Raw genomic sequence first — 72,089 nt, 5'->3', positions numbered from 1 at the left:
ATTCCATCAATTTTCTGCTATAATTCGGCTACTTGTTAACCGATTTAAAAAAATAAAATGTCATTTTGTTCAAAATAAAAGGATTAATATTCCAGCAGGAACGTACGTTTTGATAAAACTAATATTTATGGAGATAAAGCGGATTAAAAATAAAAATGGACGCCATTTTGTAATTTGCAAAGGTATTTAAGTCCTGATTTTTTGATAATTTTAAAACTTTATTTCCAAGACTCTATTAATATATTCCTGTATCCGAACTTCAGATATAAAGTTTTATATAAAAATAACAAAATGGCGGATAGGGGGAGAACAAAGGAAAAATTGCCATTTATCCTAAGGGTATTTTTTGTTTAGTTTTACAAGAATCCGGAAAAGTATAGCCAGCCCACCATTTTAGAAACACTCTGTATATATTTTGCCAATTTCATTCAGGGGTGGGGGATAATCTGTTTTTTCTTTATTTTCGTCATAATTTTACAGAATATCTTCATTCTCGATTAACTGATGTTTATTAAATTTAGTATGATGATTTCGAAATACTGGCTATTAACGTCATTTAATTTTGGTTACAACCGGTTAAGAGAATAGAGAAATACGGTAGTAAATAAACAACTCTTCCTTTTCAGAAAGAATTAACACAAATCTTAATAAAATAAATACCGGGATTTATGCAACTCTTTACCGGCTTTTTTAAAGAAAAATTTAAATAATGAAATAAAGTTGCATAACTAAATTTAAAAATCATAGCTAGGAATAAAAACCACTCTTGAATTTTAACCGCATATTTGAGGCCGATTATAAATTTTCATATTCATGCGTAAAAAGGTAACGCGAATAGTAGAGAAAAATCAATTTCTATTCTACGCATTAAAAAAAATAAAATTAAAATAGTCTATCAGATTATTATAAAAGAAATAAGGAACTCTCAAGGACAACTCGTAAATTCGATGCAAGAACTATTAAAAAGAGACAAATCATAAAACTGATTATTTAAATTTCAACATTACTTTAGATATTTTAATTATTAATAAAAATAAATAATTATTAAATTGTTGTAAGCTATAAAAACGTAGGACATAAAAAATTACTTAGACTAAGTTGTTAAATTAAAGAACTACATAGCAACAAAATTATTTAATATTACACAATTTTTTTTTTTTGTAACCATAAAACTTTTATATTATGTACGTAACTGTAGACATTTTCATTTCTGATCTAATGACTGAAACAGAGGAAACAAGTCATCAATAAATGTGCGAAGGCTACAAAATGTGTTTTATTACTTTGAAAATACAACGAAAGTGGGAGTCAAAGCAATAAAAATTTTGTTAATAGACTATAAAATTTCAGTCATAAAAACAAACATTAAAATAGCAATAGTAAAATATTGATATATTTTATAGGCTATATGTATGCACGCATGGAATTACACGTGTATTGTATGAAGTAAAGTAAAAATGTTAAATCATTAAAATTATAACACAATATTAAAAAATCTTATACGGACACCACATGACTTCCTTGTACGCCTATTAAATTAGATATACACATATTTTTTACAATCGGAGGTTAATAATTGTTAATAAATCAATATATTTAAATTAAAATAAAAAAAAGGAAATGAAGTCGAATTCGAACCGATGTGCCTTCCCATTATAAGAACTAAATATCTCATTAATTAACATTTTATTTGGTTATAACTCTGGAACCAATGAAAATAAGTACCATTTATGATATATCGTTAAAAAGCTCTCAATTAGGGCTTATTAATGCACTTAAAAAAAGAGTCCAAAATCCAAATGTTTTGGATTTTGGCCTTTTTGGACACTTTTGGTTAGTCGATTGCAATCAAAAGGGAAGGTGCAAAACTAGATGTTACAACAGTCCTAAATCCAAGAGTTCAACATCCTACGACTAATCGTTTTTGAGTTGTGCGTTATATATACGTACAGATTACATCACAGTTCGGCGTGAAGTCTAGTACGTCACGCCGAAACTAGTCAAAATGGATTCATTTCCGTTGAAATCTGATATCCGAATTTTTCCCGATCACAATACTCCCTTTACTTCGTATATAGAGGTAAAAATACGTAAATAAATGATAATTAATAAATAATAATAATAAATTAACAAATTCAGCTATGAAATACACTTAAAAATTCAGTGTTTTTATCAATATTTATACAATAAAAATTACTGCTGATCAATAAAGTAATTTGTATTGTTTTGGGTAATCTCAGTCAAAAGTGTATAGTTAATTATGAGTCATTCCAAAACAAATTTTTTGATCAGTTAGTTTTTGGTAAATCAGCTTTTTTGTTAATAATATTTAAATTTGGTTTATAATATTTACGTAATTAGTGTTTATTTTAATTTTATAAATACTCGTTTTGTTGTTTAGTAAATATTATTTATTTGTTAATCAATTAACAATAACAACTTATACTTTTTTTACCGATAGTTATTTAAAGAAAGAAGAAAATCATTTTGTTATGAACTGATAATTTATTGTAACCCTTCCTTGTTTTTATAATGAAAATATATTAGACTACTTTTCAACATACTTCCCGTTGTCATTCAAGTATTTTCAGATCAGGAGATTAACTTGAGAATCATCTCATTTAAGAGCACTGCCGTTCCATGAAGGAGTCTAAGGATATCATCGATCTGCATACATTTTTCCGTAAAAAGTCCCTTTAATTTCAGAAAAAATATTAAAGTCAGATAGTTCGTGTTCATCAGAAGAAACAATGAACGGCATAGATGAAGTCCTACGCAAGAACTATCGCATGAAAATAAACAAGAACAAAACAAAAGTAATGAAATGTAGTAGAAATAACAAAGATGGACCACTGAATGTGAAAATAGGAGGAGAAAAGATTATGGAGGTAGAAGAATTTTGTCATTTGGGATTTAGAATTACTAAAGATGGACGAAGCAGGAGCGATATAAAATGCCGAATAGCACAAGCGAAACGAGCCTTCAGTAGGAAATATAATTTGTTTACATCAAAAATTAATTTAAATGTCAGGAAAAAATTTTTGAAAGTATACGTTTGGAGTGTCGCTTTATGTGGAAGTGAAGCTTGGACGATCGGAGTATCTGAGAAGAAAAGATTAGAAGCTTTTGAAATGCGGTGCTATAGGAGAATGTTAAAAATCAGACGGGTGGATAAAGTGACAAATGAAGAGGTATTGCGGCAAATAGATGAAGAAAGAAGCATTTGGAAAAATATAGTTAAAAGAAGAGACAGTAAGCCACATACTAAGGCATCCTGGAATAGTCGCTTTAATATTGGAAGGACAGATAGAAGGGAAAAATTGTGTAGGCAGGCCACGTTTGGAATATGTAAAACAAATTGTTAGGGATGTAGGATGTAGGGTATACTGAAATGAAACGACTAGCACTAGATAGGGAATCTTGGAGAGCTGCATCAAACCAGTCAAATGACTGAAGACAAAAAAAAAAATAAAGTCAGGTGGCACCAGATTGTATTTCATTTGGAAAAGTTGTTAATCTGAAAAAAACAGACAACTTTTATTTAAACAATTTTCTTGTACGACTTAGCATTCCAGAGTTATAGCGGTACAATGGCAACGCAGCGGTCCTATTGTTACTGTAGCCGGGGAGATCGGCATTGTTCAGCGATTAGACCGGTTTCGAACACGTGCCCAATTCACAACATTTTCACACTTTCACAAGCTACATCTCCAAAACAGTAAGTCGTACAAGAAAATTGTATAAATAAAAGTTGTCTGTTTTTTTCAGATTAACAACTTTTCCAAATGCAATGCATACTAAAAACAATTTTTTCCGGTGAAAAAACCGAAAAAACACGTTTTTTACAACTTCAGCGCTACCTAGTATTTCAATTTCAAATTATACGGCATAACTTCAAACACATTAATTGTAGAGGAGAATGTCCTCTACATTTTTTGTTTGAAAAACTTTTCTCTAAAATGCATAGATTCAGAGAAAAAGGCATTTCAAAAACTTTTTGAGTTTTTCAAAAATCTATTGGAGGGGGATGTTAAAAATCTGGAGTTAAGCTTCCCTCATCTCCCCTTACATATAGAAAAAACATTAATCGGTAGGTAACGATTTTCAAATAAAAATACAAATTGACTATACTATCAGGAATGGTCAAACTGAGACTGTACAAGATTATCATCCTCATTTACCTTCTGAAGTATTAAACTAACGGAGGCTAAACAGAAAAAAGAAAAATTTTTGTCGCTTATTTTTGTAAATGTTTTTGTGCATTTTTATTATTTTACAATTCATTTCACAGAAATAGTTCTTGCTTTGTTTTTTAAAACAAAGAAACAAACAACTGTTTATTTTTTAAAACAAACAGTTTGATGGATGATACCATCTTAACCATACATAGTAATTTACACTTTTTAAACCTTATTTGTCTTCATTTAAAATTATTTACTTTTAAAACTTACTTGCTTAACAAAATGATTGACACTGGATGCGCCTAATAAAAAAAAGTATGATAACAAGAATTAAACTCATTAAAAGCTTGGTTAACTTCAGAATAAATTTTAGCAAAAGATTTCAACCTACAAAAATAAGATTTAAAACAAATTTCTTTTTAAATATAAAAAGGTTTTCTCACACTCCTTTTAACAGAATTTTTTTTTAGCAACAACAATAAAAACTTTCATAATCAAAAGTAAGCCAAACAACATTTTTAACAACATTCGTAGAAAAATGTTTGAATTTCCTGGGGGAAGGATAATCCTTCCCCCATTTTATGGTAAGTTTTTTTTTGGGATACACTGCGAATATATTTTAGTGAATAAATTTGAAGAAAAAGAATTACAGCAAAGAATTTTTTTATGAAATAAGAACAGAAGATAGTTCAGCTCATTACTACAATTTTAAAATTATTAAAAATTATAAATGATTTGCTTTCAAATTATATAGCACTGTTCTTCTACAAGAACTTTCAGCTGTCTTTCTACGTCAGGATTATTATTGGCGATACTGTTGTTAATTCATATACAATTCCAGTCAATTCCCCATCAGAGTTGAAGCAACATGTAAAATGAATAGATTTTCAAACCATGGGGTACATTAATTTGTTGTTTTAAACCAACAGAACTCAAAGCAACAGCACTCGCATTATTTGGTATCATAAATGATTTTATAAACGAGGCAAACACAGAGTGGAATTGCATCAGAATATGCACCAATGGTGTTGGCTCACACACCAATTGCTGTGTATGTGTGTGTGATCTAAAAATGTTTACTTTTAAATTTTAAACTCATCACATTTCATTTTGTTATTTAAGAAATAATTACTTTTCTGTTAAATATGTATTTTAACTCAATTATTTTTTCTTTTCACTTACATTTTCTATCTTGTTTAATGCTAAGACCTAATTCAACATGCAAATTTTGTTTGAAAAACAGGCTTTTATTTTGGCAACATAATTAGTGATGTATCACTCCAACAGAAAGTCAAATGAAATGACTTTGAAACTCTTCAAAGTCATTAAAGAGAATGAAAGAGAAGCAGCAATCCTAAAAACAGAAGTTATTCAAGCAATAAAACAAATAATGATGGATAAACTGTCAGTATAAATGGTTAAAAGTCTTCATGAGGAAGAATCCTAAGAAATGACAAAATTTGTAATGATAATAAAGAGACGATTGTACAAATGAAAATTAAATAAAACTAAAATGACCAAGGAAGCATTTAGCAGAAAGAAACTGTCAATATGTAACAAGATGGAGTAAGATCTGAAAATAAAAACAATGTCTTTAGTGATATGTTTCGCAAAACATTTCATTAAACATGGACACAAACAAAAAGTAAAAACGTAATTGTTTAAAACATAAGTACGGAGAACGTAGAAGGAAATGAAGTGGATAGACAGATAAAAAATGAAATGACTAGGAGAATAAATGAGAACAGTAACTTAATCAATTTAGATTAGGAAAGCTAACTGCCTAGGATATAACATGAGAGACGAAGGATTGATTCAAACAGTGCTAGCACAGTAGGTGTGAAGAGAAATTAGAAGAAAGTAGAAATTGTAGACTATCTAAAAACAAATGGGCAGTCAGGAATTCAAAAATTTAACTGGAGATAGAAGAGGATATACACAGAATGGTGCAAGGAAACTATTATAGGGCGATATAGAGAGTGTGTAAAATGGGCCCACGAGTATAACAACAGTTAAATCTAAAATTTAATTCCACAGATTTTACCATAAAAAGGATAACCAAATCTAAAATGTCTTTAGATTTATGCTTTTTTTATCTGAAATTTAAAAATTATGACAAATTACAATCAATTAAACAAAGATCAATAATTAATTTTTATGACAAAATTATAGGGTAAAATAATTTATGTTTTTAGTTACTGATAAATTTCATAATTAGATAAGTTATCAAACCTCTTAAATAATGAAGAAATGTAATTTATTCACTTCTAATCAATATACTAATAAATTTGATAATGAAAGTTAACATTTTTTAACTTAACTGCTCTTACTGCCATTTAGATGGCACTTCATAATCATGTTTTAGTAATAATCAATTATTTACTTAAGTGTTGACAGAACTTGTTTTAAAACAATAATAATAATAAATTTATTCTGTCAAAAGAGCGTCTGTATTCTGTCTAAGTGAACATAAGTCATTTAATTTTAAATTCTTAAAGAATTAAGATTAATTTCTTAAAACATTTGTTTATGTTTATTTTATAGTTCAAACTGTTTGTAGTACTTTAGTGTCACATGTTATGTGTCAAAGGTAATAAACAATCCAAAAATGTTATATTAGTTTGGCATAGAGCCAATCTGTAAAAAAATTATTTATATCATTTTTTACACCACAACAGAGACTTATTTTACAGTGCACCATGATTGTATAACATTAATATTACTAATTCTAATCTGGTATAAATTTTAAAACACAAATTAATATATATAATATATATATACATATATAATTAAACATTATATATGACCTCGCTCTTTTAGCAAATAATATTCAAGAAGTCAAAACACAAATCATGAGCCTTCAAAACCTAGCACAAAAGATAGGGCTTCATATCTCTTTCGAAAAAACTGAAGTAATGGCATAGATCCTCTGGTAATAGAGCACATTACGGTAAACAATCAGAAAATTAAAATAGTAAAACAATTGAAATATCTAGGGGAAATAATAACTTATAATTTAAATGAAAAAGTGACATGGCAAAACAGGACAAATAAAATGATTAAATCCCAAAAATTAACTTGGTCAACATATAACAAAAAATGCCTTTCGACTAAAACAAAACTTAAACATTATAAAACTGTAGTTCAGCCAGAAGTCACCTACGGAAACGAGACCCTTTTCAAAATCACTCAGAAAAACCGAATTGATAAAACCCTGAAAATAGAGAGGAGAATTGTCAGAACATGTATCAACACCAAAAAGAAGGCCAATGGTGGATTGTGCCAAATGACGTGGTGTATCGAGAAATAGAGCCTGTTACTGATACTATGCGGAAAAAAAGAAACTCTTGCTTTGGTCATCTCATAAGGACACCGAAAACAAGACTGTCAAGAAATATCATTGAAAAGCTCTGGTTCCAAAAACTAGAAGTAGGATGGATCAAAGAAATTAGAGAAGATATGAAAAAATTGGGAATTTCCCTGACCGACCTACAGAATAAAACTGGAAAAATTACAAAGCTAAAAGACAAAAACATTAGATTTAAACAAAAGACAGACAAACGACAAAATACAATGAAGAGGGTATTTACAGATGAAGAAAAAAGTAAGATCTGAACAGATGAAGAAATACTGGGCAGCTCGGAAGAGTAAAATAACATGCTTTTCTCAGAAAAGATCTAACTAAAATTGACTTAAGTGGTCCCATGTTGGCCGTAAAAGCATAATAATAAATAATAGTAATTAATAAATAATAAAAATAATAATAATATATAATGTTTATATATATGTAATGTTTATCATTAGGGGGTGAATAAGGTAGTAAAAGGTATAAATGCATAATGCTATAAAAGCACCCTTTGGATCCATGACAGTAAATTTATGAAAAAAAAATTGTAAAAAACATATATCATATTGAAAATTGTATCTACATAAGCTGTTTCACATTTGATCTCCTTTTACTATAAAATATTTTCTAGAACAGATCTGTGAAAATATAGTTTTTGAAAAAAATTTCAATGAAAGAGTGCTCCATTATTAATTTCAAAAAGTTTTCATTTACCTTAAGTTTTTATTTATTATTTTGATTTATCTGTCTACATGAATCCTGTACAGTAAAATAAAAAAATAATAATAATAAAGGGGAAAAGCCTCCATCCATAAATATTTAACACCAAAAAAATATAATTATAGCAAGTAAAACTTATCAATAAAGTTACTGAAATTGGTTCCAATGATCTTGCATGTTAACCAAATAAATAAATAATGGGCTAGTTCAATTTTCTTTTGATGAAACAAAGATATAAAAATAGTATACTATGGTTTTATATAAATAAAAATTTTTTTAGATACATATATTTATCGGTTACTAAAAATTCATTATTTGTTTAATTTTGTATTAGACACGAGATGCTTCAGATTTTTATTACTTAAATGGTACAAATTACTGTGATCATTAGCTGGAAATAAATGCTAACAGCATGCAGCGAAATGAGACTGTATAACCTCAGTGATCTTGGAAACCAATTCATTAAGCACGGTTTATCCATGAAAATGTTATCAGAGTTCATACCATTTCAATATAATAAAAAACTGAAAACATGACTGCAAGACTCTTCTGGATGTTTTTAATCTATATTTAATACATAATCTTAATCTATATTTAATCTATTTAATCTCTGTAATCTTCTTGCCTAAGATTTTAAAAATATTATCTGAGTTTATATGGCAATAATATTACTGCACAACCTTTACATTATATTTTCAAAGTAATAGTTTTAACAATAACAAAGATTATCATTTTACTGTTATTAAGAATGTTTAAAATATGAAGTTTCTTTCAGAATACATCTAACACACTCCTTTAACAAAAAACCAACAAACTTTAAAAAATCATCAAATACTGACCATTGTGTAAAAAATTAAACTAAAATTATCCTCTTTCTCTCCCACCCATGAAAAGCAAGTCAAAAAAGAGACTTTATTCTCTGCTTGAGTAGGGAAGATTGAAAAGGGAAGATTTTAAGAATTGATTTTTTTTTTTAGTCTGCAAAAGTTTCTTGGCAAAATTGTCATCAAAATGCACTAACCTCAAAATGGTACTCATGAATCATGATTTTCATATTAATCTTAAAGCATCAGTGCTCCATATATAAAAACAAAGAATACAAAATTTCATTATTATAAGTTCATCCGTTTCAAATGTTTTAAAAAAGGATATGTACAGAATTCTGTCCTAATGTGCCTTTTATGAAGTAAAGGAAGTATTGTGATCATGAAAAATTTTGGTTTTCAGATTTCAACGGAAATATCCATTTTGACTAGTTTCAGGGTGACGTCTGTACATATGTACATAAGTACACACGTATGCACATAACTGAAAACGATTAGCCGTAGGATGTTGAAATTTTGGATTTCAACATCTAGTTGTGCACCTCCCCTTTTGAATGCAATCGACTGAACCAAAAGTGGCTAAGAAATCCCCAAAAAATCTGGATTTTGGACTTTTTCTTAACTGTAGTAATAAGCTCTCAGCAGGAGATTTTTAACAATATATTATAAGTGGTTATTATTTTCATTGGTTCCAGAGTTATAGCCAAATAAAATTTTTATTAATTAAATATGGGGTCTTACACGGGGAAGCACATTGGTTCAAATCGAACTTGATTTTTTTTTTTTAACTTTGTTTTTATTTAAATATATTGATTTATTAATAATTATTAACCCTTGATTGTAAAAAAACTTTTGCAATTAATAATAATTCAATAGTAAGAATACAAAAAAAAAATCTGATTTTTTTTCATAAGTTATTAGCAAAATAAACTTTTATGTACTTTTAAAATATGTATATGTAATTTAATAGGCATTATTACATACGTAATAGATTTGCTAAAACATCTTATTATTTAATATTAACTGAAAATTATAATTTAGAATCTTATTATTGTTTAATTTTCTAGTTTAATTTTATTTAATTATTCTGAAATTTCTGTTTATTTTTATCTACATTGAAGTTAACTACAGAGTGACTGAGAAGTAGACCCTCACTAGAACAACTTATACACAGAGGCACACATGCCTGATCTTTAATAAATTGCAAAAAATTCCTCTAATATTGTCAGACAATATTGTTTCTAAGTTGGACTTGATCATCATTTCATTTGTTTTTTGTTGCCAATCATTTAATCGCACTTTGGTTTGATAAAATTCTTCTGATCTTAATTTGTGTACACGTTCTCTGGTTTTCAAATTTTCTCTTTTTATATTTATCATCTCCTTTAGTTTTAACATTTTCTTCCTCTTTATATTTACCATCTTCTCTTAATATCTTTGTTCTTCCCTTGTTCTTAACATTTTCTTCCTCTTCATATTCATCTTGTCATTTTTTTGAGATATATTTCTTCATTTTATCTTTATTTTTCCTTTATGATTGTTTCTTTTTCATTTTTGATTATTCACCAAACAATACAATAATAAAAACTAAACATTTTACACCGTAAGGTCAAAATAAAATTTTTTGTAGCCAGTATACAGGAGTTCACTAAATGGAATAGTTTATTTAACTTTTATTTACACAACACACCAGAAATCTGAAACTTTTTTAATCAGCAACTCATGACGATACGAATAATACTGAACTAGTAATACGAGTAATAAATTAACTGCAGCAAAAAACATGTGTATATGTAATTTAATAGGCGAACAAGGAAGTCATATGGTGTCCCCACCAATTTGTGGGAAATAATAGCTCATATTTTGCACATCTATATCCAAATAAATTTATGAGCTGTTATTTAATATAATTTATTTGGAACAAGCAGAGTTCCTCAAAAACAATGAGAAATTAAAAAAATTAGACAAATATAAATTTTTATCCATTACAATAAGTTTCTTTTTTGATATTATATACTGTAAATTTTATAAAGTAGTAAAAATACCTTTATTATAATCAAAAGATTGGTGAACTTTTGTCAACATCAATAATTCAGACAGTAGCATTGTTCTTCATCTTTACTACATGAGTTATAAAAGAAAATCATTATCAATTTTGTATACTGTATGCCAATTTGCAAACATACAATTCCTGCAAATTAATATATAATAAATGGCTAAAAATAAATTTGTTTTATTTTACTTTTATTTTTTTACCTTTATTATAATCAAAAGATTGGTGAACTTTTGTCAACATCAATAATTCAGACAGTAGCATTGTTCTTCATCTTTACTACATGAGTTATAAAAGAAAATCATTATCAATTTTGTATACTGTATGCCAATTTGCAAACATACAATTCCTGCAAATTAATATATAATAAATGGCTAAAAATAAATTTGTTTTATTTTACTTTTATTTTTTTACCTTCGGAACCACCGTTAAGTATTACTTCAGAGGATGAGATGAATGACAAGTAGCATGTGAAAAATACTATGCCTGACTGGGATTTGAACCCAGGACCTCCGGATGAAAGACCAAGATGTTACCACTTGCACCACAGAGGCCAGCGAAGTTATACCTAATGGTGGTAAACCTAATGGATGAAATTTCATCCAGAGGTCCCAGGTTCGAATCCCGGTCAGGCATGGCATCCTTTACTAATGTAAAAATATACCCTTTAGAAATTCAAAATTTAGAGAAAAATTATAAAATAATATTTTATTAGGTATATTTATTTAAAGTGGGTTTTATTATAACTAAATTTTTTGTTATAAAATACGGAAAAATAAATAAAAACCTTTGAAGCTCACAAGATATAAAAAGATGAGAAACCTGTATAATGATAAAAATAAGAAAAGAAACTGCCCTGAGGTAGGTAATCCCCACGTCCGGAACACAACATCTACGTTCCACGTCCAGGGCGATAACAGCCGTACAATACATATAGCTGGCTAACGGGGCTCCGAGTAAATTCCTCGGATATGCTTTTCTTTTGACCTGTTCCCACCTTCAGGTCCCCTCATGGATTGGATTTTTCGGCTACCTGTAGGATATGAACAATTTATGGATTAGGAAGTGGACACATACCAAACTTAGAGCTGGCGATGTGGCGGCCACGGTCGAAGTTATTTGCAGGTGTAACGGAGACCTTTTGTTGTCCACATGCCCCCCGCGATGGCAAGCATGTAGTTAAGGTGCCCATGTTGTTCGGAGCATGGGAGCCCTGAAAGCATCGGTGTGTAAGGGCCTGGAGTCAGTGCAGAGACTGCGCATCCGCTCTCTGCCAGGACATATGCCGGTTCCACCGGAGTACCGGAACGGACCTCCAGGGTTGGTAGCCCTGGAGTGGGGGTGTACCCCGGCGGCTAGTCTTACTTGTTTACCATTGCCATTAATAAATTGATACTAGCCATTCCAGTAGAAATCAGCAAAAGCGTCTATGTTTATGATCTGGCAATTGTGTAAGCCAGCAACAAGACTACTATGGTGAGGTACAAATTGCAACGAGCGATCAATGCTCTAAATGAAGTTGCAAGGAATAACGGATTCCAATTCTCACCAGAAAAAAACGTGCTGTGTACACTTTGTAGGAAGAGAATTCCTCATCAAAGTCCTGCGTTGACAATTGGCGATAATCCAATACAATATAAAGATAGCGTAAGATATTTAGGACTAGTATTGGATAAATCCCTTACATGGGGATTACATATACAGGGCTTGAGTGATAGATGCAAAAGAGCCCTAAACATTATAAAATGTTTATCGAATTTAAATTGGGGCTCAGACAAAGAGACATTATTGAGATTGTATAAAGCATTGGTTCAATCTAAACTGGACTACGGATGTATCGTATATTCATCCGCTAGAAAGTCGCACTTAAGAAAGTTAGACGTAGTTCATAATAGCGGAATAAGATATGCAACAGGCGCTTTCCGCACAATTCCGGCGGCTAATCTGATGTCTGAAGCCGGAATAATGCCACTACATTATAGAAGAGAGATCCTTTTGTTAAGATATGCAGCAAATGTATGGGCTTTCCCTGCTCATATAAATAATAAATTGTTTACGAATCATCCTATGGCTGCAGTATATGAACATCGTGCTACCTATTCCAGACCAACCGGAATTAGGTACCACGAATTAAGAAGAAAATATGAAATTGCTATACCAGACACTAGCAATTTCTACTAGAGATATACCGCCATGGCTCTTGCCAGCGGTAAATACACGTTTGGATCTCTCTCAAGGAGAAATAAAAAAGAAACCAGCAGTGATCATCCAGCAGGAATTTTTAGCAACCGTCAGTAGTTACGAAGAACATATTAGAATTTATACTGACGGTTCTAAAACCGAACATGGTGTTGGATGCTCGATATATGTAAATGAAGAAGCCCACTTTTGGAGACTGCCAGATGTGGCCGGTGTCTACACGGCAGAACTCACTGCAATTCAGCAAGCTCTTCGCTACACTGAACACTATTGCGAAGAGAGAGTGCTAATATGTTCCGACTCATTAAGTGCACTCGTCGCAATTCGGAACAAGAACATTAAGGATGTCCTAATTGCAAACATCCTGTCCATTTTATACGTACTAAAACAACGAGGACAGCGATGCGTATTTGTATGGACTCCGGGGCATGCTGGTATTACAGGTAATGAAATCGCAGACGAAGCTGCCAGAAAGGCAACAGTCTGCGATGTTTTGGATGCATTTCCTGTAAGAGTGGCAGATGTTAAAAACCGTCTAACAAACATAGTAAAAAACAAGTGGAATGCTGAATGGAGGAGATTAAATACAAAATTAAACACAGTAAAATCTTCTCCTTATAAATGGAAAAGCGACTATAAGTTGACTCGCCGTGAACAAGTAGCGGTGACCAGACTTAGAATCGGTCATACGCGATTAACAAATTTATATTTGTTAACCGGCGAAGTGAGACCAATGTGCGGTGTTTGTAATAAAACACTGACAATCAACCATCTTATAGAAGAGTGTACCATATATGAGGACCTCAGAAAGAGGTTCCGTTTTCGAAATAATATTACTGCTGATCTGGATAATGGAAATGAAGAAAATATAGTTGCATTTTTACACGCCAGTGGACTTCTTAAAAGTCTATAAAAATGAAAGTTTAAAGCTGTGACAAAAGAAACTCTAAGCGGTAGCTTATATATATATAAAGAAAAAATGGTATTGATAAGTTTAATTTTAAATGTATGCATATATACATAAGGGAGTCTCGAAACGTGGCAGGTATAGTGACGGGAGGTAGCTCTCTTGCCTAGGCCATTTTGGCTCCCCTGCATTCAAGAGCAGTGAGATCTTTTGGGAACCTATCTCAAATTTTAATATTGGGGCCCTTTACACCCCATAAGTGTTTGTGATTGTCCTTGTCTTTATGTCTTAAATGTTTTGTGTAGTTTTGTGCTTTTAAATAAAATGTAAGGGCCCTTTACACCCTTACATATGATGATCCAGATGGTGATAGTAGTTTCTTTTAAAGATTATGACGAGGGCTAATGACCTTAGCAGTCGATGCCCATAAAAATTCAGAAAAAAATAAAAAATAAATAAAAATAAATTAGTAATTGAATAAAAGTAATAATAAAAAGTAATTTAATTGTTTTCTAATAGTAAATTTCATTTTGTAACTAAAATTTCATGTTAATGAAACCAAAGTTTGCCAAATTTTGCTGTTAATGTCAGGACATTAACAACAATTCTTGCAAGAAAAAGTAACATAAAATAATTTTTCAAAAACTCAAATTTTAATGCCACAGATGAATTATTTATAATAGTAAAATAAAAATAAAAAATTTACATCATAAAATACACTAATAAATCAAATATAATAAAAAATTAGATCAATTTTTTCTTTTTATAAAACTTACATAAATTTAAATAAGATTACAAATAATATAAATGAAACATGTTGTAAGAATTATTAGCAAATGAAAATAACTGATGACAATAATAATAATTATAATAATTACAATACAGTAGTTTTAAAGGTACACAGATGTAAACGTAATTAGTTTTAATCCTTAAAAAAATTTTATATACAGTAGATAAGGGATCATGAATAATAACTGAATTATATAAACATATTCAAGATCAATAATTTTTGATTTATCAAGCAACAATTGCAGGTGAATTAGAGAATCAATAAATGATGCAAACCAAGAGATAAACACCTGTGTGCATATTTGTGTATAAAATAAACCCTTATTAACTCATCACTAATTCTCTTCTGCTTCCCAACAAATAGAGGATGAAATTTAGTATATTTAGGATATAAATAATAAAAATTAAAAAAAAAATTTAGTTGGAATTTCGTTTAACAAATTCCACGTGATTAAAAAAGTATCTTAAAAATCTTGTTTGGGATTTTGAATTGTCTTGTTACCCGCAAACAATTTTTTGGGGACGCTGAAAATTTCACATTCAGTTGGTTTATTTCTAAACTGAGCTTTGATTTTCATCAAAATAAAAGTATGACAAGAAAAAATGATTAGATCATATTTTGTTTTTTTTATTAAAAATTATTAGTGAAAGAATAATTAATTCCTTTAACATACAGAGCTAAAATATTTGCAAATACTTGCTGGCCAAGTTAACAACACATCTGGTCTCAACAGCTTGGCACTGCCAATATTCTCAGTACAATATTAGATATGGTTGGTTTACTGCACACAGCATAGCAGCTCATTTTTATTATAATGTACATAATAGATTATCATATAATCAAACTGCTTACTTGTGGTTTTTTTAATTATATACAGAGTTTGTTGTATAACTTTTTTTCATACTATATTGTGATTTTTGTTTTCTGTTTACTTTATAATCTTAGTACAAAATATAGTATTATTAATAAAAATAAAACAGAGAATAGACATTGTTTTTAAACAAATGAAGTATGTTATTAATAAAACAAAAATTATTTTTAATATATAAATATATATTATAAATTTTAATTCATTATTACTGAACTTTTTATTTAAAATTATGTCTCATTATAGACATTTTTAAATACAATTCATAGTCTTCTTTTAATAAAATCAATGTCATATTTGCTGCTCAACTATTGATAAGTTTTTAGTTAAAGGATTAAAATTTAAAAAAAAAACATACGCAATTTAATTTTGAATTATTATTTGATACTTAATATGCAATTTTCATTATTACAATTTTCATCTTTTACAATCAGACTCTTCAGATGAATATTTAAAGTTGGTAACCAGCTGCCAAATCTCTTAAATAATTATTTAAGTCACTAAATAATTATTTTCCTACATTTTCCAATCACTTATTGTGTTTTACAGTGGATTTCTATTGTTCAGCTGTTATTTCCAAGTTTTTGGTTGTTAATTTGCATTTTGTTCTGCTTTTCTTTTTGTAAGGCATTAATAATTCATATTACTAATTAGAAAACTAATAAATATAGACTAATATAATAATAACATATAAGGAAGAAATTAAATAAAATTTCACAAGAGATATCACTATAAAAAGATAAACAACAATTATTACTACTTTCAAAAAAGCAATAACATGGGATCTAGAAACTAATTGTATAGATCACCAGTTTTACCTGACATGCAAGCTGCAGGAGGTAAAACAGCCAGTAACTCATATTTATTCTGCGAGTGATGTTAAGTTGGTCTTTTAATAAAAATAAATAAAAACTATGATCAGAATATAAACAATCTTTACATAGCACATAGAAGTATAACACACATAAATTAGGACAATATTTTATTGAAAAAATGTGTAATTCAATGACTGAACATTACCATAAATGCTTAACAGCAGGACAGCACTTTCAACATTTCCTCTGATGCAAATCAACATGTAATAAAAACTTTAACTGTTTACTTGTTAATAATTGGGGAAACAGACACTTAGCCCACTGGGTGATATATATATATATCAATGCTGCTTATTTGAATCAATGGGTAATTAAATCAGCCGGATTATTGAATCATTTTTTTAAAAACCCAAACCAAATACAGGAAATTTATATATATTTCACGTAACAGAATTAAGAATCTGTTTATTTAATCAACATTTTAATATTTAAAATGTTTATCAAGAAGCATGGTGCGTTGATTGGTTTGCCAAATGTGCTCACATTTTTATTTTGAAAATCAATGCATGTTTAAAAAGTCAAACCAACGCACCATGCTTTATGATCATAAGATAAACGTAAAATTTTTGAATAAACAAAAACTTCGCCAAGCAATTCGACTTCCATCCCAATTATTTGAGAATGAAATATAAACAATTTTGAATAGTTAGTTACTTCTGCTACCATGAGGACAAAGATACCTTATATAAAAAGTGTTATCTCTTAACATAACCTCTACAAGTTATTTTGACTATTTAGTCGTTCTATTGATAAGGTTAAGGTTATTATGGATATTGTTATAATTCATTGTTATTGTAAGTAAGTGCTGACTTATTTCTTTTACGATCTAGTTGAGATAAAGAAACTAAGCGCTTCTTGGCAAACTATAGCAAGTAACAAGCAGCAAGGTGCATCTGCTTGCTTTATTTTTTTGATCATAAGATAATAATTTACCCCAATAATTTGGGAATGAAATCTAAAAGGTTTTTTTAAAATAGTTACGTTACTTCTGCTATCATAAGGAGAAGCAGAGAACGTACACTATTCACACTACAATACAATGTCGTACCTCATAGAAGATACTGTATTATGTTCTAACACAACCATTACAAGTTAGTTACTTTGACTAGTCATTCTATTGAAAGTTATTATGGATATTGTTATAATTCATTGTTATTGTAATTGAAGTGCTGACTTATTTCTTTTACGATCAAATTGAGATGAAGAAATTAAGCACTTCTTGACAAAATGCAAAGAAATAGCAAATTGCATTTGCTTGTTTTATTTTCTTTGGTCATAAGATACTCAATTTAACTATTTAAATTGTTATTTAAACTGTGAACTTCTTGCTTATCATTCATATAAACTTGTTTGCATGTTTGGGCAATCTCCATTCACACTGACCATTGCTTCATACATACAAGAATCATTATTTAAATACATGCATTGTACCCAAGGATGTTTGCTGCATTATTAAAGTTATATAATTGTTTTATTTTTAATATAATCATATTGCTTTACTACTTTAAGCAATTTCCATATGTATTTACTACAAAAATGGGCAGAAAAAAAAGATTGACAGAAAGAGCACAGTTAACTGTAACTGAAAGAGCTGCAGAAAGTGTAAATCTACGACAAATGCAAAATTTGCATCATCACTATTTGAACATAGTTGGTGCTGAAGGTTTCAATATTAATGATATTTTAGAAGAAAGATTTTGAAGATGAAAAGAAGGTATATCATTCAGAAGTTGCTGCCAGCAAGGAAATGTTCACATTCTGTAAAAAGAGTACTCTAATGAGAGAGCTTTTTCATATTGTTGAATTCCCATGCTTTAGCTATAGGATTTTTTCAATGCTAATACAGTTAACTTTGGATTAAACAGACCAGTTCCTTAAGCTTTTTTTGTCTTAGGACAAATCTATTACCAAATCAATACAGCTTTAAGAAATGAACCAAAAGTTCAACTTATAGACAACTTTACATTATTGAAGCTGCTGAAAAACGTTCACAACTCTTTGCAGGCTTAAATCAACCTGTTTTAGCAGCTCTTTTACACACTTTGGGGAGGATAAATGTCAAGTTAAAGCTTTCAAATGTAAAAGAGCAATATGATATCAACAAAATATGCCCAACCTTAAAATAAATTTATCATTAAATTGTATTTTGGACTTAATTTTAATTTTGGGTTGAAGCCAAGAGCTGATTCCTGGCAATTTGCAAGCAACTAATGAAGTTGTAGCTGCGCAACAACAGAAGACACTGAAATTCCTGATTCATATGTAACTAACTAATAGATAAGGAAGACATTTAAAAACTGTAAATGTATTGGACAAAAATTTGAACCATGGCTTTGTCAAATTTTCTTCTCTCATGGAGAACTACAATAGCAACATGAAATGAAAGCTTTACTTTCCAATAAAAGACTTGACAAGAAATGCGTATGTTTAGTCGATACATTTCTTAAAGTTATCAAAAAAAAATATTGACTATTTGAGAAAAAAAAACAAATTTTAAGAGACAATTAAACATTGAAGAATTTATGAGAAAGCACCAAATTCAAAATAATGCTGCTTCCTTTGGTTCCAAATTCATTCTTCCATCAAGACATCCCAGATCACCTCAAAATATGAAACAGCTTTATCAAGATGCAATGGCTATTGTACAAAGCCTTGGAAAGCCAAATTTATTTGTTACTATGACATATAATCCAAATTGGAGGGAAATAATTAAAATCCTTTCTATAGACAAACATCAGCTGAGTTTTCAAGCAAACATTGGATTTTGTCATTGATTTAACTGAAAAGAAAGGATATTTTGGTGGTTGTAAAGCATTATTTATACCACTGAGTTTCAATAAAGAGGTCTTTCACATGCCCATATTTTAGTCACATTACTTGGCGATTACAAAATGAGAACTGCAGAAGTAGTTGATTGATACATCAGTGCTGAACTTCCTGACCCTGAACATTATCCTAATTTGTTTAACTTTTGCAACTCATATTGATTCATGAACCTTATAGAGATAGATGTAAAAAAACTGGACACTGCTCAAAAAATCTTCCTAAATCATTTCAAGAGCAAACTACACTTTATGAAGACACATATGTCCAACATATACAAGACCAGAAATGGAAGAAGTATTACAAAAGGTTTAGGATTTGTTGCTGATAATCATTATGTTGTTCCTTACTGTTTCAATTTGTTACTTTTACTAAACTGCCATACAAACATTGAAGCTGTAATTTATACAAGCTGTAAAATATTTCTACAAATATATTTTCAAAGATTGTGACTCAGCTGCAATTAAAATTGTTGATGGTGTTGTTGAATATGACATGTGAATTATTTCTTAATAGGCGTAACATGAGTTCATCTGAAGCTTTTTTAGAGAATTGTTAAGTTCAAAACTACATGACAAAATTCATAGAATTTATCATTTAACACTGTATTTATCAAATGAACAAACAATAAAACTTTGTTGATGCAGATAATACTGATGCCTTGATGTTTTATACAGTATGACTGAAAAGTTCCAGAACTAAATTTCTGTAGTCAATACAAGTAGCGCCATCTCTCTGACAACCAAGCAACTATATAGTACGATGTCTGACAAATGTGTGTATAAAATTTCATCTAATTTCATCACTCCAGTCTTGAGTTATATTCGGCCACATACATTGTGCTCATGTGACCTTGTGCGACCTCACAACATGGAACAGAAACATGATAAAATTTTGTGTTCCAAATTCAAAAATCTTTTGTTGAAACTTATTCCATGATACAGTAAACATTCATTGATGAAGCCGCATCTCACACTTCAACATACACGTGGTAGAAGTGATTTAAAGACTGTAGAGAGTCGCTGGATGACAATGAACAAAGCAGGAGGCAGAACAGCTGTTCACGACGAAAACATTGCAAAAGTACATGCATCCATTGGAACAGTCAAACTGTCCCAAATGGTCAAACCATGAATTCTAAATTCTATTTGGAAGTATGAAACACCTGATGCGTCACATTTGTTGAATTCAGCCCGAGTACCGAGATCTGGGCAGTTGGACTCTTGCACGACAATGCCTTGGCACACATGCCAAATATTTTAACACATTATTCCACCACAAACCAAATCACTCTCTTATCCCACCCGCCCTATTCACCAAACTTGACATTAACAGACTATTTTTTGTTCCTGAAACTCAAGTTGAAGATGAAAGGTACTTTTTCCCGTAACATTCCAGCCATTCAAAGGACTTGCATCGAGCAGTTGAAGGCAATCCTACAAAGTGATTTCTCCAGAGTGTTTGACAAGCTCTACCGGCACTGCAACGAGTGTATAACTAGAGAAGGGTTCTATGTAGATGACTGATATGAGTAAATTCATTTATCTTTAAATCTGTATTTTTATTTAATTTAGTTTGAGAACTTTTCAGACATTCAGTGTAGATGCAGAAACAATGTTGTTAAGACTATTTCAAGCTAAACCAAAGAGATCCAAATGCAAGGACCTATTTTTATCCTGAAAAGTTCACTTTGAAAGAAATTAAAGGTCAAAATTTAGTTAATGCTGACATGTAAGGAGCAAAAAGCAATTTTGATGGGAACCAAAAAAACTCAAGTTTTAATGTCATAGGAAGAATACATTCTTTCTTCCACACGTCAGGAACTTTTCCATCTTATAATCCTGTGGACAAAGTTATGATTACTTAAAAACAGTTTGTCAAAGATTCACTGAAGCGTGTTTTGATTTAGTTTTAGCTGAAAATGACAAAGAGTGGTATAGAGTCCTTAATGAAGCAAACCAGTCTTTTACTTACCATACCATACAATCTTTTACCATACCAAATGAGATCACTTTTCATTAGACTTTTGATTCATTGTCAAACATTATCGCTTGAAAATCTTTGGGAACAATTCAAGGAAGATATGTAGAAGATCTTGCAATAGTTTTCCCCTGAAGAAGCAATTAAAAAAGCTTATCATGAAACTGTAAAATTGTTAGAACATGAAGAAAAAAGTTTAGCTGATTTTCCTACCATAAATTAGGTTGTCAATTTTGATGAAGATGTCTGTAATCAAATGCATTCAGTTATGAAATGGCAAAGAGCTGTTGTAAAAGTTCCAAAAGCTGTTGAACTCTAACAATTCAGAGAACGCTGGTAACAAATCCTTTTTACTTTGATGGTCCAGGAGGTTCAGGAAAGACTTATATTTATAAAACTCTGGCATTTATTGCGATCCTCCATAATATGAATTCCTTTTACAGGAATTGCTGTAATTCATTTACAGAGGGTTACTTCTTCCAATTTAGTCAGTTTCAGATTCCAATTTAAAACCTAAATCTAAACAAACAAAAAGTCTTATTGGAATTGATGTCTTTATCTGGGATGAAGCACCATGGTCCCAGAATATGCCCTCGAAATTGCGGACAGGTTACTTCAGCATTTAATGAAAAATTATTTATGTCTTGGTGGAAATGTTTTACTTTTGGGTAATGATTTTTGACAGCTTTTACCTGTTCATAAAAATAGAACAAGATCAGAATGTGTTTGTCTATTAAAATTTAAAATCTTTGGTGCAATTTTGAAAAAACTTTCATTAAGCAAAAACATGAGGCTGATTGAAATGAAATTGATTTTGCTAATTACTTCTTAAAAATCTGTGAAGGAAGAGTAAATGATCAAAATGATAGCTATGAATTCCCAAAAGAATTTATCACAGAAATAAATTTAGTACAGGAAGTTTACGATACTTTAATTCAGCAAAACAGTTTCAATGAGGTCGCAAATTCTGCTATCCTTTCTGCAAGAAATGCTGATGCTGATGAAATTAATGAACAAGTCGTAGCTTTGTTACCAGGTCAAAGAAAAGAAAAGATTTACACAAGAATGGACTCTGCAATCAAAGGAGAAGCTTTGCAAGAATTAATCACTCAGGGATTCCTTAACAGTTTAAATCCTCCATCATTACCACCAAATACTTTATGTTTAAATAAAAACACTGTAACTATGCTTATGACTGCAAACGAAGGATTATAAAATGTAACAAGAATTTTAGTTGTTGGATTGTTAAACCATTGCTTACAATGTAAAATTTTGACAGGTGAAAAAAAAGGTGAATTCCATCAAATCTTACTTTACAATGAAGAAAATTATCCATTTAAATCAGCATGTACACAATTTCCAGTTAAAATTGCATTTCCTATGACTATTAATAAAAGCCAAGGGCTAAAATTTGAAAAAGTTAGATTAGATTAAGTTAAGACGTATTCAACTGTGGACAACTTTACGTTGCTGACTCAAGAGTAAAAAGACCTTCAGCATTGAAGGCATCATTAGGACAACAAAGGTATGTGTATCAAGAAATGTTCCAATTTCATTTAATTTTATATTATTTATACCATCATTAAGATGGCCCCTACCGCAGGGACAAGCAGTTTTTAAGGATCAACATTACAATATGCCAAGGTAAGTTATTATAGTTTGTTTCTTGAATCTAATTTAAGGTTTGTAGCTGACTCAATTTGAAAAAATGAAGATGATCCAATATTATTTTTCCAAAATGGATTTTTATTAATGATCCAGAGAAAAATTTTCAACTGCTATGAATTCAATTCATAAACTAAGTTTTTATTTTGGGGTTTATCAAGTGATAAGCTAGTACCTTTATGTAGTTATTTGTCATTTATCATTTAGTGTTTATGTGAAGTTATCACACAGAATTCAATTAAATTATCATAAAAAATGGATCAAATTTAAGATTATTTTTCTTCATTTTGATTTTTTTGGTATTGTAATGTTTTTATTACTTAATTTTTGCTTATAAATATGTGTCTATATATTTGTGTTTTGGGAATAAAAAAGGAAAACGTTGGAGTTAGAGCTGTGTTAAAAAATCAGAACTCAAGAAACAGCTGAAGTGTTCAGGATTTTGAAGTTTTTTGTTGTAATTATTTACTTTATTGGCAAAAACATTTAACAAAATCATGTGTAATGAAACTAATAGTTATAATACAAAATTGATTATTTATGTTTATTGCATTGCATTATGTCGTGAACACTTATTTTAATGTAGTACTAGTGTTAATATTTAAATTGATTGCTCCAAGAAATGGGTCATATCATACTATTTTCTTGCCACCAAGATGGTTAAAGATAAACAGCTCTGTACCAGACTTCTGTTTGTAAAAGATGGCAGACTAAATATGCATTATGTGCAGTGCAGTACACTTTAAGCCACTTGTTTTTCAGTGCATTTCATTGTTTTACACTACATACCAGTCAAATTTGTATGTTTGTTTAAATCTTTTAGTTTTGTTTTTGCGTGTGCTTCAAATGTTAATGTTTAGTGTTACGTTACTATGTTTCATTGTAATCATTTGTGATTTTGTCTGTTTATTTTTTGTGTATTGTACTGAAATTTTTGAATTTCGAAGCAATGTCACAAACATAAGGATTTAAATTTACTTGAAAAATTAGAAGTTTTAAAAAAACAAAGAAATGGAGGGTTCAGTCGCCCTAATTGAGAACGTGAACAGAAAGAGGAAACGTGATGGTAAGAATGAAAATTTTGAACATGCATTATTAAAGGAGTTTACTGAGGCAAGAACATTAAATGTACCCATCAGCTGTGGAATCTTAATTGTAAAATACAATTTGCAAAAAAAAATTGGTGATTTTAAACCAACAGATGGTTGACTGTCATTGGAAAAAGAGAAACAATATTGTTTATACGAAATCATTTGGTGAAAAATTGGATGCTGATCAACCTGCTGCAGACAATTAGAGTAAGATCCATTTCCGAGATTTTAAAAACTTCAAACCTGATGATCTGCAGTTGCTTTGAACTAGGCTTGTATTTCAGTGTACTTCCTGATTTTTCATTAAGTTTTAAAAAATTGCCAACTCGGATGGTAAAATGCAGAAAGAGGGCATAACAGTTCTCCTCACTTACAACATAGGTGGAAGTATAAAAAATAACTCCTAATTATAGGCAAATCAAAAAATCCTATGTAAGGCAAATCAACAAAAATGCATGGATAATGCACAGCTGCTACTCATGTTATACAAAGCTTGGAACAAATTAGAAACTGAAACCATTCAAAACTGCTTTAAAAAAGCTGGTTTTATTGAATCCAATAATGATGTACTGTTTAGTTCAATCGAAGATATGGATGACAAAATTAATTAGTGGATCTCTATTGACGAGGACATTTCTGTTTGTGTTCCTGTTACTGATGCTGAAGGTCTCGAAGAGAAGAGATTGAAGAAGCAGAGGAATTTTGGCCGCATACACCACTGTTAAAAGAAATAACCAATGAGCTATCAGTTCTATGGAAAAATCTGGAATTATGCGGAAGAAAATGATGCCTTGTACACTATAAAAAAAAAGCTAAGCAGTTACATGAAATTACAGAATAACTGAAATTTGTTGTAATCTATACATAAGTTACAAATGTGTTTTTCCTTAATTCATTACATAAAATATTTTTATAAATTTATATTTTACAGTATTCCGTATGTTTTAGTATTTGTACTATATCTTTTTTAAAACAGTAAAGTATTTAATATAATTAACTAAAACAAAAACACATGACAATAAAGATAAGTGTTTTTTTTATATTTTTCAATATTAGATTAGTTTGTTTAAATGTATCATTATCTAAATTATTACTGCAATTAATACATTGGTCATTAAACTGCATACATTATGTTTTACAACCTCTTTATGTAAAACTTACGTAATTTATGTAAAGTTTATTCTTATAAAATAAACTTTACATAAATTTTATTGTTCATAATGTTAACGTAGCAATAATGTGACTTATACATGATTACTTTTTTTTTTAATATAAATGTTTGTACCAGAGCGTACAAACATTTAACCGTACTGGAGAAGGACCTTCAACACAACTGAATCACCCACTTTATTGACTTACTTTTGTCTTACTTATATATGTATAAGTGTATGCCACACACTCAAACTGCTAAAACTAAATAGCTAATGCATTTATGTCAGTAAAGGTTTAAAATTGCAGCATAATTTAATACTTGTTAAAAAAAAATATTTAATCAACTAAAATTATTTCTTGTCACTTTTCAAAAAAATTATACAAAGCACTTATTAGGTTTTATTTTTACGATCACAAAACACAGTATTTCGTTGAAATTAAATCTTCTAATCTTTAGAAAATGGAAAATGAAAGTGTTTACAAGGTTCAGATGTAGAATTATTAAAAGTGTTAGGTTTGAACTGAAAAGAGTCACCTAGAAAAAAATTAAAGATATATGAATAAATTTTAAAAATAAAAATTTCCACAGTCTAAAACTAGAATATAAAGAAAAGTATGGTATTAGCAGATTCAAATAATTAAATGTTCCTGAACATTTATGAATTAAATTTTCACTTTAAAACATTTTACTGAGCTTAGAAAAAATTATTATTTAGAACTTAAAAATGGACATAAATATAATAAAAATAAATTCTTAAGAAACAAGCAATTACACAATTTTTAGAAATCCTTAATATTTAGATCTACTAAAAAATATTAAGGAGTAAAAGTAGACCATTAAGCAAAGACTTAACATGCTTCCAGATTTGGTTGCAAACATTGGAGTACATTTTTTTCTTTTTTTTAAATAGCTTGACTACAATGATCTTTACCATTAACAGCATTTACAAGCTACACATAGCATTATTTAACATGCATAATGTATGGGAACTGGTTTATTGAATATGGCTTCACCCATTGAAATGTTATACCAATTAACATATAAATCCTTATTATGATTGTAGATATTTCAGAATCATCAGCAGCAGTTATTTTCTATGAATTTTTTTATGAATAGACTATTCTCGATATTTTGTTTTCCCATTTAGTAAGCTGACAACACTAACTTTTCTGTTGTTCTTTTTAATATCAGAGACTGTATGTGCTCAAAATATTGTTCATTACACAGCTCTCAGAGTCTATAATAAGAAGTTCATTTTTAAGAGTTTTTACACCATCTGTCCGTTTCTACAAAATAAGAGATTTAAGCACAAAAGTTTTTTCTTCATACATTTTTGGGCTGAAAGTGAGAAACCATACACAGTAGCGTGCAAATTAATCTGAACTCAGATGATATTTAATAAAAAGTAACTTTATTTAGAAAAATGAAATCATACCTGTAGAATTTGTGAATATCTAGTAATTAATAAGTCTTAGTTATTAATTAGTCTTTAGTAATCTAATAATTCACGATTTGGCATCGATTCAACAAATTTACTACACATTTTTTTGATTTCTTTATCATAAAACCATACAGATATTATTACTTTAATGAAGTTAATCTTTGTGGTACAATTCATTTTTAAGAGTGACTATTTTTTAACAAAAAAGAACATTATGAAATCATAATTTTGGGGTTGGAGAAAAAAATTTCTTCATATTCTCTTCATAAATAGCTTTTAGATCATAACTCTGGTACTATTAATCAAATCTATCAATACTTGAGTGCTTTTGAAAGGTGTCGTCATATATTGAGTACTTTTAGTGATTATATTAGTTTATTCAAGGTTATTGCATCTTGAAAAGAAGAAATTCTATTACATTACAAAACTTTATTATAAAAAGGGAAGAATTCAACTCAGGTTGGTGAAACGATTTGTGATGTTTGTGGATATGTACAGCATTGTTATGCGTAGCAGAAAGTTGGTTCAAGCAGTTTCAATGCAGAAATTTTGATGTCAGTGATGCACCTCGCTCTGTTCAACCAGTAACTGAAAAACTCAATGTAATCATGGAAAAGATTGAGGGCATTAGTAATTGTAATATCAGCAACATGCTAAATACTGACCACAAAACAGTTTTAAACAATCTGAACAAAGCTATATATTAAAAAAGCTTGATGTTTTGGGTGCCACATGATTTAAAATGAAAACTTTAATGAACAAGTCTATTTATAAATCATTGCTAAAACTGAAATAAATTAAACCATTTTTAAAACAGCACATTACAAGTAATGAAAATTAGATATGTTTAACAATAAAATACGGAAAAGATATAAGATCAAGCTGAACTCACATATGTTGACAAAGGGTAGGATTGACGCCAAAAAAAGTGATACTGGAAGTGTGGTGGGACTGGAAAGGAACTTTTCACAATGAGCTGCTGAAGCTGCGTCAAACAATTGATTCTAACCTCTACTGTCAACAACTGAAAAGATTACACCAAGCGATCAAGATAAAGCAACCGAATTGATCAATAGGAAAGGTGTCATCTTCCTTCATAACACAGACTTCAAACAGCTTGGTGATCCATCAGAAATTGAAAAAGCATGGGGCTTACATGCATTCCATCATATAGCCCTTATCTTGCACTATCAGACTATCATTTTTACGGTCTCTACAGAACTCTTAATGGTGTAATGTTGGCTTCAAAAGAGGCTCATAAACATTATCACAGTTTTTGCTAAGAAAACACAAGTTCTACAGTGACAGAATTATGATTTTATATAGAAAATGGTAAATGGTGATATATAAAAATGGTACATATGTTTGGTTTAATAAACATCAAATGAAATGTAAAAAAAACTGTTTTACTTTTGCAATTTTTTCCTAACCCAAATTTTCTTTATCCTCTTACCTAATGTAAACAAACTACTGTCATATTCTTTCTTATTATCTACTGAACCCTCTGATATTAAATATTGTTGGACTTTCTTAATTCTATGGTCACTTTCCATTGAAATGTTAAATAAAACACATTACAAATTACTATACCTGTTCTAGCTAGATAAAATGATAAATATATAATTAAAGTGTACACTTAACTACAAAATATAACATATTATAATTCATTGTAATGATTAATAAAGTTATTGTAAATTAAAGGAGAATAAAGGAATTTTTGAAAAATAATACACAACAATTCCAGCCTTGGAGCAATTTCAGTCTCTTGCTAATCAGATTCAAGTAAAGACTATAATTAAAGTATAAGTGGATATCCCAACTCCGTAGGGGGAAGACACCCACCTTGTGACATTACCAATTGCCATACCACCCTCCTCCGTTCCAAGCACTGAGGAGCTTTACCGGAGATTGTCTTTAGATCCTCTTAACCGATTACATCTCACACTCATCAGCCAGGCCTAGGTCGGGATGCCACCGACATAAATGCCTCAGCAGACATTTGCATCAGTAATATACATATCAAATTTCACCTTCATGTAGGCCTCAAATGGACATCTTTACATCCAACCTAACATGATTCCCTCAAACTAACTAACCGAAAACACAGAAGCACGAACCTGGCACCTAGTCCAGATTTTACAGCACCATTCATGACTGAATGCCTCATAAAACGAATGAGTTTAAAGTTAAATCAGTGCTACACTCATACCAATCAAAAGGGAAGCCATGCTCCCAGTCGTACGTGTTACACCATACCCCAGCAGCATGGACTCCCACCAGTGGAAGCCCCAAATCGAGTCACAAACAATACCAATATAACCGTGGCATGATGCCAATTTACCTACTTTCAACCAATCCAATGCCTAAGCTGGAACCCTAGCCACCTGGGATCCTATCACAATCGAGTATCTCGATTAAATTCCCTCTACAGACCTACACACCACAAGGGCACGAAGAAAACCAGCCACTATAGACCACTCCTCACAGATCATCCAATTAATACGAAGATCCAGAAAAGAATGTATTCTCTCAATTTCCCTAACAGCATGTGAACGTTCGACCTCGTATTGGGGACAGACATAGAGGATGTGGTCCACTGTATCATCAGTCCCTCAATCTGGGCATTGACTCAAATCCACCAAACGAAACCTGCCAAACTCGCCTGGAAGGCACCATGCCAGAAGATAAACTGAGTGATATACCAATTGGGGGAGACCCATCCAATTGCACCTAAATCAGACACTATAGGAAATATGCCATGCGGGTAGCAACCTGTGGGAGATTCGTCCCACCTGACCTGCCAAGATGCAAGGTCCCAGTCTTCAATCTCCTGCTTTCGTTCTGACGTCAATAGGTTATTTACTTGGAAATGTAGTGTTCCTTACACTCATTAGTCAAGATATCTATTGGTTTGACTCCAGCTATAACACAGACAGCCTCCCGCAAGACTGTTCTATAACTGCCTATAACAGCCAGCAAGAGGAGTTGCTGGGCCCACACCAAAATGTTCGTGCAATACCTAAAAGCCATGCGGTGAGCCCAGACAGGCGCAGCATACAGCATAATAGCTTCACTGACACCCATGTAAAGGATGCACATGGTATTGGTAATTCAACCCCCAATCGAGATGAATGACTCTACGGATTCCATAAAAAGCATCAGCAGCCTTTTTTGCTACATACTGTAGATGTTCCTGGAACCAAAAATTCTCATCAAGGATAACTCCAAGGTATTTTTGAGCTATAACGTACTGAATGTGGAGACCAGCCATCTGAACCCATATTTGTCAGGAAGTAGCCAATCAGCCCTTAAGCAACATTAATCTGGTTTTAACTAGGCTGAAAATCATCTTATGTTGGAGACTCCACAGTCGGGGTGTCTCACAAACATGAGCAGCTCGGAATTACTTCATTGCGTGAATCCCCCTCTCAATACAGCGCATCATCAGCATAAGTGATGACATGACAACCACACGGCAACCTTAAATGCAACATGGAATCAAATTCTATGATCCCAAGAAGGGGACTCAGAACACTGCCCTGAGGGCATCTTTTCGTTAAGGTCTTACGAACCTCCGAGCCGCCATCACGCAGGGAATGGTCCAATGGCTGAAATAACTTGAGAGCACTTTTCTGATTCATTTCGTGTACACTTCTACATTTGAAACACGGCTGAGGGCCACCATATGTTGCTGAACGCCCTGGATATGTTCAAAAAATCCCTATTTACATGGACTAGAGGAAGCTATATCCCCCACCTTCAATATGGCATCTTCAGTGCTCTTGCCCAGTCGGAAATCATACTGGTTGTCCATTAGCAAATGATCAATGGCCGATCTAACATTAATACGCAATATATATATATATATATATATATATATATATACGCAAATAAAGGACCTTCTCAAAAATCTTGCCAACCACAGGTAAGAGCATTAGTAGACGGTAAGAAGCACTAACAGTAGGTTCTTTGTCGCTACCTTTGAACAACAACACCAAGTCTCCACGCTTCCAACACACCGGAAAGTGGCTGGCGAAGAGTAACGTCTTATATATTCTAGTTAGAGGACCAAGGACTGCTGAAAGCGCTCGGATGAGGAGCTCCACTGTTATACAATCATATTCAGGGGCCTTGTGCCATGTCATACTACAGATCACCTGGCGTACCTCCACCTCAGTGATCTTAGAACATTGTAAGTCGGTCTCGAAAATCGCGACTTCCCACCTGATACGCCGGTGGTGTGAAACCTCACCCACCATAGTGTCATCTGGGAGCAAATCATTCAGCAAAATGTTAAGGACACGGTCCTTATAAATTACCATACCCTTGCGGGTTGACAAAACTGACAAGAGGACATCTTTCCTGCACTTATGTCCACGGGCTCTATACACATCTGGGTCCCAGTGAAAATGGGACGAGAATTAAGGCAGGCCTCAAACCTGTGTTAAAACTACATAAAATTCTTCAAAGTTCAGGATTGTTTGTCCTACTACACTATGTAGATGACACTTTATGCTTTTAATTGTACTCTCCCATCAGCCACCAAAATGGGGTGAAGAAAGTAGAATAAATGACCATGATATATTTTGTTTGGATGAAAAAACTTGAAATTTTCTGAATTTAAGAATTTAAATAAATCATGAAGAATATTCCTGGCAGAACAAAAGTTGAAACCATTATTGAAAACAATTTGGGTAGGAATATCTCTTTGTGAAATAAATCTTTTGAGTTTTACGATAAATGACTGTGGGCAAATCAGAGATTAATTCTAAATGAATTACTTTAATACTAAGGTATATAAAAAGTGTGATATAAGATTAATTTAAGGCTTTCAACCGCTGCCCACCATGACGAATCGTAAGGGGACCTCCATAGTCTATTGCACAGACATAGAATGGGCAGGAATGTACTACTTTTGAAAGGTAGTAACTGAAATAGTTGTACTTAAGAGTTTTCTGTTAAAACAAAAACATTTCAAACATTTATTAACGATTGATGAAATGTTTTTTTTTAGAATTTTAAGATCCAGGATTTCTGGGGTAATGAATGATGCGTCAATTGTATACCAAAATCTAAAAGACATAAATTAGGTTATGTTTGTCTTTGAGTGTAGGATAATAGGATGTTTAACTTGATAATATAATAAAATGTTGTAATCTACCTCAGACTCGTAATAGTCCTAAGATCCAGAAACAGGTCAAGTGAAATGATTTTACTTTGGTTAGAAATAAGTTTGTTTTTTAAGTTTATTTATTTCATCACTAAAAGGTACATGCTGAAACTGTTTTGTGAAAATGGTAAGGGTCTGATTTAATTCCCTTGTAGTTAAATGGTCAATGGTTCGTTCAGACAGATTTAATTTAAGACTGTGAATAAAGATTGAGTATGTACTAAAGATGTTGATAAATTTTCTATAAGACATACCAGATCCTTACTATAATTATTAAAGTTACTAAGAGTAGTTGGCCAATGAGATGAAAATTGTTAAGAGCCAAAGAGGACAACCATGTCACTAAAGTGACATATCAATTAATTTAATTGGATTACAACCCCTAGACAATATGTCAGCTGAATTTTCCAAAGACTTAATATAGTGCCATTTAGCAATTGAGGTATCTCTTTGAATTTCATTAATTATATTACTAATAAATACCTTCCAAGCAGACAGATGTCCATGAATCCGGGAGAATGCTATTGTTCAATCTGAACACAAATTTATTTCATCAATGTATATATTCAGAGCATTGACCTTCACTAATAAATGTGAAAGTATTAAACAATCAGATAATTCAAGCCTTGGTAGTGTTATTTGCTTTAAAGGAGCAAGTCTTGATTTGGAACAAAAGTTACGTGAAATTGTTTGATTAGAAAATAAAGTTCAAATATAGATACAACAGCCATAACCCGTTTATGGAAGCATCTGAAAATCCATGTATTTGGATTGAATTAACCTTAGCGCCATTGTTGAATCTAATTGGTCGACTTATCTTAATTCTTAAGTGGAACTGATTGTATAACTTATACCATTGAGATAACACTGTTGTGGGTAATCTTTCATCCCAACTAATTTTAAGTTGCCATGAAGATTGCATAAAACATTTACGATAGAAAACAATAGAACCAGTGAGACCTGATCAAATACTCCTGCAATAATGGAAATTATAGTTCTTTTAGTATACATTTTATTATAAACAGATTGATTAATTTGAAATGAGTGTTATCTGTAGAATTGTTCCATAAAATGCCTAAGGTGTGCAAATCATGTTCCTGGGCTAAAGGAATAGAACAATAATGTTCAGGAGTAGTAATATTAGGATTATTAGAGAACCATTGATGGAATGGAAAACCATAACATTGGAGTAACTTAGAAATATAAATTTTTAATCGAATAGCTTCATCTAGATCAGAACCTGAAATGATATAATCAACATGAATATCATTTCTAATAGCATTGCATGCTAATGGGGAAATCCTTTGTTTCATTTGATATTTGAACTAGGCATCTAGTGGCTAAATATGGAACACAAGCGGTTCCATATGTTACAGTCCTAAGTGCAAACTGTTTTAATTCCTGATCTGGAGATTCATGCCACAGTATACATTGTAACTTAGTCATTTGGTGTAACTAGTATTTGATGATACATTTTTGCTATATCTGAAGTAATGTCATAGTTATGAATTCTAAATCTAAGTCTTATTGAGAATAAATACTGTTGGACAACAGGTCCAACTAATAATAATTAAGAGATAAACCATTAGAGGTCTTAGCTGAGCGTCAAAGACAACTTGCATTTTAGTAGTTAAGACTTGTGGGCTTAAATATGGGGTGGTGAGGTTAAGTAATATATGATCATTACTTAATAAATGAGAATTAATAATCAGAATTGAGTGATGACATATGACCTAACATTCCCTTTTAAGATTAGAATTGTTGCATAATCTTCGTTCCAGATATTAGAACCTATTTTTAGCATTAATGAAAGAAATCGCCTAGCTGCAGTTTATCAGATTTATGTAAACAAAACTATAAATCTGCCTTGATTGTTCCTAGTGGTATTAAGTTGGAAATGTGTTCCACATGCTAACTAAAATTAACTAAAACATCACTAACTAAAATATCAGAATCAATTTCATCAATTTTGAAGTATAGTTGAAAGATTTGAGCTATTTTCACATGTAAAAAGGTATTAACAGTACTCTAATGTTTAATTTTAGTAGGAAGACAACCTCTAAGAATACATCCTAGCTTAGTCTCTTGAATAATAGGATAAAATAAGATCAAAATAAAATTGGGCTCAAATTAAAATATCAATATTATTTGATATGTTAAATTTAGGGTCTGCAAAGAATAAATTTTGAGATAAATCAAGATGAGAAATTTCATATGTATCTAATGAAGGTTATTAGTTATAATTGACAAAACAGCACAATGCAGGTTAAATGAAAAGTTTTTGTATCGTGAGCGCAATGTAAGTAGTACACTATAATCAGACTTAGCTAATGCATTATTTATGTCTGAAAGTTAGGATAGCCTTTGCTTACTTCCATAATCTAGCAGTATTATAATCCAGCCTTGCAGTAAAAATTGTATTACAATGAATTCAAATATGAATTTAGATAAAAGATGTAATAATTATCTTTTTACAGAATTAATTTTTAAAATGCAGTCTGCATTAATATGCAATCATATTAACTTATTATCGAATTGTTTTTTCAATAAATCTAATAAATTTTATAATTTTCATTGGTTATTGGAAGATTTTTAATAAGAGCTAAAGTGTTGTCACTTAGTGATGAGTGTTAGAGTGTAATTTTTTAATATTTGTTAAATCCTTTTGAGTGTGGGTGAAATTGTTAAATATGTTTAAAAAAAATGCCATTCAAGAATGTCATCTTTATAATTTTGGCAAATTAATATGTTGGAATTACAACTGTTAATGGTTGTGTCTACAGTACAGAATATTCTTTGTTAGTTCACCTATGATGACTCTTTATTAAATGTTGCAACTTATATTCTGACGCATAAATTTTCCTCGACTTGTACTCTAACACTAACTCAAAGTCCCATCTAACTATCAAAGTCCCATTTCTAATTGTGTTTGAATGCAATCATATTTGCTGTGCAAATCAAGAAGATTTTTTAATTTGGAGTGCAAAGCATAGCTGTCGCCTTGAGATGTGCCAAATTTATCTGCAAATATTCCAATTCGTATAATGGCGGCCTTAAGTGATTTTCTTGGTTCCAACAATTGTTGTTTATCCATAATAAAACTTACTAATACGGTCAAAAAACAAAGTAAAATTAAATTAAACAAATAATATTAAATAAATAATGGTATTAGCGTAAATTACGAACCCAGTTTCATTGTAATGAAAGAAAACTCTGTAACTGACATCTAAGTTCATTCATGAATTATATATAGCAGTGTATTATATATCAGACATGTATTAGATCTTCACGTATAGCAGATACTTATAATTTTATATTATTCGGTCTTTTCTATATTAATTTTATTTATCCAGACCAGGGGACCAGACCCACCGGGTTGGTCTAGTGGTGAACGCGTCTTCCCAAATCAGCTGATTTGGAAGTCGAGAGTTCCAGCATTCAAATCCTAGTAAAGCCAGCTATTTTTACACGGATTTGAATACTAGATCGTGGATACCTGTGTTCTTTGGTGGTTGGGTTTTAATTAACCACACATCTCAGGAATGGTCGAACTGAGAATGTACAAGACTACACTTAATTTACACTCATACATATCATCCTCATATATCCTCTGAAGTATTATCTAAACGGTAGTTACCGGAGGCTAAACAGGAAAAAGAAAGAAAAAAGACCAGAGGACCAAAAATAATGTACAACAATTCCAGCCTCTGTTGTAATACCTTGGTTATGTAAACTGTATACATTAATTGCCAGATATACAAATATTTATTGAACACTTCCTGTATTCACTTTTAATTTACAGTAACTTTAATTAATCACTACATTGAATTATAATATGATACATTTTGTAGTTAAGTGTACATTTTAATTAAATATATAACAATCTGTCTAGCAGATTAGAAATTAACTGTCTACAGTTATAGAAATTATTAATGTGTTTTATTTAACATTTGGAAAGAAACTGACCATAAAATTAAAAGTCTTAACAATATTTAATACCAGCTGATTCAATAGATATGACAGTAGTTTGTTTACATTAGGTAAGAGGATAAAAAAAAAATGGATCTTGACACAATACTCTATATAAGATACTCTATATGAGCAGACACAATTAAAATCAAACACACTTTTCAACCAGATTCTAGATGTATATCTGTCTGATCAAAAACATTGCCAGCTTACATCAGAGAAAAAACAGCAGCACCACATATTAAGAATATCATGAGGATTACTGAAAATATTTTGAACTAAGTTGTTAAAAATATTTTAATACTACATTTGGTTTGATTTATGGTTGAGAGTTTGTTTTTTTCAATTAATATAATTGAGCAGTATATATAAAAACATTTTTATTCAATTTTATATATATTTTTACTCAGAAATAATATCTAACTTGATAGTGTTTAGGATATTTTTTTAAATTTAAAAAAAGGTTTTTTGTGCACCAATATTGATTCACATGATACCAAAGAAGTTAGAATTTTCAAAAGTCAATTACATGACAAAGTGCCATCATTTATAAATTTGACTCATTTACAATGACAATTTCAACACTATGATCAACAGTAATCACTAACTCAACACCTCTGACACTGATTATTGTCTTTAAAGTGTTGGCCAACCTGAATACTTAAGCAAAAGGTGTTTATGATCCTCTCATAAATCTTTTAAGACAAACAACAGTCAACACATTGCTGGTCTGGACCTCAGAATATATATATATATATATATATATATATATATCTCCAGAAGTCTGGAAATAATCTCCAGAATAAATAAATTTGTCTTAAATGAATAAAGAAATCAGTCACTGCTTACGTTCATTTCTTAATATACAGCACACAAGATAGATACATTAACTTAATTTTATAATAACACAAAGCTCTACTATGAAGCTCTACTATGAACCACTGCTATAAGCACATACCTCTAAGATTATGAATAATGACAGAAAGTCAGTGTAGGCCAATTAACTAGTTATATAATAAATTACATTGCAATAATAAGGAATATGTTCCTTATCCTTGCCAACTTTCCAGAAAGTGTTAGTACTGTATAAATTATAAATTGTAAATGATAATCAGTTAAGTAAAAATTTAAAAAAAATATATAAAAGTTATTTAAAAATAAACTAAAATTATATAAATTTAAAAAAATCTACACAAAACATTTATTAAAATAGTGATTAAAAATGTACAAATTTACATTGATGTAGTTATTTCCTCCATGGGAGAGTGGTAACATCTCTGATTTCCATCAGTAAGGTTCTGGATTTGAATCCTGGTCAGGCTGATCATTTTTTTATTTCCTAATTAATTTCATCTCTCATACATAAGTATTCTGATCAACAGCCAGCCAGAATTACTTGGAAAAAAGTAAATAAATGTAACTAAAATTAATTTTTTATTTACTTTAAAATGTTTAAATTCATAGTAATGATGCTACGTATATGTTTAGGTTATATACTTAACATAAAATGAGAATTAAAGAATATTGCTGATTTTAACTAACCTTATCATGTGGTGCTCATTTATCATTACTCATTTATTAATTATCATTTGTTGAGAACTGGCATCTACTAATAACTATTTTCTAATGACTTTTTGTGATTGATACCACAACAAATATTAATATATTTTTTGCAAAATGATTTTTTTTACGGAATGATTTAGCATCAATGAAAAAAGTTTTTATTGAGTCTGTTTGTAAGAGGAAATCTTACATTCAGGTCTGTGAAGATTTTAGAGCATGAAACATTTTATGTAATACTAACTCAGTCATATACCCTAGAAAGTATTAATTTTTTACAGATCATATGCATTGCAATCATATATTCTATGTATAGCTGCTAGAAAAATTTACAAGGACCGAATAGGGTTTTGTATTATATTTTAATTGTTTAAGCATATTAATTGGTTTGCTATGGTCTATTGCAACATTATATTTGGTTCTTTTATCGCATTAATAAGGCAAGGGTTATACTTCAACCATTCATTATTCTACTGAAATCTTATTTTAATATGTTTGTCACAAAGGCAATAAGCAGTAGAAATAAAACTGTCTCTAGAAATATTTAGTGAAGTGAATAAAAACCAGTATTTACTTTTACTTGCAATTATACAAGTGTTTACTAGCAGTTCTGTGAATAAACAACGGTAAACCAAATACTTGACAAGTATTCTCTTTACTTGTAAAATAGGGAAGTGAATAACCTTTACTTATCAAGCGTTTACTTGTAACTACACGCAATTACTGATTCCGGTCAGACTTTACTTAAAACGAGTGAATAAAATCCTAAGTTCGGAAGAGTATTCAAGTATTTACTGGTAGAATTTCAAGGTAGCTATTTAGTAACCTTATCAAACTTTCATTTAATTTTTTATACTTGGTATGGCTGCCTTTGTCAACGCTTTTTTGGAAGAAAGTAATGAAAAGCGAGGAGGTGCTCTGTCATCGCAACAGAAGATGGAAGTATTTTTGCGGTACTTATCAGACCCTGGATTTCAAAACGGTGTCGGTGAAGACTTCGGGATTCACCGTTCTACAGTATGCAAAACTTTCGATTACGTTCTGAATAAAATAAACGAAAAGGCATTTGAGTGGATTCACTTTCCACAGAATGCTCATGAGTTAAATGAAGCCAAGAGAAAATGGAGTTCTCGCTTTAAAATGCCGAGCGTAATAGGTGCTGTGGATTGCACGCACTTAGAAATAAATAAACCAGCATGCTACGGAGACTGTTACGTAAACCGTAAGAAGTATCCCAGCATCAACGTTCAGGTAACATGTGATTCCACTGAAAAAATCACTAGCGTTGATGCTTCTTGGGCGGGTAGCACCCATGACAGTCGCATTTGGAAACGGAGCAGTGTTTGCCAAACCATGGCTAAATTTAATGGTACGGTATGCCTTTTGGGAGACAGTTTTAAAACACTGTTACGAAATCATTTTATATGGCATCTAAGTCGCTTATTTTGTTTATACGATGTAAAATGTTTTATTTAGACTAGAAATAATATGACCATTTTTTCTCAGAAATGTATAGCTTATCTTCTAGCAACATATCGATGTATTGAAACACATAATAAATTATGATATACGGCACACAAAAAAAGAAGGAATTTGTGGTCATAAATACGTCACTTTACTTGAGGTCTATAAATATTTTTTCTGACAAATGATATCGGTAAACATGTAACACATAACGATTCGTAATGAATAAGTGTTTACAGTTTGTCAATATGAATAGCCTTTTGAGTGGTGGGAATTTTTATAAAACGTAGTTTTATGAATGTTATACTAACATATGTTACTAATCTGTGATTTATGACACGGGTTTTTCATCCAATTTTGCCCAATTTTCAACCAATTTGCTTGAAAGTATTATTTTTAAAATCAGCAAACTATGTTTCATAACAGAAAGCAAAAAAAAAAAGTTTTCGCTAATAAAAAACGCGGTAGAAATGCGCAAAATAATTCTGCAATTAAATTATCGTAATTTTTGAGGCAATCAGATACCAACATATTTTCGCGGATACCAATCATCCGCAGATCATTGTGATGGGAAAAGATTAAAACAAAAGAAACGTTTGATGTATTGACAAACGTGTCTGAACATGATGATCTACAGGATATGAATTATATAAGTGTTTACTTGATAAGTAAAGAGAATACTGGATAAGTAAAAGCAAAATGGGAAAACTACTGGCAAATACTTGGACAACTACAAATGTTACAAGTGTTATAAGTATAAGTAAAAGGTTATTCACTTAAGTCTCAAGGGTTTACTTTACTTGACCAGTATTTACTTTAAAGTAAAAAGTATAGTTTATTCACTTCACTAATTAGTTACAATCAAAAACTGCCTTTTATCAACAAGCTATACTTTTCAAAAAACAAAATTCTTAGCACTTCTGTTTATTCATACCATAATTAGGAATGTAAGCTATTTAAAAATTAGTAAAATAAAAAATCATAAACATCTATATCCACTTTGATATATTAAATTTTCTCTTTCTTGGAAAATCATTCAGCATCGAATTACACAATTTGATTTCTGTAATACCTTTTTAACTTTACTGAAATACATTTTTAAAATTTTTGTTTTATTATTAAATGTAATATATATTAAACATTAGGATATGTCCAGTACATATGATAAACCTTTTCCAATTTTCCAATCATCTGGAATGTCAGCATTTTGCTGTATATACCTTCTGTATAAAATAAAGTTTTTGAAAAAAACCTCCAATCTTTCACCCTGAACACTGCTTTACTGGAAAGTTAGTGACTTAAAAAATTTTTCTACATCTCTCACATACCTCAGTTTGCATTATGCTGTCATGAGTTTTGTTCATGTGTTGTTCAAGGAGCAAGTTCAATTATTGTGCCAAGAAGTTATACCAGGTGATCATTTGAAAAGTTACCACATTTATTAATCAACAGCTATCAGTTCCATTGTATATCTGTTTTCAGGCATGTATACCATTCTTGGGTGGAACCTTTTTAAAATTTTTTCATTTTTTTTCAAAAACATTTAATTGCATTAGTTGACAAAACAAAAAAAATTATTAATTTTGGTGAAAAGAAAATTAAAATCCGCCCACCCCTTTGCTTGGTAGGTGCAAAGAGCATTTAGAGTAGTACTTTTTTTAAATTTCAGTCCAACAAAAATAACTATAAATTTATGTTATATTACTTTTTAAACCATTTGAAATAATCATAATCTGAGGATTAAAACTGAAAATTATTTTTTTTTAATTACAAACATAAATATGCTATTGTTAAAAACCTTCATAACAAAATTAACTAAAGAACGATTAAGTTTTATTTTTTTATTAACAATTATTCATTTATGAATTAGTTTTTATCTAATCATTAAGTTTATCTTTTAATAAATTCTCAACATGTTGCCAGCAAAGAAGAAAACCTTATTATTGGTTTTTCATATGTTTAATTGATGTTATAATGCTGTGTTTACTGGTATGTTTTTTAATGCTGGAGAAACCTAAAACCCATATTTTTAAGACGAACGGATGAGTTCAGATGGGTCAGTAACACTGTAGCCCAACATAACCTAAAAAAAAAAACATTTTTAATCACAACTTCAATACCAGTCTATTAATTTTAATTTTATTTGTACCAAATTACTTGTCATTCAAAGGGCCTTCCAATGAGGTATCACTAGCTACATCATATCATTTTAAAAAAATAAGTTTTCAACCCTTAAAAATTTAGTAAACATTTAGGGGCAAATTTTTATGTTTGTAATTTTCATTTTAATCCTCAGATTATGCTTATTTCAAATGGTTTAAAAAGTAATATAACGTAAGTTTATAGTTATTTTTGTTGGACTGAAATTTAAAAGAAGTACTACTCCAAATGTTCTTCATACCTACCAAGTGAACAGGTGGGCAGATTTTAATTTTCTTTTCACCAAAAATTCATTATTTTTTCAGGTTTTCAATTAATGTAATTAAATGTTACCATTATCATTTAAGATTTTTGAGTTGGAGTACGTGTAGCGGAGAGGGTGGGTTCCATCCCTTTCAAAATAATTTTAAAAAAGTTCTCCCCAAGAATGGTACACATGCCTGCAGAGATATGATGGGACTGATAGCTGTTGAATAATAAATTGGTAACTTTTCAAATGATCACCTGGTATAGCAATCTAAAAAGGATTTATTTGATGTGTGGCTGTAATGACAGAAGAAATAAAATAATGCTACTTTTTTCAAGAATCTGAATTTGATAGATTTTAAAAACCGAGTTGGAAAACACATGAACTCTGTATATCATGTGAAAATCTTGTATATAAAAATTAGCACAGTAACATAAATGATTTCATCATTCATCTACGACATGTTGGTTGTATTGATTCTTGGTGTAACTAAAAACTCATTACACTAATTGCTGTGTCTGCAAAATATATAACTTTAATAGGAAAACAAGGGCATCATTTAATATCCAAATATGCTCATACCATACTCATACTCATGAACCAGATGTTCACAATACCTCCCAACATCTTCAGTCACATTATCAGACAATAAAACTTATCCATCTTAAATACAGAAGAGCTGGTACAAATTCTTCAACTGACTTTAAAGACAGAAATCTGCAACCGTTTAGATAGTGAGAGTTGAATAATTTAGTAAGCGATTCTTACTATAGCTTCATGCTCTTCATGAGCAAGAGGTTATATATTTTACACTCTCATCTGAACTACTTCCCAGATAATGTGGGGTACAAGCTAAAGAACAGGGGGATATATATCCCCCTGTTCGATCGATATATAAAAGAGGTAAAAAATAGTTTCTAGGTTGATTGGACATATTCATGATGTCTAACAAATGTTGGCATTTAAAAGAGACAACTCCTCGTCAGGACCACAAGTGCAAGTCCACTAAATATTTGTTTACAACAAAGTATAGAAGAGAATAATAATTTATTCAAGATGTGCTCAAAAAATGTTAAAACTATATGATTTATTCTAGTATTGAAATGCTTGATGTCTGTATCACTGAGATTTAAAACTATTCTTAACATTTCATGATTTTTATTGTATGAATGACACAAAATATACATTAGAAATCATTAATCATATTCCTTTTTCAATCTGTATAAACCCATGTGATATGGCAGGTTGTAAGCAAATTTAATTTCATATAAAAAATTACATTTAGAATTTAGACACTTACTGAACTTCTTGCAGCTGAAAAAAAAAATTAATTTTTCTTTCCTGTATTACTTTTCTAAGCGTAATATGTGTAATGTTTTAATATGAAATGCTTTTGAAATGAGTTAATCCAAAGTAACGTATTTTTTACCATTACATTTATTTAATCATTTACAGGTACATGAATATTTGTATTACTGCGAAAAACACCAAACAAGTAGATATTAAATATTATATATTGCAACAAATTGCTAATTAATATTTAAGCTACAGTATTATATAATATTATTACACATTAGATTTTTGATTCTGTAATGCAAGATGTACAGTTTAAAAGGTTTTGTAAATTCTCAGATAAAAATTAAAAAAATGATTTGCTGAATATGATAACCATCTAACTTTAAATATGGATAAAACTGTGCTACTGTGCTTCTCAGGTAAATTTAACATTGCTGATTGCATGGATAGAACTCTCATTAAAGAAAATGATACTTTTGTTGTCCAAAAAGCAAAATTTGTGAGCATTTTATAAGATGAAAAGTTCTCTTGGAATGTGCAAATTGATTTTGTTTGAAACAAAACCATACTGATCTGCTTTGAAGTGGGTTAATAAAACACTAAGCTAGTTTTCATTATTAAATATTTATTATGCTTATGTATCATCTTTTCAGGCTTCCGCAAAAAGTAAGAATGAATTTTCAGTGTACAAAAATGTTGTATCATTGTTTGACAGGCATAAGTTTGAATTGTGTAAATCATTCATTCTCAAAGTGAGTGATAATACCCCCTTGTGGGGGCTGGAGGATTTCAGGGGGGACACAGTAGAAGGCCCACAGAAGATTAGGGGTGTTTAGGCAGTCTAGGAAGGCGATGGCTGATTAAAAACAGAATGCAATTATTATTTTTAACAGATTGTAAGTTTAAAAATTATGGGAGGTACTAGAAAACTCCTGATTCTCAATGTGGATGGTGGATGAAAAAGTTTGAGAATCAGTGGTGGTGTAAATCAATATTTAGAAAATTAAAAATGTTAAATTATCCTAATACTTATATTTATGAATGTCTGCTAAAAAGGAATATCCACAGACATCAAAATCATAACTGCTTTCATGTAACTCAACGCAATACTTCCATTTACAAGAAATTGCCTTATTATGTTTCTGTTGCTACTTTTTTTATAAATTACCACCCAATTTAGTAATTTCTCCCAATTTATTTTAAATGTATTAAAATGGTTTTCTTTTACAAACACGATATTCTTGATTGATGAATTTTTAAGCAATACTAATTAATAATTAAAACAAAAAACCTGTATCTTTTGTATCCCATTCAACATATACATAAATATCCCCTCAAATATTTTCATTAACTACTAATTTCTAACTTCTGATTTTGTAAACATTTTTTATATTTAATATCTTCATGTAATTTACCTTAAAATTATTATTCTATGTTTTTAAATTTTAAATAATTAATATGGATTTTAATCACATATATTTCACAATTAATAATTGTGTTCTAAAGTGATGGTTTTCATCAAGGTTTACCAGACATTTTCTTGAACCATCCAAGAAAATTCTTGGATGGTTCAAGAAAATGCTGGGACAGTTCCTTTTTTATCTGTGGAGTAACCTACTTAGCTATTCTTCATGTAATCTACATATTATATAGAGATTTATTTAGAAATAATCAAAGATCTATTTACCATTGCTCTATTTTTATTAATTAATCTAACTTTTCAGTCATAATTAATTAATCTTTTATATTTCAATAAAATATGTATAGGTATGAATTTAAATGTTATAATGTATATAAAAATGATATACCTTTTATAGTTGATGGTTCTTCATGCTTATAATGAAAATGCTGTTGGTGTTGGTGTGTTTGGTGATTATTATCTTGCTGACTGAAACTTTCTGGACAATTAATCATGGATTGTTGATCCATATATTTTGGTGAAAGACGCTTACGTCTTTCAAGTAAATGATGACCTGGTGATGTTATTCCTTGAGATAATGCAGTGGATAAAGTCTCCCTTTTCATCATATTAAATCTCATCTAAAATTTACAAAAACCTTACCTTTGCATATTATTTTATCAAATTTCTACAGCGTAACAAATTATAACTACAATAAAAAAGATTAATGCATTATAAAATAAGTAACACACATTCTTTGATGTAGACAATCCAAAAACAATTAACTGTTGGTGATTTTATACAAGAAATCATTTAGCCCTGCTTTTTAGCACTGCTAAGTGAGGTCATGGCTGATTGCTTACATATAAAGCCAAATTAGCAGCTCAAACGTCTATTGAAAGAAAAAACACCAGATCGCCGATACTACTTACAAAATCTAAATCAAAGAACCATTCACAAATAAGATATAGGTTCTTTAGAAGAGTTTGAGCACTAATCTCCATAGACATTTTATAAGGAATAGGAAGGCTTGGCATTACCAAATTGGTACCTTAGCATTTTTATGCATTTCTCGTTTAGGAAATGGAGTGACAAGTGTCACTCAAAAAAAAGAAGTCATAACCTTTAGCAAACAGCAGATGTAAGCAAGATATAACAGATGGAACAAGGCCAGTATTCGACTCAATTCCAACAGCACTCAATCAAGTATGAAGAAATATAGGATAAAGAAAATGGAGGGAACCCACAGAGCGACTATCCCTGACTAGGATTGTTAACTTTAGCCCCTCTCCTGTTATGCAATATAAAGAAAGGTATAACTCAAAGAATTTAAAAAGGAAATCAATAAATAAACAAAGGACAAAAGTGTTGGATATATTACAAAAAGAAAAAAATGAGCATAAATATTTTAATAAAAATATAGATATTCAGATAAAATGTAAATTAATTGTTTATCAATTAAAACTAATTTTAGAGGGTTTTTTTTAGACAAAAAAAGCAAATAAAATTATTTACTTTACATAAATAGTAACAAATATTTTAACATTAAAAAAAATGTAGCCCTGACTGGTCTAACATTACTTCACATACATGCATGCTACCCTATTTCGTCACCAATGCTTAAGCAGAGACAGTAAATAAATTTGACTGTTATCATGGAGAGGTAAAATTTTACATACACAGTTAGTGTTAAACTAGCAATTTTGTATAAATTCTGTTCCATCTTCAAATTTGAAAGTGTCATCTTCAATACCTTCATATTTTACTTTGTGTAGAAAAAAACAGAACATTTTTACATAGTTACTGAGATTCTATCTATTATCGCATTTGTATGCTAAGCATGCACATATACACAGTAACCAACAGTTTGTACATTTTTTTCACAACAGCAGGAGCCCAATATATTTCTATGGCTACTCACATTGCTTTGTATCACTCATTTAAACTGTGTTTCAATTAGTTTCAATTTATAATCAAATATTAGTTCAGTTTGTCATTAAAAATGAATAGTTGTATAATTTTTACTATCTGCTAACATATATAAATATATCATAAATTAACTTATGACTGTAATCAAATCAGTAATTTATAAGAGGTCTTCAAATAAAAGACTCACAAATGAATGTAGAGATACTTTAAGTAACAATTAAAGGAGAGAAAAATAAATAGTTAACCATTAATAACTGTTATGACTTTTAAATCTGTTATTACTTCTAATACTTTAAAACTGTTATGACTTAATTATAATTCCACTGAGCCTGTCAGTAATAAATAGAATGAAAAAATACAGGAATAAAATCTATTCTGGTTAACCAAGTACAACATAAAAACTCAAGGTATATTTTACATAGATTTCATTTAATAATTATAATATTTATTACCTGGAGAGATCGAATTTCCTGATTTTTCTTATTCAGGCAATCTTCTAATTCTAATATCCTCCGTGCTTGGTCATCAGAGAGCTTCTTTAGAGCTGCAATCAATTTAAAGTTGCATAAAATAAATGTAATAAAACTATTACAAGTAATGTTACTCTCAAAAAAGTAATTGAACAGGCCATCAATTGAAAGACAGCTCTTGAATTTTAAAACATCTTCAGATTTGCAAACTGTACACTTCTGCCTCTGATAATGGATGGGAGTAGAAAATTAGTCATCCTGAGTTTGTAAAAATCAACATATCTAACATAATAGTTTAAAATTTCTCTTAATATTGACCAACTTAATTCTCTTATTTATTAATTATATAATTATTCATTACTTTACATTTGAACTTAAATTTATAAATGTAGATTTTACTTCATAAATTTGTCTAGATTTGATTAATTTCTGTTTTTATTTAGTCCCATCAAAAAAAATAATTTGTTTTTAATAAATAATTAGATAATTTTTAAATAATCAATTTGTTAAATTATTGAGCTACTATACACACAATGGACTAAGTCAGTTTTCCTGTTTTGTTTTTTAAATTCTGTAACAACAGTTACACATGGGAAATTTTGGTTCAGTAATCAGCTCTCATAATATTATTATTGTTTAAATTTTGTTGAGTTCATTGTTTTTATTTGTATCTGGAATAGCGGCAGTTAAGTATGAGTTTATATGCTTGCGTGCTGGTGCCATAATAATAATAATAATGATGCCATTATTACACATGAAGAATTCTAGGAGAAATTATTTAATTCTCCATTACTATCAACCTACCAGTATTTGTTTAAGCTTTATATAAAATGAGAAAATATAACAGGCATCAAAGATTCTTCTCTTATCAAGTAGGTTTGGAGCTAGCTGCTGTATAGAAAATAAGCAACTTGTTGCCAATACATTAGTAAAGAGCTCTAAAACATCAGTGGACACGCTTCTATTAAGCCTGAAAAGAAATTAAAAAAAGATTATACAGAAATAAGTTATCAGCCAAGATTACTTCACACACTTTGTGAAGGATGGACTTTTGTAACAAATTAATTAATTATTTGTTGAAAAAGCAAATCTTCATTTCTTTAGCTCAATTACATACGTAAACTAATGAAGCAAACTTCAGACTGAATGACCTAGTAACCATCATAATTATTTTCAATGGAAAAAGTGGAGAATTAAGAAGTTTTATGTGGGATTCTTCAATGAACTAAATATAATTTGTATATCAGAATTAGAAATCCAATACAGAATATATTCAGTTTGATAAATGACAACTTTACTCTGTTCACCAGACAGACTTGGCTATAAAATGATAATTTTACTCACAGAAAAAGAAACGCTGACTCATACAACTTCAGGTTCTTTACCTGCATCATATGCTAAGGACTGAGCCAAAAAAGTGTAAGTAACAATAAATGTATCTCTTCTAGTTTAAACACTATTGACATGTTTATTCTGTCCCAATTAACAATATACTATGGATATTCAAAAATTTCTCAGCCTGACCAGAGATGTCACAAGTATAGTAAAATGACTATGATATTTGTAAAGTATGATCCTTTAGATGATATGCTGTTACGTTTCAGATTACGTTTCATGCGTAGAGTTGCTTGTTTGTAATGACTGAATAAAGGAAACAAGTTTTGACATTTTCTGAAAAATGGATAAAACATAATTCAAACTACTATAAAGTACTTTGTTTTACAAGATTTTACCCTGATGGACAAACAAAAAGAGTTGGATTCTACTTTAATGGATTCTTCTTCATTTTCAATGGTAAAATTATGAGCAGTTGAATATTTAAATGTGGTTGCATACCTATTCAAGATGATAAGCCTCAGGACATTCAAAAACCACTATGACTGATGAATTCATCATAAAAATCCACAATGCCATATTATATGATTGCTGACTGAAGGTACGCAAGATTGCTGATGCAAACATTTTGATGTTTGCTACATTATACTGATTTTTTTATATAAAAAGGTTTTCGGCTCAATGAGTACAGCATTTGTTAACAATCAATCAAACATTTATTTAAATGCAATTCCACAGAGTATCTTCAATGTTTTATAATAGTAGTTGAAACATGGATTCACCATAACAGGTGGAGGCAAGGGAAAGTGTGCCAAAGAAAGCGAAAACTATTCCATTTGCAGGAAAAATCATGACTACAGTTTTTTGGAATTGATGATGTGGTGCTCATAGACTATCTGGAAAAAGGCAGGATCATCAGTAGGAAGTACTATGCTTCACTACTGAACCATTCAAAGGATACTACTTACGCTAAACATTTCCATCTGGCAAAAAAAAAGGTGCTAATTCATCTTGAAAATATGCTTGCACATACAACTCAGGTTGTTATTGCAAAACGTCATGATCTATCTATGCTTTGAAGCACTTCACACAGAATTTGGCTCAGTGTAATCACTGAGACACTGTGATTACACCTCTTACCAAACATGAAGAAATGGCTCGCTAGTCAAAGATTCACTTCAATTGATTCACTTCAAAGATGAGACAACCACCTGTTTTGCAGAGTTAGACAAATCACATTATATTGAGGATATTAAAAAGTAGTAGAAGTCATCCGCCTAAATGTATCAAATTACAATTATTGCTATGTTGAAAAATAAATTAAATTTCTGAAAAATCTTTTTTTGTAAGACCAAGAATTTTCTGAATCTGAAAGTAAAGATTTTAAAAACACTATTTTCTTAAGGATATGGTAATTAAATTAAAATAATGTTTTGATTAAAGTTTTTAAAATCAATTTGGGAATAAATTTTTAATTTTTTTATAATGATTGAAATCCTGCTGAAAATGAATGAAAACAGGCCCACAAAAAAATCTTAAATCACATTTGCAACAAAAATAAGGGAAATCAATGGACCTCAGTAGTTCAACAAGACCTAAAAGAAAGTATAACATCCGGAGAAATAGTACAAGATAGAACAATGTTCATACAAAATTTCAAGGGTTTCGACCCTGGAGATTGTTTTTGCCATCTCTTGTCTTGTTAGTTTCTTTTAAGTGAGAATCAAGACCTATTAAAGGCCCAAAAGAATGAGAAACAAAAGCAAAATATTGCTTTGTGTGGTCCTCCTTTGGCCAAACTAAAAAAAAGAAAGCTGCTGCTGCAAGAATAATTTTTTTAGCCGAGTTATTAACATATTGAAGAATCCTTTAATTCTAGTGCAACTCATTGCAAGAATGTTTGTGCAGAACATAAATGATGAAGAAGGTACAAATGAAGAAATCATCAAATTAGATTAGCAAATAGGAATTAACTGCAATATAAAAGTCAATAAAAACAAATTATTACAATAAAGAAATTCCAGATATCATTTAATGCAAAATAATCATATTTAAAAAAATATAATTAATAAAACTTTGATGGTGGTAAAAGATATGTATAAAAAAAAGAAAAGAATAACACTTATGAATCACTTTTATTGCTTCACACAAAACTCACAAAAATTAAAACAATTTGTTACTATATTTATGGTTATAATTCCATTTAACAATAAAAGTTGTTGGGCATTTACATGACTGGAACATTTTTCCACTGTCATCAATATTTTCTTCACTGTCAGTGTTCTCAAAGATAATCACCTCTAATAAACTTCCCAAAGGTTTTTAATGACTAAAAACCATTAATGGTTATTGGCTACTTGTCAAGGAGAAACGGGTCTAATCAAAAGAGAGAAGGCAAAAAACAAAGCAAAAAATTAATAACTATTGAAAGAATAGGAAAGAAAAAACACAAAAAACTATAATAAGAGTTTTTGTCTTAGGAAGATTTCACTGCATCCCTACAAATATTAGCACTTTCAAATGACCTGTGTGCATGGGTACAACTGTTCCTATTACTATAATCATAGAATAGAATAAACAAATAAAATATTTTGAATACTGAAAAACAGAAACAGCTAGTATATCATTTTTGACTACATTAATTTCACAATCCATTTAAAAAAATTTCTTTGTTTATAAGTATCTATAACAGCATCAATAAATTTTCTGAAAATAAAATATCTCATTTACTTAACTGGGTAGTACAAGTTCCACCTCTAAGATGAAATAATATGCTACAAACTTACGATAATTATGGATGACAATACATCCACTGTTGTAGATAAATATTCTGACAAAAGAACCCCCTAATCTCTTTAATTAAATATTTTAAACCCCCTGGTTGCAGAAGTCCTTTATGGATGGCCATTTAAGTAGACTATAAATATATTTTTAGTATATAAATAATACAAATACTATAAATCATACAAAAAACTTACTAATATTCATATGGAAGGTTCTAGGATCAAATCCTGATCAGGCAAAACAATTTTTATGTTACAAATTTTCCCAGAATTAAATAAGATGGTCTATTTAAAGCTAAAAATAAAAAATGTCTACTAACATTCATAGTTTTTATTTTCAACCTGAAGATCATTTTTCATTTTCACAATTAGTGTTTCATATGAAGATTCAATTTGATTCAAGTGTGTTTCTATTTGAAGAGCTTTAGCCTTATGAATCATCTTTTCTTGAAACATCTGGTGACACCAAAAACCAATTCCTCTAGACACTATATCCATTATAATTTCTGGACGTAGACCTGCTAAAACCATCTATAAAATTTCATTAGAAAACTAAAAATATAATGTATTTATCTTATTTATAATAGAAATACTCTAAAAATAATCTTTTTTTTAAGCAATAGCAAAATATTTCCCATTACATCATGATCTCATTGTGAATTTTAAGGCTTGCTCTAAATGTAGGTGATAGGTAAGTAAGTAGGGGGAAAAAAATTAATTGCGAATAGTCTATTATTGAAAAATGAATTTAATTTATTTAAACCTTCTGACATTCTTTAAAACCAAACACTAATAGAAAATATTGCTAACAGAACAGTTTATTTAGATTATATTTAGTATTGGCTTAAAGGAAGAGGTAATCTTACGAGCAAAAATGATAATTTATTGTCTTAAATAAAGACTGTAGTTTTCCACAATATTATTTAATAACTCCTAGGCCTACTCTATGACATATTAAAAGAGCACAAGAGCTTTTTACTATTTGTTTCTTACCACAGATGATCATTGCATAATGACTAAATTAATCATTAAACAATTGTAGGCTCATATGCAATTAGCCACTTCTTTTCAAAGATGAAAATGCCAAAGGTCTGAAAAAATGAAAAGCCTACAAAAATTTAAACCAATACAACACTGTAATAAGAGAAGTTTAAAGTTAAAAAACTGAAAACTTTTCTATTTTTATACCTTAAAAAATGCAGAATTTTCAGGAAATTTTATATTAAATATTAACAGAAAATTTAATATAAGGTTTGAGAAATGGGCACAAATAGAATTTACTATTGTGTTTTACATCCAGGATTAGTATAAAATATCTTCTAACACAAAATGTTACCAAAAGTTTTGCAACATAAAGGAAAAAGATTTTATCAAATATATTCATATTTCAAATGAGATTACAGCACCACTCAACAAATATTAAGTATAATAAAAGCTTATATTATAACATAAAATGTTATTAGATCAAGCTATACCATTAATGATTTAATGGTTAATGATTAAGTACTTTCAAATAAAAAAAACGAAAAATTGTCTTAATACAAGATAAATTAACAATACTTCACAGTACTTTTATTTATCTTGTAATTTATTATTAATTTTATCTTGTTAATTTATTTGAAATGTTTATTTCAAATGATATTAACATGTTATGATTCTCTGAATCGGCCATTTTTTCTAACATGTGTCAGCAGTTCCCAACTTACTGACCGAAAAACGTGTTACATACAGAAAATAACAGCTACAATGTTCTGTTGCTTAAAAACAAACAATTTGATGTGAATAAAAGAATATGCTGGGTGAATAGACTTATCTAGTAACAAACAAGCCAAAACAACAGGGCGCAATCAAAACGATAATATATATAAACTTATAGTGTAACCATACCGATTTAAATTCTTCTGAAGGATTTAAGTCCGCCCGAACAATATCATATTTCGACTTTAATGGAGTATCACATGCAAGGCATTTTTTACCTAGGTCTGGTTCTTGATCAATATGTTCTTCACAAAAAGCATGAGAGCAACTCGTAACCCATGCAAACGATGTAATTGCTATTCCACAGTTCTTAAAGTTGCAGTGTAAATTATACTCAGACATATTAAGTGCACAGTAGGTAAAACAACTATTTTCAAACCACGCAGTAATCCGCTGTTCTCAAAAGCTAAAACAACACAGTGCTGTTAACTTATCTCGTTTATCAAGTTATCATATTTTCTGAAGGTAACAAACAAATTCAAAGAAAAATATAAATTGATTTTTTCGATTAATAATAAATATCTTTTTTTATGAAAATAAAAAATTTTATCTATTATTTTGCTTTGTTTTTGTTTCTGAACGATCGCTCCAAAATTTACGCTTATATTATTTTTAATAATTATTTTATTTTAATTACCAATTATACAAAAAAAATTATACAACTTTTTATATAGATAATTCAAGTTAAGTTGATCGATGAAATCTATAAAAAAATAACGTCAAAAACTACTTATGATTTTAATATTTTATCCACCTTGTGAAAGTAGATGAAAAAATGGACTTTGCTGCTATCTATCAACAAAGTATAGCAACTCCAGTTTTTGTGTTTTGTTTTGTTGAGTGTCGTATTTATCCGTTGGCCAGGTAGAGGTTACATAATTCTTTAATTGTTAATATAATTATGTTTTGATCATCCTTATCTTTGGCTATTAATACCTTAATATTTAAATACTTATCACAATGGCAGATGAAGCTATGCGTGAGACTGTCCGTACTTATAGAGATCTTTCTGCAGATGTTGAAAATCATCTCGTATTAATAAAGGTAGGTTTTCGAAAAAATACATTGTTGTAATTATTCTGCTATAAAAATAACTTCAGTTATAGATGCCATACTATTTTAAAAATTACCTCATAAGTTGTTACGTATTGCCATTTATTATTTAAGTTATATAGACGATTTTGAATTTTAAATATTGTAATAATACTTTTATGGATTTTATTCAACGTTGTTATCCAACGAATGAAATCTTTTTTAATCATTTCTGTAATGAAGTGTATTAGGTATATAATTAGACGTGTGTTTGTAATAATCACCTGCCAAGAAATTAATATTCATATATATTGTTATTGGATTAAAAGTAGGAATGCAGTTTAAGGTTTAAATTAACTTTTCTTCTAAGAAACGTTTATTCTCAGTACAATCAAAAGAAAGAAGTGTAGTTTTGTAGAGTTGTTACCAAATATGCATTTTTTTTTCAAAAAAATACTGTAATACAGAGTATTGCGATAAGACATATTGTTTAATTAAATATTTCAATCATGACCAAGGATGCAGAATCCCACGAAAGTATTTTAATGTCTTGTATCAATATTCTGTACAAGTTGGTTTATGCTAATAGAAAATTAAAATATATATGTGTATGAATAAATAAATCTTGGGAGTAAATAGTTTTAAATTAATCTAACCACTCAACATCTGTGGAAACTGTAGCATCTTAACGTTTTGGAAGATCCTGTGTTCAAATCAGGCATGGTATTTTTCATATGCTAGAACATTCTCTTTGCTTAATTCAATGTACAAACATCAAGCTTATGTTGTGAATTAAAAAAAAAAGATTGTGTGATTCACTCTCACCAAAATTGAACTCTTATAAATTCATTTCCTACTCAGGCCTTTCTTTTCTAATTGCACATTTGAAGTTTGTTTAAATTTTTGTTTATTAAATTTATTTATTCTTTAGTTAATTTTTATTATAGATGAGATGAAACCTATCAGTAAATATTATTATAGAGGTAGTTTCAGTTTTAACTTTGTTCTAACATTTATATTAGCTACTAGGCCAAGAATTATAGGATTATTTTCTTTTCCCTTTTGGAAGCATACCGTATTGATAGTGTATCTGTATCATGCCCTAGATTTTAGCAGTTGTAATAAATCTATCTGGATATCAGCCACTAGTGTTTTTTTTAATAACACTCCCTACTAGAAAAAAGAGTGTAATTTTGCAGATATAATTGCTTCCTTACCAAGTTGTAATGTAAAAGACCTTAAAAGATGATGCCAAAAATGTACCCATAATGGTTAAGTTTCCATGAAACTTAAAATATCTATCATAAGAAGGGAAACTGATGCTTTAATCAGATTATGCATTTCAGAATTCATACCTTCACGTTGTTAATATGATTCTTGGTTCAATGGTAAGTGTAAGTAATTGCTGGTAACAAAAGTACACAGATTTTTGTTATCTGTAGAGACTAAAAATATTGTAATATAAACAAAATGTTATCATTTATTACTATTAAATATTTTGTGATATATTTCTTGTTTGCTACTGTTCAAGGCCGTTAATTGATAAAAGTTCATTATAACAAAAAGAAAATAAACAAAATATGTTATTAGAGCTTTAGTATTCTGTTCATAACAAAAAAGAAAGGTACTGTGTACCAAAACAGCTGTCACGCTTTTTCTTTCAAATTATTTTTAGTTATATATGAATAACACAAATTAAAGAAACTTATTTTATCAAGGGGTTTTAGAACTAATTGTAGGTCCTTCTTTGTCTGTGGAATTTCCAACAGCTTTGTAGCTAATACAAAGCTTTTGGAAATACCTTTGTCTTCAAAAATTAAGAAGTCTTATCTATTCAATCAAATAAATATATTGTGTTGGTTTTTTAGTTTTATTTTTGTCAGATTTAGTGTGTAAATATTCTAAATGTTAAAGTGTGTTCACATCTTGGTTTTATGCACTTTAAGTAAAATTTATATGTTATTGTATGATTTTGTAAGATAGTTTACAATATTTGAACCCAATTATGGAGGTCTGTGTATGCTTTTTATTTCTGTAGGTTGATGTACGTCCAGTTTATCTGGTATAGTGTTTGATACAATCAGCACAGTAATTGTTTTAAAAGCTCATAATTTAGTAAAAAAAATGTAATAAACTTAGATTTTAAAAAATTTCCTGTATTTTACTTGATAATTAGCCTAATTGTTAAATAGAAAATCTAATACGTACATACTGTAATAATCGTTTATTTTGAGTACAGTATTATTTAATTTAAGTTAAAAAAAAATAGATTTATGGTTCACCTATCACTACAGCCAAATTTATTATCAAAAAAATCAAAAGATAAAGATCTATAGGGTCTTATCATTTCCATATAGGATACAAGGGACGAGGACCAAAGAACAGCCTTAACTTTCCGAGGGATACAAGGGATTTTTTTATTCAATAAGTGGATTATTTTCTTTGGTGTCATAGGTGTGGTTAGTTCTTTTTCTATGAAACTTGTTTAATATTGAAAATAAAAATTAAAAAAGTGTGGGTATTACAAGTACATAATAACCTACTTCCATTTGTCAACTACACAATTGCAGACTCCATTTTCAGATAATATGATTGCCACTTATTACGATCAAACCGTGATCATAATAACCAGCGACCACTGTAATTTTGGGCCATTATATTTTAAAATAAGATATTTTGCACCTAATATTACAGGAAATATTTAAAAATTTTTAAGGCTATAATAACAAAATAAAATTATTAAAACTATAATTATGTATTTATGCGATATGTTCATAAAATAATGGTGGAGTTTCAAACAGTCTAGTTTTTGAATAAAGCATATCAGAGTCATGAAATGCTCTAAGAATCTTATCTGTTGAGTAGATTTTGGCTCCTTTAGTTGTCTTGCAGACATCAAGATGGATGTTGATGGAGAAAATTCAGTGTGAAGTGTGAAATGTGAAAAACAACTTCAGTACTTGTCTTTTTATAACTCCACAATAAAAAAACCATGAAGACCAGACTATTCACTCTTCTTGGCCAATCCATTGGTTGGCCAAGAAGAATTCAATTAATTGAAATATCATTATTTTTTGGGTTTACTGTAAGTAAAATACTAATTGTAACATTATAACTTAAAAATAAAAATTGTATAACATTTTGACAAATTGTGGAAAAGATCCAAAAGAAAATTAATCCATTTGGCTGTGATTTTATTGTTAAAACATAATTATAAATAAAATTAGCATTAAAGTTTTAAATACGAAATGAAAATAGTGCTCTCTTAAATATTTTGAAAATATCTGAACTATTTAAATATGGAAATAGACATAATGCATTATCAGTCTCTAATAATTTTACAATCATAATTAAAAGTTCTTTTCTTGTGCATATGATTATAAAAAATTCTTGATAATTCATCTGTTTTTATTGGTAGTATGTATAGTTTTTCATAGTTTAAAGGTTGCTGATGGTTTATGAGGTTGGTTTATCTCATTAATGGGAAGCTAAATGAACCTTCTGATATCCTGTCGTTAGAAACATGAGTGTTGAATTTCTCTGTTACTTTTTTCTGTTCATGGGTTCCCTGTACAATCCCATATTGTTTTCATTTGCTGAATTCCATATTTGTAAACAACTTTTTTTTAAATTATGTAATTGATAAGTTACCGCTTTAGGCAGTATACTGTTTAAGAGCAGCCTTTTCATGGTTGTGTATGTCAGGCGATGATAATCTGTGCATTAAAAAAAAAATCCTTTTATTTAAGCTTAACTGTTGTTAGGCAGTGCTCAAGCAGGAATTAAAAGTATTACAAAATGTCTGTTTTTGCTTGTAGATAAATAGTGTAGGTAATAAGTATTTAAATATTTGAGAGGAAAAAACAAATCCTAACCAAACTAATTTCTTTTATATTTCCTATTTTAACTGTTTAGTTTATGATTTTACCACATTTAGTTATCCCACAAAACAGTGAGCTGATGAGATAATTGAACGTTCAGTAAAAATTCAGCAGTTGAGTTTTTAATTTTTTAAATTTTAAATTAACCCTTTAATATTTATAATTTGAACATTAATTATGATTGTTTGATATATCTGATGCAAAATAACTTCACATACAACTTAATAGTCTCACAATTCCTGAGATTAGGATCTTAACAGAATAAAAGAGTAAAGAAAGGATGAACTGCCAATGATCAATGCTACATTTTACAAATACTGCTGGTCTCATTTAGTAGGTCTTGATTTGATAGCCATTGATCATTCATTCATTAAAGTTTGAATCCTGGTTAGTCATGAAATTTTTACTTGTTAAAAGATTTGTTACATAAAAAAAATAAATAAATATAATTGACCATTAATAAGTTACCTTGATGTTACAAAGTGAATAATTAAAAAAATCCCAGTAGATACCTAACAGTTCGCTGTAGTTGTGTGTTTACAGTATGCTTTAACATTATAGGTCGATTGACTTAGTCAGAGTGTGGAATTTAATCACTTGTTCCTGCCTTAAATCAGATCTATTTGTTATCATTACCTGTTATAACTATTGCTTTAATGTTGCAGGATAAAACCATGATCCAGTTCTTGGCATACAGTTTATCCAGTCCCGATAGTGAAGTTATACAATCATCACTGGAAACTCTTCATAATTTAATTAAAAATGATAGAAACAAACAAATATTACGATCGGTTTTTGGTGTTACTGAAGCTATTAAAGCAACATCTGAAAGGTTTTATAATTAATTATGAGTAAATTAATGATTATAAAATTTATATTTATAAACATTTAAAAATCTCATAATCCCTCTCATAAAAACTTTTAAAGTGGGATGTACAGTGTATTTATTAAATTATTGCAACGTGTCTCAAAAACATTAATGCACACTGTTTACAACAGTGTCTGAAAAACCATTGAATATAATTAAGCAGATTAGTTTGCATTAGAAGGCAAACAAGGGAAGCCTTATAGCATTGAAACAGATTATAGACAAAATATATGGCAAAGAGAGACCATTATTTATTGAATTTTTGGGTCTAGAAAAAGGTTTGGTAATGTGAATTGGAACTATATGGAGATTGCAAAAAATGCTAGAATCAAGTTAAAAGTTTTTGATAGCATGAAAACTGAATACATTTAAAGTACGTTGTTAGAGGAAAATGGAAAAAGATATCATTGTCTGTTAGAATAACAAACAAGGAAGTTTTTAGAAATATAGACAAAAGGAACTTTTTTTAAGAACTTAAAGAAAAAAAGAGATCAACTTATTGGTTGTTACGTAGATGCAATATTTTTTATGATAGACATACTAGAGAGAAAAGTAAACTGTATGAGGGGAAGAGGTAGATTGAATATTTAAATGTTTGATACAAATTAAAGAGGATGTATGAACACTCATATAGCGAGTAAAGAGATTGAACAAGTTAGAGAAAACTGGAGAATTGCTGCTAATCAATTGTTATATTGAAGAAAAAAAAGAGTAATTTATAATTAATAAAGTTTGTGATTGTTTTATTAAAAGTTTTTGTTATTGTATCCTCAGATTGGCATTTTTTCACTAGCCGTTCTTCTGTTCATTACCTGAATATTAACAGGAAATTATTTTATAATAATCGTACATATGAAAAAATGAATATCATTTAGTAAGATTTGAAGAAGCAGAATAAATCATTAATTTATTAACTTTTAGAGTGATAGATACAACAGTATTTTTTCACATAATACTATTGTACTTTATATGACTTACTATAATCTCTTAATTCTATTCACTTCATATGCTTACATTGTAAATTTCTTTCCTTAATTTAGACATCTTGTATAATGTAAATGTCATGTTTGATTTTTACAGTAGTACATTTGTTGATAATAGAGTTGAAGTATTTTGTTTTTCCTATCTAAATGAGTGGCTGAAAATTATCGTAGTAAATCTTGACATTTAAATTTTGTATGCAAGAAAAAATGTTCTATGTAAGAGGTAGAAAGATAAATCATATGGATAAGTGTTTTTTATATTACTACATTCATCTGACATTTGTTCTAAAATCATACGGCCTGAGGAATTTGAAAATTCATTACCACACTAATAAATGGCTCACAGTTTTGAATCAACCCAATTCAAATGCAGTCTCTACCCAACTTCCCAGATCAAGCTTAATAGTATCTTCCCCATGTTGTCTGGATCTACCCAAAGGTCTCATTTCATTGGGTAAACCCATTCCTAGCATTACTCTTTCGTTACGTATGTCCCATTCATACATGTCTCACCCAGACAATTTACAATTTTAAATTATTCTAACTACATCTGAACTCTAATACAATCTATACAATTCAAAGAGTGTCACTTGCTCCACTATCCACTATATTTGTCGGTTACATAATCAAATATTTTCCTTAGAATTTTAATTCTCAAAAACCTCCTTTCATCCACTAATTTCTTCCTTCTAATGATGTTGTCTCACAACCATATGATAATTAGTAAAACTATTGTTTTATGTATCTTTATTTTAACCTGATTTAATAATATTTTAAAAGTCAATATCTTAAATCAGGGAATAAAAACCTGTGTTTTCAGAATGTAATCTTTCTTCATTTCATTACAGCTCGTTAAAATCATCCATAGGTATATAAATTTATCATCTCTTTCAAAAAACTTGCCATTTACATAAAGACCTATTTAGCACCTATTCATATAATCTCATTTCATCATATACTTGGTCACCATATACTTTGATTTTTTTTCTCACACTTACACCAATTTTCCCCCCTTACTCATAATGATTTTGTTTTAAACTGCATTTCTACTGTAGCTTACTACATTCAAATCATCTGCATAACTTAAAATGTGGATGTTTCTGTTCAAGGATAACCCTTTTGCTGTTAGTTTTATTTTTCTGATGATATAATCTAATGCAAAATTAAACAGAAGAGAAGAAAACATGTTTCCCAGCTTCAGCCCATTACAAATATCAAAATCATCCCATCATCCTGATTTAGGGGGAATCCTAGCTTCCTTATCTGGGAATACCAAATTGAATTAATATCTCATACACCTTATCTTGTCTAACTAAATCAATATAACAGTAATGCATTCCTTGTTTTGTATTTTTAATTATTGCAGCATTTAAGTACCATTTTTGTGATAATTCCTGTTTTTATTAAGTCCAAACATAAATAATTTTATTTAAAATACATTTATAAGTAATTATATAATAATTAATATAACTAATTAAGAGCAGAGTTACTAATCACAAATGGGCTAAGCCAGTTTCTCCTACTTGTATTTTTAAATTCTGTAAAATACTGTTACAGATGGGAAATTTTGGTTTTGCAGTCAGAAGTTATCTGCTCTCATAATAATATTATTTTTTAAAGTTTGTTGAGTTCATTTTTGTATTTGTATCTAAATTTATGATATTTAAGTTGCAAAACAATTATGAGTTTTTATGCTTATGTGTTAGTGCCATAATAATATTATTACCCATGAAGAATTCTAGGAGAATTATCTAATTCTCCACTACTATCAATCCACCAGTATTTGTGTAAACTGAATATAAAATGAGAAAATATTACAGGCGTCAAAAATAATTTTATCAGGTAGGCCTGAAGCTAGTTGCTGCTTAGAAAATAAGCAACTTGTTGCTGATACAGTAGTAAAGAACCCTAAAACATGAGTAAGACTTCTGTTAAACTTGTAAAGAAATTCAAAAAAGATTCTAAATGAATAAGTTTGTTATCAATTGATATTATTTCTTGCACTTCAGGAAGATGATTTTGACAGAAGGGTGAACTTTTGTGAAAAATATTTTTTTTTAAGCAAATATAATTTCTTTAGATCAGTGACATATATAAACTGATGAAGCATACTTCAGATTGAATGGCCTAGTATACCATAATAATTAAGTTTATTGGTCTGATGAAAATCCTCTTAGTTGTTGCAGGAAGTTTTTGTTCTAGAATTAAGCAATCCTGTGTTTCACAGTTGCAATTCCTATGTTTGGGAGAAGGAGAACATCTTAACTGTGCTATTCAACTTAGAGATTACCATGATCAAACTTTTCCTGAACAGATAGAATGCTGATGAATAATTGAATGGCCACCTTGTTCACATGGTTGGAGCCTTGTGAATTTTTATTACATGGAAGAGAGAGAGAGAGAGGATAAAAAGATTTTGATTACTGTAATTATGAATATTAGCACCTTGCTCTTGTGATGCACATTTTAGAAAAACATAAAAGCCAATTTAAGGACATTAATGCATAAAAGTGGATTATCAAAGTGGTAATAGTAATACACTAAATGAATAACTATAATGTTTATTGAATATACCCCTTTAATTCATCTTTAAATTTTAAAAAACATCCCAGATGCTGAATCATCATGTTACCTGTAACTGTCACTGATTCAATTGCCTTGTACAACTATACTTATTCATTCATAAAATCTTTTTTTAATGTTTATTTACCAAAATGTAAATATAATTTACATACTTATTAGAATTTTGTCACTCATATAAATTAATCACCAAAATGTTTGTGGTCACAAAAAAATGATGTGATTATTTTTTTCATATTCTATTATCAAAATAAAAAAGAATTATGAAAAATGTTACTTCCTTAGTATTATTTTCACATTTTCCTTCTGTTTGTCATTTTGTATTTTTTAAAGAATAATGTATTTCTGAAGATTAAATTGAGATTCATTACAGTATCAACAAGTTCACAAATTTCAAAATGGGAGCCATGCTAATGTGTAATCTTTATATTTCTTCAAATCGTTAAGTTTTATCAAAAGGTATTTTATTAACTAAAATTTTAATCCTTTTATTGCAAGCAAAATAACACCTGTTTTTTAAAAATTGGTTGACAAATAACCAATTTATTGCAGAAAATTGATATCATTTTCAAACATACTTCATCCCCACCAGTAATAAAAAATGATTTGAAACTACTCATGAATAGGTGTGACTAGGAAAATTTCAAAACAAGATGTCAGGAATCATAAATTTGAATCTTTGTTTTTGTGATTTCAAGACATTTGACTGTCCTGAAATTCTAAACCTATCAACATATTGAACCTTAGCTTCACATGTGACTCCCTTGCTGTGCTACTCCCTTGTCTTAGCCAGCAGAACGGCCATATCAGTTACGGCTGAGAGGGACAGTTATTCTTCTAAAGAACTAAATATCCCATTAAAGGGTTAGAAAATACAAACTGCTTGAAGGATGAGATGTTTAACATCTAAAGCCAAGGTTCTTAATTACTACTAAAATTTTAAATATTATATATTGAGCTGATTGTCTTATTATTTTCATAAATGTTATTTATAGGGAGGATCTAAGTGAAACTAATAAGGAATATGCAAGCAGTTTATATGATTTGCTGATCACAAATACACCCACTCATCAAGGAACTCCACGTACTGTTAGCAGAAGAAAATTGGCCACCCGTGTTACTACTTTTCAGGTTCAAGGCCTTTACCCGGTATGTTTTTAAAAAATATATTAAATGTTTAATGAAACATGTTAAGAATTGTTGTAGTGTTCAGAATGAAAGAAAAATCTTTCTTTGAATTAAACTTTGTTTTTCACATTATTAAAGTTTCAATTTACTTAAATTAATCCTGTAGGAATTGTGCTGAAATATCCAATTTTTCACTTTTATTTCCATTAATATAGATTCACTGCTCTGTAACAAACAGTTTTAACTATTATAATATTACTACTATAATTTTATTATTTAAATTCACAGTGTCAAAATGAATGTGAAGGAAGGAAAGAAAAATTTTCATTTAAACTAATTATAATCTTAGCTGTCTGTTAGATAATACATAAAATTCACAATACTCCCCAGCAAAAATGACTTTTGGCTATATATGGTCTATACCATATATTTTTATATGAAGCAACTATATTTTTCTCTTAACTTAATAATCAACATTTGTTAGTCCATGTATAATTTATTATTTTAAAATTATATAAATTAGACAGTATAGCATTATTAACTAGTTACTTAATGCATATATTGATAAATGTGTATATGTCATGTATCAAGTAAAATACATGAAATGTGAATTACATATATGTATATTCACTTTTCAAAATTAATACAGCTTTATCAGATTTTATTTTATTTTGTTCTCTTGCCAGATATTTAATTAAAAAAAAATTAATGTTATTTGTAAGAAACCTGATGAAGTAAGTGCCTTTAAACTCCATTAAAATATAGACAGTGAAATGGTAAAATAAGTATATATTTCTTACATTTTACTGCTTAGATGAACTAAATTGCTGGATTTGTATATTCGGTGATGTATCCATAATGATTGTGTGTGATTTGACATGAGCCACAAGTCGCACCTAGATGCGACTGACTAGCTGTCTTAAAAAATAACATCCCATGTCATCCTTACTTGGATGGTGAGGAGTGAAATGGTTTTCTATTGCCTTCTTCACCAAGCCAAGTACATTAAGATATCTGCACTCAAAGCCTACAGAAAAATGTGTGCGACTGCATGCGCCTCTGTAAATGAATTTTATTCAAATGTTCATGAAAAAAGAATGCTGTCTGTGATTTATTTAAGAACAGTATTCTAAAGGAGTATTTCCTACTATTTTTAATAATTATCAAATTATTTAAGATGATCATTATGAAAATATTATATAATTAATGAAACATTTATTTTTCTAAATGCTCTGTTTAAGTTTTTTTTATAGAATTTGCATTTACAGGAAACAAGGCAAGAATTGGAATCTTTAGTAGTTCGTATACGTGGTGTCGTATCTGTTGTATTAGATGTCGAAAGCCAACGCTGTGTAGTACGTTCCTTACAAACACTCACACCTCTTGAAATTGCAGAGGAGATAGCTGCTAACACTGCTATGATCCCAAGATTAGTTTTACGCAATAAGCATAATCAAGAGGTAACTAGTTTTTACTTTAGATTTTAAATTAATTAATCCATGTACTTAAATCTTTAATTATGTTTTTATTATTTTGTTATTATTGAAATATCTATGACGACATCATCCTTAAATGTATTATTGCTTTTGATGCATCTCTGCACTTTTGGCTTTAATTTTATTTGTAATCTCATTCCTAGTTTGATAAATATATCCTACATTTTATAACTGGCAATTAACCTGTCAAAGATAAAAAAAAAGATTGTCAATAAAACTGAGAAAGCAAAATCAATTAGACATTTAATTACCGTAAATACAATTTATTTTTAACTGTTAATTAATAATGCAGGATTTAAAAAAGAACCAAAATTGAGTGAAAAATGATAAATATTGCAGTTTCATTGTAAAACCATTTTGATAGTATAAAAAAAAATCAGAATAAGATTAAAATGTCTCAGTACAAAAATATAATGAGGAATTAAATATCAAGATAGAAGAGCATCCAGTTTCCCTATAAATTACTTTTATTTAAAATAGCATAAGTTGTATATCATTTTCATGGTCTGTTCTTCAGTTTCTTAAAAGTTCCCTTCAGGAGCTTTCAATTGTAAGAGAATGGATAAGTGTAGCCTTTCTTGTTGTTATATACAGGTTTTTAACCCCACTCGCTCACAACATCACATAGTGTTTAGTGATGAATCTTAACAGCCAGTGGAAGTTGGGGCTTAATTTCAACACATTTGTGAGAGCACCGAGCAACATCATCTGACATTGCTAATTTCTTTGAATATTATATGACACATCCCAATATTATAGTTGCCCCAGCAAATCTACGAGGTTGTGATGTCACATGCTGACATCTCATTATATTATTGTTTTCCAAAACATTTTTACATTTAATTATTATTTTTATTTCATTTTTGAACTTACAACAATACGGGTTTTTCAACTTACAATGTTTATCAACAATACGGGTGCCCAAACTTACATTTATGTTGTTGTGTGTTCAGTTCTTTCCACTTAAGTTGATTTCATGTATAAAAATGCTTAGTGACTCAGTCTTGTAAACAATAACAATTCCTAAACAAATTACTAATGCTCTGATTGGTATTATGTACAGGACTATAAAAATTTATACATGCAGTTACAAATGCTGTCTATAGTCATGATTATATTTAGTTCCGTCATTCGTTGTACACAATGTGTGCATAAGAAATAAACTTTAGTCCACTTTATATCATGTTCAGTGAAGGTATTTTTTTTTTGTTGAGGGACATCATATGCTGATTAATAAAGGTGACCGTTTAATAATAATTCATGCTGGAGAAGAAATCAGATTTATTCTGAATGCATTACTAACTTGGAAAGCTAATTCAAAAATTGGCGACTACCTTGACAACATGAATACAGACAATTTCATGAAATGGGTGTGTGAAAATTGATTCCAAATCTTCCACCACTGTCAGTAGTGATAATGCCTCTTATCACAATACAGGTATTGATAAAGCGCCAAATTCTAACTCCAGAAGAAAAGATATGCCAGATTGACTGGAAAAACCCCATATTCCATATAGTTCAAAAATGCTGAAACCACAGTTATATGAATTAGTAAAGTTACATAAAACTAAAGTACAAAAATATCACTTGTATGAAGTTTTGAAAAAACATGTGCATCGTGTTCTTAGACTCCCATCCCTGATTTGAAAACAATTGAGATGTTATGGTCAGCCGTAAAAAGATGTGTGGTTAGTTATCACAACACTTTCTTTCACAAATGTTGAAAAATTAACTACAGAGAAAATTAATTCCATGAATGAGGAGAACTGGAAACCCTATTGTGAAAAAGTAAAAAATATTGAAAAAGAGTATGAAAAACTGGAACTATTGATAGATGAAATTATAGAACGTTATGTTTTTACGTGTAGACTCTGATAGTGAACGTTAAAATGATAGTGACAGTCATAGTGATTAATTTAGCGAGAATGGTGAGTGAACTTGTAGAAGTTTGAATTAAATGCATAAAGAAAATTCAAGTAAGATTTTGTTTATTATTAAAAAATAATAATTTAGTACAAATAAAGGTTATAAAAGTATGTAATATTGTTTATAATTAGTAAATGTAAATATGATAGTTATTACCACATACAATATGATAAGTTATACTTCGATTTGATGCATGGAGTTGATGTTTTCAGGCTGAGTAGTAATTTGCAGTCTGCTCATAACATCATAAGCTCATATATTGGCTGGGCCTAGTATACATTACATTTATTTATTGCCCCAGCAGTTAATTTATATATTTTTAAAGCATTAAAACATTTGTTGATCTTTTATCAATCAATTTTAGTGCAGAAAAAGTTTATAAAAAGTAACACCCCCTGTTCAAATTGTGTGTTTGTAATATAACTTAAAACAGGATTCATAATTTTCCTATATTTTTATAATTTTTGGGTTTAGTATATCAGCTTCGTACAAGGTAAGGTTCAGCTGATAAATTTTGCACAATAGCATACTATACGAAGACAAACGGTACTATTGAGTTGGACATGGCAGCACATGATAGCTAAATTCCCCTCTACAAACCTGTGATAACGCATAGAAATCCATTTGCCGGTTTGTTTTCAGTAGCATTTAAAATGGAGTAGAGTCCATATGTCAAAACAGTTAAAACAGCACATAGTGATCAAATTTTTAATAGTAGAAAATGTGAATTCTACGAGTATTTTTCATTGTTTAAAAGCAATTTATGGTACTGAAACTGTTGACAGGAATACTGTGAATAGGTGGGCGTTGAAATTTCACAAATGTGAAGCTGGTATAATGACAATTGAGGACGCACCTCACAGTGAGGACCAATGTCTGTGACTGACAAGAAACATCGAAAGGAAGTGAGTGGACTGTGTGCTTTCACCCTGGCGAATCACCCAGCAACGCATTGCTATTCAGTTAGGCATATCTAAAAAACGACTACGTCATATTATCAAGCAATTGGGTTACTGTAAAGTCTGTGCATGATGGGTACTGCGCAAACTGCATTCCATCAAGTGTTTGCTGCGCAAACTTGATGGACATGATTTGACATGAACGCAAGCAGCGTCATGTGAAATGTTGCGAAGAACTTATACAGCGCCATCGCACCAAGGAAACTACTTCTTCTGTTACAATATTGTGATTGGGTATAGAGTTGAGAACAGCATTACGTCCTGGAAGAAAAAAGTCAATGCATGGAATACAGACATTACAAATTGCCAAAACCCAAAAAATTCAAAACTCAAGCATCTGTGAAGAAACTTCTTTTGACAGTGTTTTGAGATGCCAAACATATTTATGTGATCGAGTATCTGGAACATAGGATGATTGTAAACTCTGAACAGTACATTGTGACATTAAAACACCTCAGACAACGAGTATGTTGCGTTAAAAAGACCACCATAATCTTGCAACATGACAATGCGTGGGCTCACACATCCCATGCCACTACTTCTGCAAGCTGAAGTTTGAGCCTATTCCACATCCACCATAATCGCTGGATTTGGCTCCGTGCAACTTCCACTTCTTCCCTCATCTTAAGAGGAGGGATCTCAAAGGTAATCCATTACACCATTGACAATGTGATGAAGGAAGCCGTGTCCATTTGGATCCAAAAAAGATTGCTAGAATTTTTCAGTGACTGAATGCAAAAACTTGTCACACATTGGGAAAAGTGTATCAGTGTAAACAGGGATTATATTGGAAAATAAATACTGCAATTTGTAGCTTAGGTATTGTACTTTTATCCATTTTTTATTTCATTTCAGTTGTCTTTTCATTTCATGCTCCACAAATATGTGCAAAATTTAACAGCCGAGCCTTGTATATAAAATCTGCTTATTATTATTAATAGTTAACTATTATTAATAGTTAAATCTTTTTTTATTGTCATTGTTGTGATTTTTCTTTATTTATATATTTGTGTGTGCTTTTTTTGACACATAATATAAAAATTGCATGTTATAATAACACTGTAATTAACTTAATTGAATGTAATAATGTTTAATCAACTTTGGTTTTGTACAAAATGGTATGCAAAAACCCTACCAATATTGAAAGTGTTGTCATACAAAGTCACGAAAATGATATTAGATACACAAAATTTGACCATTTCATTATTTGTAATGATAATCTCATTCATAACTTCATTTTTTAAAGAGAAGGTGATATTTGAGATAAAGATGGAGCTGAAATTGTCATTTATAGCTCTTTGTTGTGAAAAATATACAGAATTTGAGCCAACAATGTTTTCTTCATAGTGACAGTCATTAGCAAGACTCCTGAAGAGTGCTATTTTTTGGAAACAATTGAGAACTGTAGTGAGCAATCTGATCAAACAAGAAAATTTTCGTAAACTGATTCTACTCCTTTTTAAGTTTCCATTAATTTTCCTATTAGTCTGCACAGATTCTCTGTTAATTGTTCACTAAATAAAGATTCACCGGTTTTGTGATTTTAGCCCTTTGACTTTTAACTATTTACTAAAGTGATTTATCTTCAAAGTTACCTGGCCCACTCTGTGTGTCTCATGTAGCTTATATTGTGCCTAATTTGGAGAGGCTGAGCCTTTCATTTACTTAAGATACAAATACATCAGGATGACAAATTTTATATAGCCCCAAATGATTGTGCCCCTGTAATTAGCATCTTAATTTGGCGGGAGACTGCATTGAAAAAGTTATAATTTTAGATTATTTTGAATAAAAATGAAAAATATATGTAAATACTGAATTCTTTTTCAGCGTTTGTTTTATTCTATTTTATACATGAAATCTTTCATTTTTGTTTTTCTTGCAGTTTCTGCAAAATATATTAGCAGATGATATTAATGAAAACGAAGAGGAACTTCCACCATATTTAGAGGAAGGATATGAACCTGTAAAAGACAATGCTGTATTGTCATTTCAAACAATAAAAACAAATGCTTCTAGTTGGTTACATGCTGCCACTTCATTCCTTCAAAATTCATTTTACTGGTGAAATTATTGCTGTATTTAGAGTTTTATTATTATTATTTCTGTATTTTATAACATGTGTTATTTTTATATTTAGTACAAAAATTTAAAGTCATTAGATTAGTTATGTTATTATGTTATATATCTTTGTATGTTTGTTTTGTTATTGTTCATTGGACTGTTCTATTATTATGAAACTATGCTGATATTTTATTATGAGTGCACATTTTATTTTCTAAAGATTGATTTTCGTTTATAGTAGTTCTTCAAAAAACTTATTTCATTTACCTTTACCAATTAGTATTCTGCAATTTTTAGCTAAAATTGCTATAGCTATATGCAAAAATTAAACTTAAGGATGTGCATAATTGTGCATTAATTGCCAATTTGTTTTATGTACTATAAAAAAGTATACTTTTCAATAAATTTTGTTAAATTATAAGAAATTATGATCTTTATATATATATACATATTTCATTTTAATCTACCCAGGTGATTTTCTCGTAAAATGTACACAATGCAATATGCAAAATAAATGACCTAAACAAAAGTTTCAGGTTGGATGGGGACATTTCATGGTGACCTTGAACATTATTTCAAGGTTAGCACAATTTTTTTCAAATGGAATGACCTATTTTTGACCCCACCAATGAAAAGAGCAGAAATGTTATATTAGAATATTTAGTCATACATATGATCTTGGACCTTTTTTGAATGTCATACAGCTAACTGTCAGAGATAGTGTAAAGTCATTTTTATGCTTTTTCCCATAGTTTTCAGTATAAATGGCCAGGAATATATAAATATTTCAGGAATATTGTATGATCTTCAGAAACGTGCAACTCATATAACACTATCTCCATATAACCTATCACCTGTATAACACTATCTCTGATGGTTAACCGTATGACCTTAAAAAAAAGTCCAATATTATATGTGACTACATATTCCAATGTAAAATTTTTTGCTCTTTTCATTGGTGGGGTCAAAAATAGGTCATTTCATTTGAAAAAAATTTGTGACCTTGAAACAAAGTCAAGGTCACCATGAGATGTCCCGATACAATCGGGACTTTTTTGTTTAGTTAATTTTTTGTACTGTGTGTAGTTTACGATAGAATCGCCTGGGGTGATTAAAATGAAACATTCTGTATAATTTATTTTAATAATAAGATTTATTCGAGGAAAGATACTAAAAATGATTGTCTATCAAGATTTTTCCTGTATTTTTTATTACTGTTCATGTTTAATACCTTGATTTTTATAAATTGTTTATTACATGAGAATGTGTTAGTATGTACTTTTGCTAAATCTATTTTTGAAAGTTACTCTAATTCATTAATATAATTGTATTAGTACTGCATGTATTATACACATTTTGTAGTAGCTAATATTTTTATAAAACCTAAAAATAAGTATATAATTTTGTATTTGGATGTATGAATTTTTTTAATATTTTTATATATATTTTTTATTTGAATATGGTGCTATTGATTACTTTGTAAATATTAAATGATTTCTCATAATGCATAGAACTATTTTGGGAAAACACTTCCTGTGAAATATAGTATAAATATTTAATGTTGGTTTGAACTAATGATAAACAGTATATTAAATAAATAAGATAAGCATGAAATGTAAAATAGGGTATACATCATAAATTACTATTGTTGAAATTTATTAATTAAATTATTCATCTATTAAAACATTTTTAAGTAGCTCAAGAAAATAATAAATTTATCTCAAATATAATAATAATAATAAATTGTTTAAAACACTCTTGTTCTAAAAAAAAAAAAAGAATAAAAAAAATATATTTCATGTTATTAATGTGCAATAATGTTATATTATTAATGTTAAAATAATTTATTGGCAAATTAAATCAAAATCATACTGATAATTTAATTTTGATTAAAATTATACAAAATTTTGTTCTTTGGTAGTCAGCTGTTCACTGACTACCTTATTCACTCGCCTGATTTGTTGTCAGGCACAGTTTTCATGCCATCCAGCAGGATATGTTTAAACAGATTCTTGATTGTGGCAACTATAAAGTGAGATAATGAAATAGCAAGTGCAACTAGGATATGGACCATATGATCATATGTATCTAATAAGTTTTCTTATGTAGTTGAACTGGAATAAATGTAATACAACGTTTTAAAACAAAAAAAAAGTATATTTTCCTTCCCGGTTGAATAATGCTTAACTGGTTATTAATCGGATTTTGGTAATAACTTTTTTATGTAATTTATTTTTTCTCTAAAAAAATTGTTAGTCATATAGCAAAAGATACAAACAGCAGTCCACTTCTCTTAAGATTTGAAAAAGGATGCTACTGGCCAGAATGTTCTTGGCCAAACCAACAAAAAAGTATTTTTATAAGCAAGGAACTATTGTGACCAACAACTTGTGACCTGATTTTAACAGAGTGTCCCCATATAAAAATATTTTTATATTCTTCTAATTATAAAACTACTATTTTGATGTGATCCTTTATTTTGTTAATAAAATGTTAAACTTTGACTGCAGGTTATAACCTTTCAGAAAATCATATATATATTTATGGTTCTTCACTCACAGCTATAAAAAAAAATATGTATATAATTAATATTTATTTTGTCAGAACTGTATAGAATATTACTTAGTAGTTGGGATGCCTGTTATTTTCAATATTCATTGACCTGTAGTTGTGCCATTTTTCATCAAGAGGTGAATGTTTATGTATCTAGAAAAAA

The 72,089-nt window shown here is 29.6% G+C and overlaps 2 protein-coding genes across 6 annotated transcripts; one reads left to right on the top strand and one right to left on the bottom strand.

The window, feature by feature from the left end:
• Positions 1 to 23,695: 23,695 nt before the first annotated feature.
• Positions 23,696 to 52,856, bottom strand: LOC142329310 (E3 ubiquitin-protein ligase CCNB1IP1-like). 5 transcript variants are annotated; one of them, XM_075373786.1, is made up of 5 exons: positions 52,586 to 52,856; positions 51,019 to 51,229; positions 46,563 to 46,654; positions 44,591 to 44,822; positions 23,696 to 25,040 (listed from the first exon to the last, which is right to left on the bottom strand). In XM_075373786.1, exons 1-5 carry the CDS (start codon positions 52,796 to 52,798, stop codon positions 24,901 to 24,903), a joined length of 888 nt encoding a protein of 295 aa, XP_075229901.1. In that variant the 5' UTR covers positions 52,799 to 52,856; the 3' UTR covers positions 23,696 to 24,900. The 5 variants fall into 5 exon arrangements, with proteins under 5 accessions (XP_075229901.1, XP_075229903.1, XP_075229905.1 ...); XM_075373788.1 differs by having other exon boundaries at positions 51,019 to 51,154; XM_075373790.1 differs by having other exon boundaries at positions 52,675 to 52,807.
• A 380-nt stretch (positions 52,857 to 53,236) lies between these two features.
• On the top strand, positions 53,237 to 71,069 carry LOC142329343 (armadillo repeat-containing protein 1-like). The gene is made up of 5 exons (XM_075373831.1): positions 53,237 to 53,500; positions 58,035 to 58,201; positions 62,796 to 62,949; positions 64,197 to 64,388; positions 69,195 to 71,069. Exons 1-5 carry the CDS (start codon positions 53,417 to 53,419, stop codon positions 69,375 to 69,377), a joined length of 780 nt encoding a protein of 259 aa, XP_075229946.1. The 5' UTR covers positions 53,237 to 53,416; the 3' UTR covers positions 69,378 to 71,069.
• The last annotated feature ends 1,020 nt before the right edge of the window (positions 71,070 to 72,089 follow it).

Source organism: Lycorma delicatula, chromosome 8 (genome assembly GCF_047948215.1).
Source record: "Lycorma delicatula isolate Av1 chromosome 8, ASM4794821v1, whole genome shotgun sequence".
NCBI classification, from domain to species: domain Eukaryota; kingdom Metazoa; phylum Arthropoda; class Insecta; order Hemiptera; family Fulgoridae; genus Lycorma; species Lycorma delicatula.
The sequence above is the reverse complement of the archived record's forward strand: the minus strand, read 5'-3'. Positions and strand labels throughout refer to the sequence as shown.

Coding starts and splice junctions, on each gene's coding strand:
- LOC142329310 (XM_075373786.1), bottom strand. CDS start 52,798: ATGTCTGAGTATAATTTACACTGCAACTTTAAGAACTGTGGAATAGCA. Junction 51,230..52,585: donor CTTCAGAAGAATTTAAATCG/GTATGGTTACAC, acceptor GAAATTTTATAG/ATGGTTTTAGCAGGTCTACG. Junction 46,655..51,018: donor TGAAAATAAAAACTATGAAT/GTTAGTAGACAT, acceptor AATTGATTGCAG/CTCTAAAGAAGCTCTCTGAT.
- LOC142329343 (XM_075373831.1), top strand. CDS start 53,417: ATGGCAGATGAAGCTATGCGTGAGACTGTCCGTACTTATAGAGATCTT. Junction 53,501..58,034: donor ATCATCTCGTATTAATAAAG/GTAGGTTTTCGA, acceptor TTAATGTTGCAG/GATAAAACCATGATCCAGTT. Junction 62,950..64,196: donor AGGTTCAAGGCCTTTACCCG/GTATGTTTTTAA, acceptor TTGCATTTACAG/GAAACAAGGCAAGAATTGGA.